The 72,089-nt window shown below is 39.7% G+C and overlaps 1 long non-coding RNA gene across 1 annotated transcript; it reads left to right on the top strand.

The window, feature by feature from the left end:
- The first annotated feature begins 28,408 nt into the window (after nucleotides 1-28,408).
- On the top strand, nucleotides 28,409-59,023 carry LOC114113893 (uncharacterized). The gene is made up of 3 exons (XR_003588637.3): nucleotides 28,409-28,593; nucleotides 51,674-51,792; nucleotides 58,881-59,023. It is a non-coding gene; the product is annotated as an uncharacterized LOC114113893 (long non-coding RNA).
- The last annotated feature ends 13,066 nt before the right edge of the window (nucleotides 59,024-72,089 follow it).

Here is a 72,089-nt window from a genome sequence, read left to right as displayed (position 1 = left end):
TGTTGAGACAACTCAGCCCTGAACCTCAACTTGAAAATGTTAGTGTCATGGGGAGAGAGCACTTAATCAGATGACTTGTGATTATTCAACAAAGAGATTTTCTCTGATTAAGACTGCCACCCTTTCTAAGGCACTTGGTCTTCTCTCTTAAAATCTTTTCTTGAGTAGGCTCTGCTGTGGTGAGTTAGCAGCTAGTACAGATGGTTTCCTGAAGGGAACAGAGAGACTTGGCCATATGATGAAGAGAACTTTCATTGTCCTTTCATTAAAAAGGGTATTTTTAAGCAGTTCCCTACTGGCTATTAAAAGTCATTCTCTTGCATGGATGGACCCAGTGGCTGTCGTATAGAGTGAGTTGAGTTCAGTTCAGTTCAGTCACTCAGTTGTGTCCGATTCTTTGCAACCCCATGAACCGCAGCATGCCAGGCCTGCGAAGTAAGTCCCCCAAAGAAAAGCAAATATTCTATATTAATGCATATATGTAGAATCTAGAAAAATAGTATCAGTTCAGTCAGTTCAGTTCAGTCGCTAAGTCATGTCCGACTCTTTGCGACCCCATGAATCACAGCACGCCAGGCCTCCCTGTCCATCACCAACTCCCAGAGTTCCCTCAAACTCATGTCCATTGAGTCGGTGATGCCATCCAGCCATCTCATACTCTGCCATCTCCTTCTCCTCCTGCCTCCAATCTCTCCCAGCATCAGAGTCCTTTCCAATGAGTCAACTCTTCACATGAGGTGGCCAAAATACTGGAGTTTCAGCTTTAGCATCATTCCTTCCAAAGAAATCCCAGGGCTGATCTCCTTTAGAATGGACCAGTTGGATCTCCTTGCAGTTCAAGGGACTCTCAAGAGTCTTCTCCAACACCACAGTTCAAAAGCATCAATTCTTCAGCACTCAGCTTTCTTCACAGTCCAACTCTCACATCCATACACAACCGCTGGAAAAACCATAGCATTGACTAGATGGACCTTTGTCGGCAAAGTAATGTCTCTGCTTTTGAATATGCTATCTAGATTGCTCATAACTTTCCTTCCAAGGAGTAAGCGTCTTTTAATTTCATGGCTGCAAGCACCATCTGCAGTGATTTTGGAGCCCCCCAGAATAAAGTCTGACACTGTTGCCACTGTTTCTCCATCTATTTCCCATGAAGTGATGGGACCGGATGCCATGATCTTTGTTTTCTGAATGTTGAGCTTTAAGCCAACTTTTTCACTCTCCACTTTCACTTTCATCAAGAGGCTTTTAGTTCCTCTTCACTTTCTACCATAAGGGTGGTGTCATCTGCATATCTGAGGTGATTGATATTTCTCCTGGCAATCTTGATTCCAGCTTGTGCTTCTTCCAGCCCAGCTTTTCTCATGATGTACTCTGTATATAAGTTAAATAAGCAGGGTGACAATATACAGCCTTGATATACTCCTTTCTCCATTTGGAACAAGTTTGTTGTTTCATATCCAGTTGTAACTGTTGCTTCTTGACCTCCATACATATGCTCAAGAGGCAGGACAGGTGGTCTGGTATTCCCATCTCTTTAAGAATTTTCTACACTTTGTGGTGATCCACACAGTCAAAGACTTTGGCATGGTCTACGAAGCAGAAATAGATGTTTTCCTGGAACTCTTTTGCTTTTTCAGTGATCCAACAGATGTTGGTAGTTTGATCTCTGGTTCCTTTGCCTTTTCTAAAACCAGCTTGAACATCTGGAAGTTCACGGTTCAAGTATTGCTGAAGCCTGGCTTGGAGAATGTTGAGCATTGCTTTACTAACATGTGAGATGAGTGCAATTGTGCAGTAGTTTTAGCATTGTTTGGCATGGTCTTTCTTTGGGATTGGAATGAAAATTGACCTTTTCCAGTCCTGTGGCCACTGCTGAGTTTTCCAAATTTGCTGGCATATTGAGTGCAGCACTTTCACAGCATCATCTTTTAAGATTTGAAGTAACTCAACTGGAATTCTATCACCTCCTCTAGCTTTGTTTGTAGTGATGCTTCCTAAGGCCCACTTGACTTCACATTCCAGAATGTCTGGCTCCAGGTGAGTGATCACACCATTGTGATTATCTGGGTCATGAAGATCTTTTTTATACAGTTCTTCTGTGTATTCTTGCCACCTCTGTTTAATATTTTCTGTTTCTGTTAGGTTCATACCATTTCTATCCTTTATTGTGCCCATTTTGCATGAAATGTTCCTTTGTATCTCTAACTTTCTTGAAGAGATCCCTAATCTTTCTAATTTTATTATTTTCCTCCATTTCTTTGCACTGATCACTGAGGAAGGCTTTCTTATCTCTCCTTGCTATTCTTTGGAACTCTGCCTTCAAATGAATGTATCTTTCCTTTACTCCTTTGCTTTTACTTCCTTTCTTTTCACAGCTATTTGCAAGGCCTCCTCAGACAGCCATTTTGCTTTTTTCCATTTATTTTTATTGGGGATGGTCTTGATCCCTGTTTACTTTATAATGTCACGAACCTCCGTCCATAGTGCATCAGGCATTCTGTCTATCATATCTAGTCCTTTAAATCTATTTCTCACCTCCACTGTATAATCATAAAGGATTTGACATAGGTCTAGTGGTTTTCCCTACTTTCTTCCATTTAAGTCTGAATTTGGCAATGAGGAGTCTATGATCTGAGCCATAGTCAGCTCCTGATCTTGTTTTTGCTGACTGTGTAGAGCTTCTCCGTCTTTGGCTTGGAATATAATCTTGACAAAGAATATAATCAATTTGATTTTTGTATTGATCATGTGGTGATGTCCATGTGTAGAATCTTCTCTTGTGTTGTTGGAAGAGGGTGTTTGCTGTGACCAGTGTGTTCTCTTGGCAAAACTCTATCAGCTTTTGCCCTGATTCATTCTGTACTCCAAGGCCAAATTTGCCTGTTTCTTTGACTTCTTTTAAAATAAAATATATTTTTCATGTAGTGACTGTTCCTTACCACATTGCTCTGGGAGGTTTTCAATACCCTCAAAGTGGTAACTTGACTCACAGTTCAGATGGTGCTTTTTTCCTTCTCCCCAGGGACTCTTCAGGGACCTCATGCAGGGAATGGAGTGTTGTCCAGCTCTCCAATGCTGATGGGTACCTGTTGAAACAGATTATCTTTATCTATCAGGCATTTCCAGCCCTGTAGCTTATTAATATTTCCATTCCTGTGTGTTATTTCTAGATAATGAAACCTAAAATTGACTACTCTAAAGCAAGTTCATGCACATTACTTGCATTTGGTAAAATATTGATTATCTCTTCTCCCATATGGCTGCAATCCCAGTCCATCAGAATGGAATGGAGGTAATAGAGAAGGATTGTATCTTTCACTATATACTCATATGCTGAGGGCACTGAAATTAAAGGGCTATTTTTAAGTCATCTAAGATTATCATGGACATATTGAGAAATAAAAGTAATGAGATACAATGATAAGATTGGGATTTCTGGAGCCAGGAAGATGCAATTTGCATTCCAGTTCTGATCCTTACTAGCTCAGTGACCTTAGACCATAAACTGACTCACAGTTTAAGTTTTATCATAAGCAAAATAGGGACAATAGCTGTGATCTGTAAAATTGATTGGTGGAAAAGAGATAATATGCAAAGTGGGCAGCAACTCACTGTGGGTTAACCCGTTGTGGGTAAACCCATTGTGGGTGTGTTAAAATGAATGCTCTTATCTCTATATGTCACTGATTGAATAAGCAAGTGAACGGCTCGGTCACCCTAGACATCATGCCCACTCTTCCAGCACATTCTCAATGCACCATCTGGACTTTAACAAAATCCCCTGGAGATTCATATGCACATTGAAATTTGAGATGTGCTGATGATGCCTACATGATGGGGTCATTGTGAGGATAAAATTAAGCAATACAAGTAAAGCAGTTGGAATCTGAAATAAATACTAAGTGATGAGTAAATATTAGCTATTATTTGCTTTCTTTTACATCAAGATATGTCTAAAATGACAACTTTCTTTTCAAGCTTTCTGTAATCTTTCCATTATCATCTTCTTATTCAATTGTTCCATTTGCTTGTGCGCCACAAAAATCTTCATAACTACTTTTGATAATTTTTTTTACTCTTCTCTGGCAGGCTCTTTAAGGACAGAAGAGTGTCTTTTATCTCCCTATTCTCTGGGCCAGGACAGTACAAGAATAGACCTTCAATAAATGTGAGCTGGATAAATGATATGAAAATGCATACACCCAACAACAACATATTGTGACAGTTCCAAGTGGATGATATGAAGAATATCTACCAGAAAGACTCATGGAATGCTAACATGCTTTAGGAAAAGTCCTTAGTAAGGTGAGATTTAGGCTCTTGAACAGCATAGATGTTTGAACAAACATAGACGTTCAAGAGTTTAAGAGGAAGAAATGATGCAAATTCTACGTGCAGGTAGTAATGTGAGTGAAACTTAAAAATGGATTGCAAGCAACAGGTTCACAGGAGCAAGAATCATTATGTATTTCTGGAACAGAAAGTTCTTTGTGAGTTGTGAATTCACATACAGAAGAACCTTAGCTAAAAAAATTTGAAAATAGAGAACTTCAGAAAGCTGTTGAGTTGGAAAGTAATGTGCCTAGCACATCTTTTTAGAAAGAGATTAAATAAAAAGCGTGTAAACTGCATCAGCTTTTTAAGTATCTCTCAGGAGTAGAACTAATGGCCCCCCAGCCTCACATGAACATTCTGTGAGAGGACGCATATGGTGGGGGGATAGGACAGCAATGACAGGGCCATGTATACTGGCAAAATAGAGAGTCACCTCACTGCTGACATGCTGCCATTTGGGTTTTTGCCAAATTTTCAAGAGAAACAAACAGCTATCAAATCCTGTGCTCACTCATGAACTGTTTCAAAGTTTTTAAGTTTTAAAGTGTTTACTTGTCGCAGGTGGTATTATTTTCTGATTTGCAAATGCCCTGAAAGGAAATAATAATTTCCTGTACAAAGCTACAGCGAAGTATGTCCGAGCAATTCAAGGACCATCTTTGGCTGATGTAAATGGTGTGTGGTCAGCTGGTCTTAAGTGGCTTGTCTGGTGCGTCTCTTCCAGATTTATTTCAGTTTGGTACTTTGGTAAATTTTCTAGCTTTTCCAGGCCATTGGTCAGTAGAGCATGCCAAAGAGTTTGTAAATATGCTAAGGGTATTTTTTTCTGGAATTTTCAGGGCAAAGTGAGGGCTTTACAATTTTTTTTCCGTTGGAGCTAACTTTGCTAAGAAAGAAATTCTAAGAACAACTGATTTGTCCTTAATATCCTGTGTTTCCTTTGTGCTATAGATGAAACTGGAAGAGTCAAAAGGATCAGAACTAAATCAAATCTCTTCTGAGTTATTCACCTAAACTGCTTATGTCTTTATCCTGTTGACTGACTGATTCTTTTCTGGGTTATATTCCTGGCATTCATATGTATGCCCTCCCCGCTTGCCCCTGCCCCTTATTGTCCAAAAGATGTGCAGACTAGAGCTGAATATACACAAGGAGTTCAATAATAACTTACTAAATAGTTGATGTTCAAAAATGTTAGTAAGCATCCATTTTCTGGGGGTACTGATAGTGCTCCTGGTTTTTATGAAAATGAAGCAACCGAGTAGCCTGTATTCCATCTTGGACTTTGAGTCCTTGAGGCTATAAATTTCCCTCCCAGATGCTCAATTTTACCTATGGAGAGACAGTCTACAATTACAAGTTTCTTGGGAGTGACTGAACCACAGTGATGTGTCGAGGAGCCATGCTAGAGAGGTGGTGAGGGACTTTCGGGTAAAGAATAATAACACACATTATTTTTTTATCCAGGATGCAATTGAATATATTAAAATTAAGAGCTATCTCTATTGTGTGCACATTGCACCCCAGCCATTGTGTGGAAGTTCACTGGCATTTTCTCATTTATTATTGACAAAAATTTGGTAAGTAGGTATTAATGTCCTTCTCAATTTAATGTAGAAAAACCCTGAAGTCAGAGGTTATGCAATTCACTTGGATTCAAAGAGCTTAATAAAAATGAATTCTTATTTTAATTTGGATGATTTCTAGTGAATTTTCACAGGCATTCCCATGTACTTCTTAGACCTCTTTTTTCCTAATGAGTGACTTCTAGGATGCTTCCACATATAGCATTTTATAATTAATGAAACATTTGCCCATAGGCTTTTCTGCATATTGATTTTTGAGAATGATAGTTCATTTGATAAGTCAAAACTGAACTGCAAATTTCAAGCTGCTTTATCTACTATAGTTAAAGGCCAAAGATATAAGCCTTTGTCAGAGACATATCATATATGTGCCTAACTTTTTGATATATATATAATTCCAGGGAGAAGAGCTAATGGAGAAAAGAAGTAGGGATTTGTGTCAGTAGGGAGAAGTGGTGTTTTAAAACCAGGAAGCAAATTCATTTTATTGCCCTATCCTTTCAATCCATTCCCATGGATAGTCTATATAGAGGGTAAGAATGTGGTGAGGAGGGAGACTTTGGCATATACTGTGAACTAGGTGACTGAGAAGAGAAACTATGGAAGAGATTGTCAGAAATTTCTGGATTTATCTGCTTTTTACAATCTTAAGAGCTTCAGATAAACCATTTAAATTTCCTGCAATGTATGTTTTGTCCTAGCAAATATGCCTTAAAACCATGAGTTATGACTGGCCTTGGTTTAAAAGGAATATTATAATCACCCCTCAAGTTGAAGTAGAGAGGCAATGCATGATCTCATGGTGCTGTTTTTCAGTTGATCTTTATTGAGTTCCCACAGGATACATGGATTTTTAATCTATAATTTATGTAGGTGGAACAGTGTCAATTTATTAAGTTCATTTACAAAGCAAATGATAGCAGCATCCGTATGTTTCAAGCGAAGCACTTAATGTCAGTGTAGATTGGCTAGATGCCACCAAAATAGAATAGGAAACAGAGAATAGAAAATTTTTCCTTCTTCTGAAAAAGTTTAATATCAGAATAATCTAGCTTGTTTTTCTAAGCATGGCAGATCAAAAAGACTAGAGAATCTGTTAGAAGCAGATGTGCTTAGAAATAATGATAGATGAAGACTTGTTTCCTTGAGCGAAGCAAAATGCTGAACAAAGCAATGCATTCAAAACTCATATAGGAAAATAACCTACAAAACCCATATTTGAAAATAATACGATGAAAGATGTACAGGCCCTCTATACCATTGTTATTCAAAGTATGGTTCATGGAGCAGAGCCAGTTCATTATTTCCTCTTTTACTCCTTAGCAATGGATTCAATTTGTTTAAAAGTATGTAAACCAGTTTGTTTATTGTTGAACGTAATTCATAAGTCACATCTGGTGCAAACTATGACCTAGTCATGAATAGTAGTTATGCATATTTTAACCTGAAATCATTACAAAACAAAACTGGTTCTGCATCACAGACACAAAACCTGCAGAACTTTACTGAATAAATTAAGAAAACATAAATAAGATCAGGGATAAATTATGCTCATGGATTGAAAGATTCAGTATTTTGATGATATTAATTTCTTTTAGATTAGTATATAAAATTAAATTTCAAGTGGAAAAAATCTTAGCAGATTTTGTGTGTATGTGGAAGTGGGGAGGGAAAGAAAATGACAAACTGAATCTTAATTTACATGGGCTAAAAATAATGAATGCAATAAAAAGAAAAAGAAAACTGGAAGATAAAAACTACCAGTTATCAGTATCTAGTATAAAATATAACAATTAATATAGTATGATACTTAGACCAAAAAAAAAGAGACAATCTAATAATGGGACAGAATAAATACTCCAGAAACAGATTCCATACACACTGTGGTACAGTGGGAAAAGAGTAATCTTTTCAATAAATGGCGCTAAATCAATTGCTTTCAAAGGAAAAAATTAAATTACCTTCACCCTTACTTCAAACCACACAAAAAATTAGTCCTAGATCTATAATAAATGTAAAAATAGATTTATAATAAATGTAAAAGTTACAACAGATGAAAACATAGGTGAACATCTTTATAAACTTGAGGTGAACAAATATTTCTTAAACAGAACTCATAAAGTATTAATCACAAAAGAAAAACTTAAAGTTATCTATATTAAAATTGATGTAGACAGTTTTAGTTCTTCAAAACACACCATTAAAAGAGTGTAAAAGCAACTTATTCTGAATAGGATAAAACCCTTACAGGACATATGTTTAACAAATAATTCATCTCCAGGATACATTTTTTGAAGTCCTAGATATCAATAAGAAAGTGACTGACAATCTAATTGAAAATGTACAGACGATTAAAATGAATTTTCTGTAAACAATGATACCTAAACAGCCAATAAACTAATGAAAAAGTTCTTAACTTCATTAGTCAAAATGAAAATGCAAACTAAAGGTGTAAAAAGCCAAGTGTTGGCAAACACTTGGGTAACCTGGAACTTACATGTAATTAATTGCCAGTGAGAGGATGATGCTAGCAAAACTGTTTGGCTGCATTTGTATAGCTAATCATATGCATAACCTGCGAACAAGGAAATTATTTGTTTCCACAAATTAGGCAATCGTAATCTAGGCTATTCAAAGCCCAAAGAGTGGTTACTTTCAGTTCAGTTCAGTTCAGTCACTCAGTCGTGTCCAACTCTTTGCGACCCCAAGGACTGCAGCACGCCAGGCCTCTCTGTCCATCACCAACTCCTGGCATTTACTCAAAACTCATGTCCATTTAGTCAGTGATGCCGTCCAAGCATCTCATCCTCTGTCGTCACCTTCTCCTCCTGCCTTCAATCTTTCCCAGCATCAGGGTCTTTTCAAATGAATCAGCTCTTTGCATCAGGTGGCCAAAGTGGTTACTTCGGGGAGAAATGACATAAAAGGAGTACCAGGGAAACTTTTTAAAATTTTTATCTTTTATATTTTGCAAAATTTTTGGTTACAATGGGTCTTTGCTTCTAGCTGCAATGAGTGGAGGCTACTCTCTAGTTGTGATGCATGTGCTTCTCATTTTGGTGGTTTCTCATGTTGCACAACACGGACTCTGGGGCACTCAGGCTCAGTGGTTGCAGTGTGGAGACTCAGTATTTGTGACACATGGGCTTAGTTGCCCCTCAGCATGTGGAATCTTTCCAGACCAAGGATTTGAATCTGTGCCCCCTGCATTGTGTCCCCATGCAGGCTGAGTGCCAACTGCTAGACCACTAGGGAAGTCCCCAGGGAAACTTTTAAGTGTTGGTAACTATCTCGGGGCTTCCCTGGTAGCTCTGCTGGCAAAGAACCTGCCTGCAATGCAGGATTCTAGGTTTGATTCCTAGGCTGGGAAGATCTCTTGGAGGAGGGATAGGCTGCCCATTCCAGTATTCTTGTGCTTCCCTGGTAACTCAGATGGTAAAGAATCGGCCTGCAATGCAGGAGACCTGGCTTCAATCCCCGGGTTGGGAAGATCCTCTGGAGGAGGGCATGGCAACCCACTCCAGTATTCTTGTCTGGGGAATCCCCATGGCCAGAGGAGCCTGGTGGGCTGCAGTCCACAGGGCTGCAAAGAGTCAGACACGACTGAGCAACTAAGCACAGCACAACTATGTCTCTCGATCTGGTTATACAAGTTTATTTTGAGAACATTCACCCATCTGTGCTGTCTTATCTTTGTATGTTTTAGAAGTCAATCTATTGATCAAACTCTGTATAAACATACATACAAGCAGAGAGAGAGAGACTGAATTTTCAAATGAACGAATAGTTGCATCTTGGAGGAAAAAGTTGAGAAGGTAATAAGTTAGATTTCCAGTTCTGAGGTTTCCTTGAAGTTGTACTAACTCTCTGAGTTCACTGAATGTGTCATAAGGGTCATGCTCATTTTAAAAAGAGAGGTTTGAGCTGATAGATTCTCCAATGTGCCAACTGCATTTTCAAATATAAATTTGGTTCATGTACCTAGCAATACAGAAGAAAAAGCAGCAGGGACTTACTGTCAAATATATGAAACATAAAATGGTTCAGCAATTCTAGAATTCCCAGCTTGAATCTTTTCCATCCAAGAAAGTACACTGTGTTTCAAGCCAAGGAAGCACTCCAGTTACCATTGTTGCTGGTTTATTACAAGCTGGGGGCAATAGACTCTAACAGGATCATTGAAAGCCTAAATTGAGGCTCCACTTGTGAAGCAAAATGCTCTAAAGCATGAGTTATTTTTGGTCTTGGTTTAAAATGAATATAATGCTTAGCTTTCCAGCTGCAATAAATGGAAGGTGCAGAATAATGCTGTTACCTTAAAGTAATAAGCATGTCAATTTAGTTTAGAATAGGTACTGGGATTATACTTCATCATGTCTAAAAATAAAAACCTTTAGAACCCTGTATAGAAAAATCCATGCATGGGCCATGCTGATGGACACAGTCCTATGGCTTCATAAATTGCAGAAGATGAAAGGGTGCCTTGCTCAGCGTTAGGAGCTGGGTAGGAGTAGTCTGCTGGAAGGTTTCTGCTTCTACTTCATACCTTCTGGAGTACTTCTCTTGATTAATCAAATTTAAGATGCTCTATTTAGATATCAGCTTTCCCTGGGATGATGCTGTATATAATCTATGCGTGCATGCGTGTTCAATCATTTCAGTCGTGTCCGATTCTCTGCGACCCCATGGACCATGGCCAGGCAGATTCCTCTGTCCACGTGTTTCTCCAGGCAAGAATACTGGAGTGAGTTGCCATTTCCTTCTCCAGTGATAAATTATGAAGTGAAGTGAGTGAAGTCTCTCAGTCATGTCCGACTCTTTGCAACCCCGTGGACTGTAGCCTACCAGGATCCTCCATCCATGGGATTTTCCAGGCAAGAGTACTGGAGTGGGTTGCCATTTCCTTCTCTAACTATAAGCTATTCACTAATTTATTTTTGGTGGATATGCATATCACCTTTTACAGGAATTTTACAATCATTAATTCAGTTATTTGTTTATTATTTTGATAATTTATTAATCAGTGACTGATGTTTGCTAATTGCAATGTATTAGGGGCTATGGAGATCCACAGATGTCTACAAAATAGCCTTTGCCTTCAAGGAGAATGAATACTAATAAAATTTTCATAAATATAAAAAAGCAATAGAATGCAGTAAGAAGAATTAAGACTGGTAAAGGAGACAGGAAAAGACCCTAATGTTGGCAAAAATTGAGGGCAGAAGGAGAAGGGAGGGTACAGAGGATGAGATGGTTGGATGGCATCACCAAATCAAAAGATAGGAGTTTGGGCAAACCCTGGGAGACAGTGAAGTACAGAGAAGTTTGGCATGCAATAGCTCATGGGGTTGCAAAAAGATGGACATGACTTAGTGACTGAATAACAACAAAAGGAGACAAAAGCTTCCTTTCAGAGAAATTAAGCAAGGATTTGCAGAAGTCTATTGCAGAAGTTGACTTGCCTGGTGGCTCAGATGGTAAGACGTCTGCCTACAATGCAGGAGACCTGGGTTCAATCCCTAGGTCAGGAAGATCTCCTGGAGAAGGAAATGGCAACCCACTCCAGTATTCTTGCCTGGAAAATCCCATGGATGGAGGAGCCTGGTAAGCTACAGTCCATGGGGTTGCAAAGAATCAGACACAACTAAGCGACTTCACTTTCACTTTGCAGAAGTTATGGGTAATGGCCACAAAAAGGAACAAGTTTTGGAGAAGCTAGTTGAAAAGAAGTAAGTCCTAATCAGAGGGAAAAAGAGAAAGAGAAAAGAAAAGTAGAAGATGAAAAGAATTCACCAGAAAATATATTGTTACATAGTTGGTGAAAAATGTAACCTATATGTTCAGCATGGATTTTTTAAAATAGAGGAAACAGGATAAGTACTAACTTCCTGTATATGTACCATGATACTTCTTCCCTTTCAAAGATGGAATTTATGAATCTACACCAGAGTAATAGGAGAATTACATGTCTCTAGGGACACAAGAGTTGTGGGTTCAATCCCTGGGTCATGAAGACCCCATGGAAGAGGAAATGGTAACCCACTCCAGTATTCTTGCCTGGAGAATCCCATGGACAGAGGAGCCTGGTGGGCTACATACAGTCCATGGGGTTGCAAAGAGTTGCACATGACTGAGTGACTGAGCACCAAAAATACAATGAAATATTACTAGATACAGAATTGTATACGGGAAGTTAGTGGATTAATCTATTTATTCAGAGACATTAGGCTGAGATAATAACTCTGCAGTTACGTATGGCAAAAGGCAGGAAGTTATTTTAAGGACTGAAGAGAGAGGGAGGCTGGTGGGAACATTTGTAACTAGTCTCTTTCTCACCGAAGTCCAAAGTCTTTAGGCTCCCCAGTCCTGCAGTCTCAACTGTCAGCTTCTGTAACAAATCTATACATTCCACTATCACCTTCTCCTTTGTTTCCAATTCATAACTCCCTTTATCACAGCCTGAATTCTAGGCAACCTGGAGAATTGTTGCTCCCAATATATACCCACACTTGCCAATTTCCATATATTTTCTCATCCTGTTTCCTACTCCTGCTTCTAATTAGTTGTTAAAGCTTGAGCAAATCTCACTCTTTAATAAAAATTACTTTTAATTCAGTATCTAGTGCCTGCCTACTCACAAGTCACTATGGCAGCTGCTGATACAAGAATGCCCGCCCTCCAGGAGAAATGGTAGAATTAATATGCACGCGCTTGAATTGTTGAAATGGCACTCTCTCATTTCTGCCTTCCACCTTCTCACTAGTCAGGCCAGAGCTTGCCTCTCAGTGTCCTGATATTGTCTCATCCCCAGCCTCATTTTCAGATGACATTCTGGCTGCAGAGCCTGCCCAGTTGGAGACATCATCCTCAGACAGGTGAAATGTCAGGCTGACACCATTATAGACAGGAAAGTTCGCAGTTGCTTCTGTATGTTTTGCTGCCCTGGGAAATTGAATTCATTATCAAAAATAATTTGGTTTCTCTCAAAATACCCTACATCACCATCTTATTTGAGGACTCAGGGTTTCCTGAACACATAGCATGGTGATTCAGAAAGTTCCTTCCTGCCTGCCTTCCTGCCCACTGACTGTTCATTCTTCCTTTTCCTTCTACACACTGTGTTGTTCAGATATTTGGAAATGACGATAACATGATGATTCTAAGCAGCACAATTTAAAATGTACCCAGCTCCAGCGAGAGTCATCTTTGATTAGCAAGATTATATAGTTCACAGATACTCAATGTCACCTATGAGGGACACTCAGTTGTGACTCGTTTTTAAAAAAAGTGTCTAAATGTGTCTCTCTATGCTTTAATATCTTGGGGAAAAATGAAAGCGTTAGTTGCTCAGTCATGTCCGACTCCTTTTGACCCCATGGACGATAGCCTGCCAGGCTTCTCTGTCCATGAGATTCTCCAGGCAAGAATACCAGAGTGGGTTGCCATGTCATCCTCCAGAGGATCTTCCCAACCCAGGGAATGAGTCTAGATGTTTAAGTGATTCTGTCAGTGAACTGAGTAGAGCTACATGGAAGGTAGGAGTACAATCATGAATAGATCTTTCACACTTGGCTGTACCCAGCATATAGAGTTTGACAAAATAAGGTGAAAGCAGAGGAAGAAAAAAATCCAGGATATAAATCCTTAATTAACTTCCTCTGCCTTCCTTTCTTCCCTCCTGTCTCTTCCCCAACGTCTGCTCTCAGATTTGTCTCCAGTATTGGCCCCATCCTCACTCATTATTTTCCTTTTCACGGTTTTTCGTGCTTATCATGAAAGAAGCTTGAAAAATGCCTTTTGTTACTGCCAGCGCTTAGCAGAGTCCCGCTGAGCAAGCCAGCTCCCAAGGGCCTGTCAACACTTTCTGTCAGCAGCCAGCTTCCTTGCACACTGGCAGTCAGACACATCCTCATGAAATGCAACTCTTCCCTGGCTGAATCAGGACATAGAAATGAGGGAGCTGGACAGTGGGACAGGATCCCTTGTAGGATTCTTAGTTAATAATGTGGGCCTCTACAATTCGGATGGCGTTATATCAGAGTGGAGTCTGTGAACAAGTGGTGGATGAAGTACTGATTAACTCCTTTGGACTGGTTGGTTAATTGGCAAAAAACCCAAGACTGGGGAAAAAAAAGTAAGAAATATGGTTTAAAGATATATTTGAAAAACTAAACTATTCTCAATTTCGGAAAATACAGCTATAATTATGGTGCAATAGAATGGGAAACGATTTCAGAAATTAGCTTTTCCAGCTATTTTACAGATGGATATACTGAGGAATGCTGGAGGAGGGCATGGTAACCCACTCCAATATTCTTGCATGGAGAAGCCCCGGGACAGAGGAACCTGGCATGCTAGAATGGTCCATAGAGTCACAAAGAGTCAGACATGACTGAAGCGATTTAAAATGTACAAATACTGAAGAAGAAAAAGAAGAAGGGGCTTTTCCAACACTATGCATTTTGTGGCTGAGATCCTTTTAACCTGAAATGGTATAACACAGAAGTTTCAGCCTCAGCACTTGATAATCCTTTGTTTTGGAAGGCTGTCCTGTGTACAGTAGGATATCCAGCAGAATTCATGTCTTCTACCCTCCGAATGCCCAGAGTAATGCCCTCCAGAATCATGTTAACCAAAAATGTCTCTGTGCTACTGTGTGCTTAGTCCCTCAGTTGAGTTTCACTCTTTGTGACACTATGGACTATAGCCTGCCAGGCTCCTCTTTCCATGGGATTCTCCAGGCAAGAATACAGGAGTGGATTGCCATGCCCTATTCCAGCAGAACTTCCAGACCCATAGATTGAACCTGTGTCTCCTGGGTCTCCTGCATTGCAAGTGGATTCTTAACCAGCTAAGTCAGCCGGGAAGCCCCCAAAATGTCTCTGGGTATTGCAAAAGGTTTTGGAAGAGAATAATCACCCCCACTTGAGAACCACTGGTCTATAATAGGCTGATGCTGAACCTGTGCTTCAGTAAAGAGTTGATGCAGGGCTTCTGTACTTGGTACTGGTCAGGATGTGTCTAAACTTCTCAAAGTCTTTCAACCAGGAGGACTCCAAAGACAGATTATGATGGTGATTGAGAAGAATGTCTGTCAAGTCACATCTGTTCATTTCACTTCTCTCTAAGGGCCAGGCTCTTCCCCCAAGACAAAGCATGAGCGTGATGCCCATGTAGAATCTGTCCTATCTCTGCCAGTAACTCATGGACAGGCTGACCTCAGAAGTATTATGGGATCAGGTTCCAGACTCTCTCAATAAAGTGAATATCACAATAAAGTGAAGTAAACAGATTTTTTTATTTCTTAGTGCACATAAAAGCTATTCTTACATTATATTGTAGTATATTAAGTATGAAACAGCATACTGTCTAAAAAAGAATGTACATAGACCTTAATTTTAAAAACTTTATTACTAATAAATACTAACCATCATCTGAATCTTAAGCAAATCAAAATCTTTTTGCAATGGTAACATCAAAGATTAGTGATTATAGATTACCATAAGAGAAGGATCATGAGACTTCCCTGGTGGCTCAGACGGTAAAGCGTCTGCCCACAATTTGAGAGACCTGGGTTCGATCCTTGTGTTTGGAAGATCCTCTGGGGGAGGAAATGGCAACCCACTCCAGTACTCTTGCCTGGAAAATCCCATGGACAGAGGAGCGTGGTAGGCTACAGTCCACAGGATCACGAAGAGTCGGACATGACTGAGCGACTTCACTTTCACTTTTAAGGATCATGAAACAGTTTGAAATATTGTATTACCAAAATGTGAAACAGAGACACAAAGTGAACAGATGCTATTAGAAACACAGCATTGATAGACTTGCCCAATGCTGGGTTGCCACAGATCTGTAATCTATAAAAAATGAAATGTCTCTGAAGCACAATAAAGCAAAGCACAATAATATGAGGCATGCCTGTAATTGCCGAAAGCCAGTCCTCACTACTCTGGGTCCCAGCTTTCCTCTTGCTAAGTGAGAGTAACTGGGGAAGCTTCCCACAACTCATCTAGCTTTGATTATGTCATGCATTCATCTTCTGAAAGTGAGAAGTCCGCAGTGGCTTCCAAATCAAGACCTGTTCTCCATGCCCTTCTACATGTCAAGTCCTGAGGACTTTCCATCTCTGAATTGAGCATACTTTACTAAGCCAGTTTTAGATTTGGTTTCTGTCTAGGGGTCAGCTGAGCTGGAAAGAGAGCTGAGAGCTATTGGGTGTCCAAATAGTTAATAAAAGCAATAAGCCAAAAATAAAAGTACAAATCAAGTCTTTAACTTATGGTTTTCACTTTATTTTATACTGATTATCTAGTTTAATTGTCCTCACAGGCTCTATTAGCTAGAAATATCAAAGCTGTGGACTCTAAGTGGTAATATAGGAGATCCCTGTCTTATTTCTGCTTTTAATGAAAGTAGCTTATTGCACTATTTATGCCAATATTCATTGCTAATGCTTGCAAATTGTCAGCCTGTGAGCTAACTTACTTAACATTTTTATTAGAAAAGGTTGCTGGCTTATTTCAAGTAACTTTTCAGTATCTATTGATATAATTTTATGGTTGTTCAATTTTATGCAAGGCATTATGTTTATAGCTTTTTCTGATGGTAAACCATGATTGCATTCTGGAAATAAACCCTCTTAGTTTGATATGCTATGCTTTAATATGCTGTTGGATTTCATTTGAAAATATTTTGTTTAGAATTGTTGCCCCTATACTAGTAAGTTAAACTGAACTGTAGTTTTTCTTCTTTGCACTATCTCTACTATGTTTTCATTATAAAGTTATACTATCATCACAAAACGAATTTGGGAGTTCATCAGTTTTTCTGTGGTCTGGAATAGGATAATACTGAAGTTATTTATTCTTTATGATTTAAAAAGAGGTTAATATACAGTTTTATGTAATCTCTGTGTTTACTATCCAAAGATATACCATGGAGTTTTTATAAAGGTGTTATTGATTGTAAGAAGCCCCATTATTTCATATACTACTAAGAAAAGAAAAAAAAATCCCATTATGTTAAGCTTTATTATCATATATGGTTTTCATTTTACAATTATTGAAATTTTTTAGCAATACAGGAAAAAATTTTATCATATATGCATTGTATGCATAAGTGATAAGAAATTGAATATAAATAATTTGCTATAATTTATCCTAATCACCCTTCACATTCAGAGCTGACTGTTCTGAATCTTTATTTTTTATCTTGTATCATTAATCTCTGTGTTGACTTATTAGCAGAGTTTCTTATATCCTTTCTCATTTCATTTTTATTTGTTTATTTTTCCATTTTTAATTTGTTGTTCTGTGTAATACTTGGGGCTTTCCAGGTGGCTCAGTAGTAAAGAATCTGCCTGACAATGTAGGAGACCCAAGAGATGAAGGTTTGATCCCTGGGTCAGGAAGATCCCCTGGAATAGGGAACAACAACCAACTCCGGTATTCTTGCCTGGGAAATCCCATGGACAGAGGAGCCTAGTGGGCCACAGTCCATGAGGTTGCAAAGAATCAGACACAACTGAGCACACACACACACACACACACACACACGTGCATATAACAGAATGCTTAGTGAAAGGGCAACTATGCTTGCTTCTTCTAAACTACAAATTTCATCACCATTCGTATTTCCTATTATACCAAAATTAAAAGACGCTTACTCCTTGGAAGGAAAGTTACGACCAACCTAGAGAGCATATCAAAAAGCAGACACATTACTTTGCCCACAAAGGCCCTTCTAGTCAAGGCTATGGTTTTTCCAGTGGTCATGTATGGATGTGAGAGTTGGACTATGAAGAAAGCTGAGCACCAAAGAATTAATGCTTTTGAAGTGTTGTGCTGGAGAAGATTCTTGCAAGTCCCTGGACTGCAAGGAGAGCCAACCAGTCCATCCTAAAGGAGACCAGTCCTGGGTGTTCATTGGAAGGACTGATGCTGAAGCTGAAACTCCAATACTTTGGCCACCTCATGTGAAGTGTTGACTCACTGGAAAAGACCCTGATGCTGGGAGGGATTGGGGGCAGGAGGAGAAGGGGACGACAGAGGATGAGATGGTTGGATGGCATCACCGACTGGATGCACATGAGTTTGGGTGACCTCTAGGAGCTGGTGATGGACAGTGAGGCCTGGCATGCTGCAATTCATGGGGTAGCAAAGAGTCGGACATGACTGAGTGACTGAACTGAACTGAACCTGCACTCAGAAAATAATCTCTGATTAGTCATTTTTATTTCTCTATGATATTTGCATAATAGTCTCTTCCTTGGAATTTGCCTTCAAGCTTAGATTCTCATGAAGACTTTATCCCTTAATGAGAGGATTTCTGGCTTTAGTCAAGAAGACTTTATTTGAGTGTTATCATCCAAAATCAAATAAATGGAACCCATTATACTTCTCCTTTTTACCCATGATGATAGCCAGCATATCCTGGCTTTTTGGTCTTTCTTAGATTCAGGTTCTCACCAAGTAAAAATGAGCTGTCATATTGTCTGAAAAAGAAATCAAGGTTTCCATGAGTGAGGAGTGAATGAAGGCAGAATATTCCATCTCTGGGCTTGGTGGATTCTGAGATGCATGATGGATTTTTCCAATCCAGGCTAAATCTTCTGTCTTCATGAAAGGAGAAGCTGGGGACACTGTTTTCTGGAATCCATTTTCCTTCCTACCATCATAATTTGCTGTCTTTTGCCAGCTATCCAGTGTGGAGATCCTGCCAATATCATCATGCCATAAAATAGAGTTCCTTTTCTATTTGCCATCCTCCTTAAATTGTGCTGATATCTGAAGATTATAAATTCAACAGTGGCAAGAAATAAATGGGCTTACCTGGTGGCTCAGCGGTAAAGAACCCACCATCAGTGCAGGAGTTGCAGGAGATGTGAGTTCGATCACTGGGTTGGGAAGATCCCCTGGAGAAGGACATGGCAACCCACTCCAGTTTGCTTGCCTGGAGAATCCCACGGACAGAGGAGCTTGGTGGTCTACTGTCCATAAGGTCACAAAATGTTGGACATGACTGAAATGAATCAGCACACATGCACTCATAAGAAATAAATATGTCTAAGGTGACTATCATCAGAGCTTCATCTACTCAGAAAAGAAATCTTCGGAGCCATCGCTATTTTGGGGAAATGCAACATGTAGGGTGTGAGGATATTCAGAGACTGCCCCACCCTACTCTCGGGATCGGGATCAGTTTCCTATTTCCAGCAACCCCAAACTGGAGTGACCATGTTCACATACCCCGGAGGGAAAATGGCAGGAGCACTGCTTAACTTTCCTCACACTTAACTTCCTGAGAAAAGGAGGAAGGAAGAGTAATGGCCTGGGGAGGTCAGCAGAGGATGGTATTGGCTTATTCCTCAGGAATGTTTTCATGCTCAGAGGTGAGGGACTCATCTTTAAGCATCCAAACACGTCTAAAGTACATTTACCTCTCAGGACATACGGTGTCTTCTTGGCAAGTGACTGAGAGTCCTCTTTCCTCTTCTTATCCTCAAGTGCTTTACGTTTTCATGCCTCAGCTTCCTCCTGCAAACCAGGTCCAAGTCTATCAAATGAAACAACAGAGAGCTCTTAAGAAAACAGACCTCACAGAGAAAGGAGTGAAGAAATGCACCAAAGAACAAGAAAGTCTGACCTCATGTGAACTGTGAGTACAAACCCAACACTGTGAGCTTACTTCTAACTTTCACCCTTTCCATCCATCTGTCGCTGAAAGTGAAAGTCATTCAGTCATGTCCAACTCTTTGTGACCCCATGGACTATGCAGTCCATGGAATTCCCCAGGCCAGAATACTGCAGTGGGTAGCCTTCCCTTTCTCCAGGGAATTTTCCCAACCCAGGGATTGAATCGGGGTCTCCTACTTTGCAGGCGGATTCTTCACCAACTGAGCTATCAGGGAAGCTCCATCTGTCATTATTCTCAACCTATTCACTTACTTTCTTTTTCTCTCTAAATGTCTCTCTAAATTTCTCTCTAAATCAGTCTTCTGAGTCCACTGGTTTCTGCCTCAATGGTTCCCTCCATACTTGGTCCAAGCTCCACCTCCCCACTGTCTTGCCTGGTTAATTTCCCTGAGGCCCTACCTTTCTTCTACTTGAGTGTCTGCTGGATGGGTCCTGGCCTCTGCTGGGACAAAGCATTGCTTCTTGCTCAGCCTAAGAGAACTTTTATCACCCCAAAGTCTATGACACCAGAGAGCCAAGAAAGGGACCAGCTTCTCTAAATGTTGGTTTGAGGTTAAATAATATGATTTTTTAAAATACTTATTCTTTAGATTTTATCTGTTGCTTCAGAGATATGAAGTTGTGATTTACTCTCCAATTTAATCCATATTCTATTTTATTACTACCATTTCTATAATGTGGTTTTATATATACAAATATACATGTATATTTAAGACTTTAGCTAAAATTTATTTGGTTGTGCCAAGCTGGGAATTCGAATTTTTTCTCAATTTGTTCTATAAATATCACTTAGTAGATCACCTTTCCTATCTTGTTTCAGTAAGATATTTAGCTTTTAGAAAGTTATTCTATTGGATAGATTCTATTTATGGATTTTCTCTTCTGTTGCACCTGTCTATATTTCTATTTTTATGCCCTTACCACATCTTGATTTATGGTCTTTATCATACCTTTTAGCTCTTTGACATTTCTTTTTCTAAATGTACTTTTATAATTATTTGTTAAGTATAAAAATTCCTACTCTGATATTAATATAAAACTGGTATACTACTAAAAAATATGCAGTGAGATAAATACTATAGTAATCGTTTTCCTTATTCAGCAACATGATTATCTCTCCTTTTGTTCAGATGGTCTTATGAATGGTATAACTCAAGACTATAGTTTTCCTTCTAAAGTTTACAGGTCTCTCTTTGAGTTTATTCCTAAGTATTTTATATTTTATTTCTTTGTTATTTTTTAATTGAAAATGGAATCTCTTTTCCATTATTGACAAGGAGTTAATTTCCTAAAGAAAGAGCAGCTTCTGGGCAAAAGCCCCAAATTGTGCCTGTCACATAAATAGCAAGGGTAAGGAGAAAACCCAGAGAGCCCACTGCAGCTCTGAACTGAATCTTTGCAGCTTAGTATCAGAATTTTAAAGTCCGTCAAAGCAATGGTTTTTCCACTAGTCATGTGTGGATGTGAGAGTTGGACCATAAGGAAGACTGAGCACCAAAGAATTGATGCTTTCAAATTGTGGTTTTGGAGAAGACTCTAGAGAGTCTCTTGGACAGCAAGGAGATCAAACCAGCCTATCCTGAAGAAAATCAACCCTGAATATTCATTAGAAGGACTGATGGTGGAGTTGAAGAATCAATGCTTTGGGCACCTGATGCAAAGAACCAACTCATTGAAAAAGACTCTGATGCTGGGAAAAATTGAAAGAAGGAGGAGAAGGGAGAAACAGAGAATGAGATGGTTGGATGGCATCACTGGCTCAACTGACATGAGTTTGAGCAAACTCCAGGAAATAGTGAAGGACAGGGAAGCCTGGTGTGCTGCAGTCCATAAGGTCACAAAAACTCACATAGGACTGAGCAACTGAACAGCAACAATCAGAATTCTAACCTCCAAGTTCAGGTTTTACTTTTTATTATTTGTAAGTGGTTTGCTGCTAACATGCAGCAACTTCTCTCATTAACAATGCCAAGGACTGGGCACTGCCCAGTCCTCTCAGCATGCTCATAGCTGGGTGGCACCGGTGACTCTTGAAGGTCCCACTCTCATGACCTTATTTAATCTTATTTACCTTACAAAGGTCCCATCTCCAAACACCCTCACAGTTGAGGAGAAGGCTTTGGAGAAGGTCCCCCTTTGGGGGACAGAAACATTCAGTTAGAAACACCAGGCATACAGGCTAGCAACAACCTCTCTCCACCATCCTCTGATTTTTTTTTTTTTTTATGTTCATGACTTTCCCAAGTCAGTCCATCACCCTGAGAGCACAACAATTCACTCTGCACAGTGATGACAAGTCCACGAAATAGTTAAAATTGGAAAGACAGTGAAGCCATCAAGTAAGGGCTTTGCAGGACTTGCAAGCAGAGACCAGTTTGAGCCTGTAAGGTAGTCTTTTCACTTCCCTCATGCTGCTTAGGACACAGTCTCAGATGCAGAAAAAGAGCTTGTTCTTCCCTCGAGCTGTGATAATTAATGTCCTGTGTGCTAATTACAGAATGAGGGCTTGGCTGGCCTCCTGCTCAGGAAAATTACCTGGCCACCTTCCAAGACCCTTTTAGCATTGCCAAACTGAGGTGCACATGGTCCTGTAACTGAGGGCAAACCATGCAAAGCATGTTTGTACCTGATGGCTATTTTCAGGATGCCCACACTTGGATTACTAACTCCTTCACTGAAAGGGCCGTGTCTTTCTCTTTAATATGAAGTTACAGTGAAACAAGCCCAGACTTTGATCTTAAACAGTTTAAACCCCCAAGTCCAGCAATCAAAAGCTGTGCAATACTAGTCAATTTATTTCTCTACATCCCTGTACTATATTCTGTAAAGTAGGAAAATTATATCTAGCAAATGAAATGAAATGATTTATTTTAAGCTTTTGGTACACAGCAGCAAAACCACAGCATGGAAAAATGGTTGGAAGCTTCTTAATCCCTTTCTTTTCATCATTCGCATGCTATCTTGTAGAAAATGCATGTGCATGCTCAGTTGTGTCCAACTCTGCGACCCCATGGACTGTAGCCTGCTAGGCTACTCTGCTCGTGAAATTTTCTAGACAAAAACACAGAATGGGTTGTCATTTCCTACTCCAGGAGATCTTCCCCATCCAGGGATTGAACCCAGATTGTCTGAGTTTCCTGCATTGGCAGGTGATTTCTTTCCTGGGAAGAAAAAAGGTATATAGCAAATATTTGTTACTGTATTTATATAGTAGGAACCATCACTGTGAACAAAGCTGGTAGAGGTGATGAAATTCCAGCTGAGCTGTTTCACATCCTAAAAGATGATGCTGTTGAAGTACTCTACTCAATATGCCCGCAAATTTGGAAAACTCAGCAGTGGCCACAGGAGTGGAAAAGGTCAGTTTTCATTCCAGTCCTCAAGAAAGGCAAGCAATACCAAAGAATGTTCAAACTACTGCACAATTGCTCTCATTTCACATGCTAGCAAAGTAATGCCAAAATTCTCCAAGCTAGGCTTCAACAGTATGTGAACTGAGAACTTACAGATGTGTACAGCTGGGTTTAGAAAAGTCAGAGGAACCAGAGATCATATTGCCAACATCCGTTGGATCACAGAAAAAGATAATTTCAGAAAAACAACTACTTCTGCTTCACTGACTGCGCTAAAGCCTTTGACAGTGTGGATCACAACAAACTGTGGAAAATTCTTAAAGAGATGGGAATACCTGCCTCCTGAGAAACCTGTATGAAGGTCAAGAAGAAGCAGTTAGAACTGGACATGGAACAGAGTCAGATACAACTGAGCGACTCAACAACAAAATATTTATTGAATGATGAGAAAAGAATTGGGACAGAAGGTAGGAATATAACAAAAACTAAATAGAAACTCCAAAATCTCAGTTGTTAAAAACCGTCTTTACTTTTTTCTTATCCACATACTTCAGATACAAGTTAGTTCCCTTTTGGCTAGAAAGCAACATCTAAGAGGCTGTGCACCCCTTCTCTTCATTTTAAAAGAAGAGATCTTTGGAAAGGATTTGAGATAATTCTATTCCCTCTCTCACCTTCACAGTTTCAAAGACACCAAAGGAACTTGTCAGAGAGACCTCATAACAGTACTGGACATGTTTCATGTTTCAGAGATGAAGGGATGCTGAAAGAAATGCAAACTATATTTGTGGAGGACATATTATCATGTTGTTCTCTCTGTTATAGGTATGGGGAATAAAAGATAAATAAGGCTTGGCTCCTGCTCTGTAGAATCTCACAGTTTGCAGGGAGACAGTTAAAAATATAAAATAAATGCAAAATAAAATGTGCAATGTGCTGTGACAGAGATACATATAAAGTTCAGGGGCAGCAGGATCCATAACAGCGTGGGGCTAGGAGGATCCATAGAGGATGACGAACAGAAGAGACAGCTTTTGCGATAAGCCTGGCAGGATGAGGAACTTATTAGATAGAGGCAAGTGTATACTTGGGCAAGGGTTCCTTTCATTTAAAAGGGTTTAGGGAATGAGGAAAGCTAGGAGGAGGGAGTTTTGTTGTTTTTTTTTTTTTTCTTTGAGTAATGTTAACCCGACCAACTGTTATTGACCAAACAAAGTTCTATAGTCATCACAAAGGTGCTACTTAGAGTAGCTTTCAGACACTAGGCATGTCTTTAGTTTTCTCAATCTTCATGTAGCTCTTTGGCTTCAGAAGCTCTTTGGAACAAGTGGAGATGATTTCATCTCATGAGCTCTTTAAAATGGACCTTTCTAAAAGTGATTATATGAAAATCAAATCCATGACAAATATCAGTGATTCTACCAAGAAACAAACTGTGAGAGCTTGAACTAGCTTCTCTGTTCTTCCAGACAACAGGAGAAACTTAGTAAGACTTGCTAAGTCCTTTCCAAATCTAAGATTCCATATGAATACATTTAGGATGTGTGTAAGCATGAGGGAGCTTCAGGAATTTGGACTCCTTGAAGACAGAACATTTTTGAATTAGTGAAAGCAGCAGGGAAAACTCTTTTAATAAAGTTTTATTGCTTTCAAGTACTCCAAGGAATTTCAAGAAGGCTAACAGTGTAAGCAAGTGCTTTCATCCGGAGAATAAGCCTGATTTTGAAGCTCAGTTATTTATATTAATATGCTGAAAAATTGTCTGAATCTGCTTGGGATGTGCCAGATCCCTCAAGTAAATTAAATCTCTAACAACAACAACAACAACAACAACAACAAATTCATCAACTGAGCTAAGTCTATTTTTATAAAAGATCCAAAGATTTTTTTTCCCTAAATATTATGAATTTTAAATTAACAGGCTAGTTTTGGGTAGTTGTAGACAATTTTAGAAATTCTCACCCAAGATGTACAGAACAACTGGTAGACTTAGTATCTTGTGAAGAAGGTATTCTTGAAAACTCATGCCCCATCCTAAAGCAGAGTTAGGATTCTGGCTACTCTAAACACCCTGAATTAGCGGTGCAAGTGATGATCATGCCTCAGGATCCATTGGTGAGTCCTGTTGATTAAAAAGAATGGAGCAGTAGTTGCATGCTGAATAGCGTACCAGAAAGGAACAAGAGACTATTTGAGAGAAACACAAAAGGATGGGCATCAAATTACAACCACCAGTTGTGGGTTCTGGTCCTGATTCTACCACACGTTCACTGCAAGCCCTTGACAATTGTTCTCCTTCATTGCGTCTTAGTCATCTCAGATACAGGATGAAAGAAGTGGACTCCCACCTCTGCATTGATTCTCAAAGCTTGTGGTGGGGAGACTCAAGCAAAATTGCACTGGATTCATTCTTGCCATTAAGTTCCCAGAGGTAAAACTATTTGGCTTGTCCATGAGGAAATAATATAGAATAATTCATCCATATCTCTAAAGTCAATATTTCTGATAATAGAGATTTTATTATCATGATCTGTCCAATGTCACACAACAGGCTGTGGCCAGAGCAGAAATCCTGCTTCATTGCTCATTCACCTACCAGGTGGCCTGCTGAGGGATGTCAAGGTGATTGATTGGATCCCACAGAAACCACAGAAGATGAGGCAAAGCTTGCACAGAGTAGAGAGATGAGCAAATGATTTGGTTCTGTTTCCTCAACTCTTAACTTTTTTTTTCTTTTAGTTTGTTCTGTACTTTTGATCTCTCTTGTCTCAACAAACCTAGCTGCAATGTAGACTCAGTTATAGAAGTTTTCCAGAAATAACAATGGTGGCTTCTTGATGTGACTGTCCACAGCTCCAGTGACCAAATATCTGCTTCCTTAGTCTTATCCAGGAAGCTGTTGGTGGAAATATATACTATCCCTGATGGGTAAAGAACAGAGAGAGCTCTCATCTCATGAATTTGTGGGAGTTGTGAGCTTTTGGGGGCCGTATGTTTTTCATATTGTCGATTTGATTTCTCCCTCAAAAATGGAACATCAGCAGGAATAAGGGAAAAACAGGCTATATACTGCTATCAACAAAGAACACAGAGAAAACACAAAAACTCTAGTTTAAAAAATACAGCACTATAGAACTAAGTCAGCTTCAAAGTTCTGGAGGTGCATTTATGTTGGATAAAAATAATACAATAACCACACCTGCCCCAACTCAAACAGCAAGTCAAAAATATAGAACAGGAATTGGCTATAACAGTGAAAAGAGAGACATGTATAGGGAGAGACAGACATGAAAGAATTGATGGAACTTGGAACTAAATGAGGATGGCAAGTGTGGGTATCTATGAAGATAATAATCAACTCCTTCACAATTCATAAAGCAAACTTATCCATTTAGTCATTCTTTAGCTATGCATTTACTATATGCCCACTGTGAGTCGAGTGCTCTTTTTTCCTAGCTCTGTGTACAAATGTATCAGTCCACAAGATAGACAAAATCTGTACTTTTGACCTAATGGTGGGTTGAAGACAGCTGTTAAGACGGCTATCAAATCCATAAACAAAGAGATCAACAAGGTAATTTCTCTTAGTGAAAAATGCAATGACACAGCTAAACTCAGAACAGTGACAACACCAAATGCTGGTACAGATATGGAGCATCAGAAATTCTCACTCATTGCTGATGGAAATGTTCAAAATGGTTCAGCCGATGTGGAAGACAGTTCGACAGTTTCTTAGAAAGCTAAACATAGTCTTACCATATGACCCAGCAGTCACACTGCTCAGTGTTACTCAAATGAGTTGAAAACATATGTCCACATAAAAACCTGAACACAAGTGTTTGTAGTAGTTTTATTCATATCTGCTAAAAACTGGAAGCAACAAAGTGCCCTTCAATAGGTTAATGGATAAACAAACTGTTGCATTTGTGTAATGGGATATTATTCAGAAATTTAAGGTAATAAACTACCAAGCTATGAAAAGACATCGAGTAGCCTAAATGCATATTACAAAGAAAAAAAAAGCCAATCTGCAAAGGCTGCATATCATATGACTTCAACTATATGATTTCTGAGAAGGTGAAACTATAGAAATAATAAAAAGATCAGGGGTTACCAGGGGCTCCAGTGGATGGAGAGGTGAACAGGTGGGACACAAAGAATTTTAAGGGCAGTGAAACCATTCTACATGATATTGTAATGAAGGATATACGGCATTATACATTGGTCAACATGTACCAAACCAACATTATTTCATCAGTTGTCACAATGTTTGGACTCATTTAGCAATGCTTATTAGTGAATAATATGTGGTGTAAATATTGATAATGATGACTCTTTAATTAATAAAATTAATTAAATGACTCTTTAATAATGACTCTTTAATAAAAATTTTTGAAAGCACCCTAGAGTTTTGCTACTACCTGTGATTTTTATAGGGAAAGCAAGCCAGTGTGCATTAGAGGAGGAAATATTTAGCTAGGAATCAGGAGACAAAAATTGTTGTCCTGATTCTGACCCTGATTTGATAATTTTGAATAAGTCATTTTCCCATCCTCAATCCCAGTTCCTGAATCAATAAAACAATGGATTGGATCAGGTCATTTCAATGGTATTTTGCAGCTTTATCGCTGAATATAAATCATCTATTTCACCACTGCTGAATGAAAATGAAGCGGTGATCAATAGACTCATGAATTTATTACACAGTGGAAATCAGCACACCCAAATGTGCTGCATGACCTGTTCAAGGTTATGCAGTGACTTAGTGGCTGAATAGAGACAAGGGCCGAGGTTTTCTCAGTCCTAGAGTTGTGTCACTCTCCATGTCACACTCTTGGAATATAGTCATTTAATATTCATCTAAGTAACAAATGGTGGCAGTTTAGCCGTTAAGTGGTATCCAACTCTGACCCATTGGACTGTAGCCCACCAGGCTCCTTTGTCCTCTGTCCATGGAATTTCCCAGGCAAGAATACTGGAATAGATGGTCATTTCCTTCTCCAGGGGAACCTTCCCAACCCAGGGGTTGAACCTAGATTTCCTGCATTGCAGGCAGATTCTTTTCTGGCTGAGCCACCGGGAAAGCCCAAGTAAGAAATGAAATTATCAAAATGCACTAGCCTGTGATGGATAATCTTCAGATTGGGGCATTTTGTAACTGCAGAAACACTTGGATTTCCACAAAAGAATAATTCATAGAAATTTCTAGCAAAGAGTAAAATTTAAATGAGCAACATGTATTTGATTCTCTCAGCCAGGCATGATAGGAAATAAGGGGACAGAATGGATGAGCACTGACTCTGGTGACAGCGTCACTTTCCCCCTCTGGGCTTCAGGTTTTCCACCTGACTAATGGAAAGAATGATACTGTGTTTGGTGTCAGGTTATGGGAAGTAAGGACTAGTGGAAGGCACTTAGCACATCAGCCTGGCGAGATCATGCTTAGTATTAGTTATTACTAACCCAAGTTTACACATGAGAAAACAGCCTCGCAGTGGGGCTATGAGTACAGGAACTCTGAGCGAAGTAAATAGGAATTCTTTCTCTCCAGAACCTTCTACCCAGTCACAGAAAAACTAGGATACATGAGGAAAGCATGCAGTTTGGATCCAGAAGACCCAGGTATGAATCCCTTTTCTGCTCTGTCCTCAACTTGTAACACTGAACACATTACTTCAGTGCTCTGATCCTTGTTTGATTCATCTATAAAAAGAGTTGATGGTGATATCTGTGCTACAAGTTGCCTATGAGGATCAAACTGTAAGTTTTCTATTACAGTGTCAGTTATTGTTGTCATTGCTTTTAACAGTCTAACTGGCTTATGGAGTCAGACTTGGTGAAGTGAGGGTGTGCCCTGACCTGGTGGCCATGGAGATGACTCGGTAGAATAGCCATGCCAGTGCCGCTGGGTACAGAGGGTCCGCAGTCACCCAGTACAGTCCCTAGTGTGAGCGAGCTCTTCAAAGCACAGGGGAAGGACAGCTCTGTTAGGCAGGGAGAGGGACTCACACAGACAGATAAGTTACAAGAGATCTTTCAGTGGCTTTAAAGTAGCTCAAAGCACCCAGCCTTGATGAAAGACATCTGAGGCTTGTGTGATCGGGCTGCTGCATTCCTGGGGTAGGTCCTTAAAGATTTATAAACAGTAGCAGGGTCTCCAGTTAGTTCTTTAAGATATAGAATGATTTTTATGTAAATTTGCCCAAACACCCCTTCAAAGAACTCTTAAATGGCATATAGGGGCTCAAGGGATAAAGAAAGACAAAGCTCTTTCACAAGGAATAGACAACTGACTTTTTCAGCATGTTCGAAGCCCTTTCTACCTCTCCCCTTGATCTGGCATCTTCCTTCCCTTACACTCTCCAGTCTGTCTTAGCGCTTCCTCCATCACAGCCCCTTTCATGTTCTGCTTTCTCTGAAATGCAACTCTCCTCTCCTGCCCTCTTGCTGGTTCGCTCCTGCAAAACCCTGACAACTCAGGTGGATCATTACTTTGTCACTAAATGTTCATTTTTTTCTGAGTTATAGAATTATGGATGATTTGTGGCTTTCTTATTTTTACATTAATGTATTTATTTTTAAAAATAAATGATACAGTCAGTTATTTATTCAATTTTATACAGTAAATATTCATTGTACACCTTCTATGGGATAGCATTATTCTAAAGAGTATCAGTTCAGTTCAGTTGCTCAGTCGTGTCCGACTCTTTGTGACTCCAAGAATCGCAACACGCTAGGCCTCCCTATCCATCACCAACTCCCCGAGTTCACTCAGACTCACGTCCATTGAGTCAGTGATGCCATGCAGCCATCTCATCCTCGGTCATCCCCTTTTCCTTCTGCCCTCAATCCCTCCCAGCATCAGAGTCTTTTCCAATGAGTCAACTCTTCGCATGAGGTGGCCAAAGTAGTGGCGTTTCAGCCTTAGCATCAGTCCTTCCAAAGAAATCCCAGAGCTGATCTCGCTCAGAATGGACTGGTTGGATCTCCTTGCATATAGAAAGGGACAAAACAAATATTTGCTTTTATGACACTTATATCCTAGTGGAAGAAACAGACAGCAAACAGTTAAAGGAACTAAAATATCAGGCAGTGGGAATCAGGAATTTAAATACTAATTTATTACTGAAACCAGAAGAGAAAGGCCACTGAACAACTAACACATTTCGGCTTCCCTAATAGCTCAGCTGGTAAAGAATCCACCTGCAACCCAGGAGATCCCAGCTCAATTCTTGAGTTGGGAAGATCCCCTGGAGAAGGCATAGGGTACACTCCAGTATTCTTGGGCTTCCCTGGTGCCTCAGATAATAAAGAATCTGCCTGCAGTGGAGGAGACCCAGATTTGATCCCTGGTTTGGGAAGATCCCCTGGAAATGGAAAGGCTACCCAGTCCAGTATTTTTGCCTGGAGAATTCCATGGACAGAGGAGACTGATGGGCTACAGTCCATGGGGTTGCAAAGAGTTAGACATAACTGAAAGACTTTCACTTTCAGAACACATTTAAAAGATAGTCGTACAAGACAGTTTCCTTGAATTAAGAGTTTTTATGAAGCAGTTCAAAGATCTGAGAATGTTTATCTTGCCAAAGAAGAAATATGTTGTTTAGTTGCTCAGTCACGTTCAGCTCTCTGCAGTCTCATGAACTGTAGCCTGCCAGGTTCCTCTGTCCATAGAATTCACCAGGCAATACAGGAGTGGGTTGCTATTTCCTTCTGCAGGGGATCTTCCTGACCCAATACTAACTGAAGAGTCATCATTGGAAGAAGTAGAAGCTGATCTTTGCAAATCCAAAGAGCAGATTTCAAACCATGGGTTCCAAGTTGCAGGGAGACAATATTTGATTCACAATTTAGAACAGCACAGTGATTACGGCTGTTGGAATATATAACATCCTGCCTTAGTAATGGGGGAACTTAGTCATAAATGGAATCAACACTGGGGGCAAAGTGGTACAGGAACTCACATGTCTTTTGGACACTCACCTGGATAATACACCACATTTATTTTCATAAGAATCTACCCTTCCATTAAGTAAATCCACATCCTGTCACATAAGAATTCATGAACATGATGAGAAGAGAAAGATATTGATTAGATATCCATAATGTTGTATCTATGGAAGTATTATTCTACAAGTGTTGCACATGTACCTAGGATTTATGTGTATTTCTTTTAGAATTAACAGCAACAAATATGTTTTTCTGTTTAAAATTGAATTAGAGTAAAAATCCAGCCCACAGCTGAATTGCTTCTTGTTTTCCTATTAACTAAGGGGGCGTAAGGAAGGAGGCAGAAAGTGAAAACGAACTAAAAAGCCTCTTGATGAAAGTGAAAGAGGAGAGTGAAAAAGTTGGCTTAAAGCTCAACATTCAGAGAATGAAGATCATGGCATCTGGTCCCATCACTTCATGGCAGACAGATGGGGAAACAGTGGAAAAAGTGTCAGACTTTATTTTCTCAGGCTCCAAAATCACTGCAGATGGTGATTGCAGCCATGAAATTAAAAGACGCTTACTCCTTGGAAGGAACGTTATGACATACCTAGATAGCATATTGAAAAGCAGAGATATTACTTTGCCAACAAAGGTCCATCTAGTCAAGGCTATGGTTTTTCCAGTGGTCATGTATGGATGTGAGAGTTGGACTGTGAAGAAAGCTGAGCGATGAAGAATTGATGCTTTTGAATTGTGGTGTTGGAGAAGACTCTTGAGAGTCCCTTGGACTGCAAGGAGATCCAACCAGTCCATCCTAAAAGAGATCAGTCCTGGGTGTTCATTGGAGGGACTGATGCTGAAGCTGAAACTCCAATATTTTGGCCACCTCATGCGAAGAGTTGACTCATTGGAAAAGACTCTAATGTTGGGAGGGATTGAGGGCAGGAGGAGAAGGGGACAAACAAGGATGAGATGGCTGGATGGCATCACTGACTCGATGGGCATGAGTCTGAGTGAACTCCGGGAGTTGGTGATGGACAGGGAGGCCTGGCGTGCTGCAATTCATGGGGTTGCAAAGAGTCGGACATGACTGAGTGACTTCACTTTCACTTTTCACTTTCATGCATTGGAGAAGGAAATGGCAATCCACTTCAGTATTCTTGCCCAGAGAATCCCAGGGACTGGGGAGCCTGGTGGGCCGTCTATGGAGTCGCACGGAGTCGGACATGACTGAAATGACTTAGCAGCAGCAGCAATAGGTATCAGAAACTATCTATATTGATGGTTGGTAATACAAGATAGCCCATAAATGTTTGGCTCTCTGGCAAAAGCTGAAGTGGAAAATAGGAGTTTTCCTGGGATTGATGTGGATTCCCCTTTTGTACATTGGAACATGCAGTCCTTCATACAAGGGTAATGAGAGGTCCATCTGGGTCCAGAGCCCAAATGCAGTTCCCATATTGCTGCATGGACTAAGACAGAAGTCGGCTTCACACCAGTCATTGTCAGGGCAGAGGCAGGAGGAATGGTAGCCTCATTCCAAAAAGAGCCACTGCCTGAGCTGTGGGCAAATGTGGTCAATGTCAGTGACCCTCCCCACCTTGAAAGGAGACTGTGAAAGGGAGGAAAACTTGAGTGTGGTATGTGAAGTGAAATATTGTCTGCTCTACACTCTACTCGTAAACAAGTCTATTCCACACGCAAATTTCTGAGCCCAGGTGAAAGAAAGCCAGCTATCTGGAAGCCATCAGCTACTTAAGTGCCAAAGAGCTGGGGGGATATGAGAAGCTGCCATTCACCACATCTGTCATCTCTTATGGTGAATGAGAAACTAGTATGTAAACAATAAAGAAAGCAGGATTGGCCCCAGATAGCTAGATGGGTATGAAAGAAAAAATTTCAGCAAGCCTAAAGGCTTGCATCTTCCCCATACATAGAATATCATTAAGTCTCTTCATGTGAGAGATTTAGTTTTCTCTTAATTAGCAGTAATCTTTTCATATTCAGCTTACCTGCCCCTTGCTGCAAATTTTTATATAGCCTGGCTCCTTCCCTGCTTCCTAGGAGTTTTCTTGGGGTCACTTGAGATACTGTCCTGACCTCTAGTCCTAACATTCCCACTGAATAAAAGCTAACCCTCAACTTTTAGGCTGCGCGTATTTTTCAGTGGTCAGTTAAGAGCAAACCTAGAGAGGGAAGGACTGACCCTTTCCTTACATCGCTGTTCTATCACTGAACGGATTATTGGTCTGAGAAATTATCTTTTGGGGGGAAAGAAAAAAGAAACGCTAACTTTTCAGTAACAGACTTTTGAATCCCACCAACGTGAAAAATTTCCATCTGAATAGATGCATTAAAAAAAATCTTTTGTTCTGGCTGGAAAGAAAAGCTTATACATCGCAAAAAGGTACACAATGAAGATTTAAAGGAAAGGAGCTTTAAAAATATTTATTTGAATTTGCCTTCTTTGTCCCCCTGGCATTTTAAAAATGAGGAAACTTGTCTAGAAGGAAAGCAACCTGCCCAATGTAACCAGTCAGTTAACATCAGAGCTGGATTTAGACCTGGGTTCTTTCTAGACAAAATACGTAAGCTCTGGATGAAAACTTTTCATTAGAGGATACCTAAATCCACATTGATCCTGATGATACTGACCTCCACTTGTCATTTTAAACCATGCTTTTCTTATTCCACTGCAAAATTTCTCATTTCCATAATAAATAATTTATTAACTAAGCAGAGCCAAAACAAAATCCTCCCTGATTTAAATGCTGGCATGACAGTGACCAGCAGATAGACTGGGTTTCCATTGAAGGATTGGGTTTCCTTTTCCAACTATAAATTCCCTTTTTTCCCAAGACTATTTCATTGCTCAGTCCAGAAGTTTAGATGACAGAGTTTATAAGAAATATGGCTCTGGGGTGTAATCTAGTGAAGCTTTTTTTCTCAAGGAGAACTGAAACCTGTTATTAAGCTGTGAGAAGACTTATGTTGAAAGGATTTACTTTTTCCCCTAATGAGATCAGGAGCTTCTGTTAGGGGCCCGAGTTTCCCCTAACATAAAACTTCAAAGGAATCAATTACTGATACTCAGAGCTTCTATCTCTTTTTCGTAGTTTAAGACTGAGTATTTTTAGCTTTGGGATGCCCTTTTTTCTTTTCTTTTCCCTCTTCAAGCTATCCGAGAGTAGGGAATGGGAAACCCCACAGTAACCACTGTAGACACATCAATCAAGAGAGGGCTGCATGGACTCTTTCCTATCATCAAACCATTTTTTCTCCCAGGTTACTTATGCCTCAGTTGTCAATCTTTACATTATGCAATGAAATTCAGCATTGTATGTTGAAAGTAAAAGAGATTGTCTGCATTTTCCCACTTATTTTTGAATCCCAAGCATCTTTACTACATTTATAATAATGAGAATGTTCAAGATTACAAAGAAAATGGCAACACAACTAACATTTCCATAATTTTTATGTGTTTGGGGACCAGGAAAAGGCTTTTATTCATTCATTTCATAGATGTGTGGTGAGGACTGGATGGGTGCCAGGCAGGGTCTAGAACTGAAAGTAAAGCAGCAAATAAAATGAAAAAGGTTCTTCCTTTTTTGTGGCACTTACATTCCAGTGAAACCTGTTACATGTATGACCTTGTTTATTTGAATGAATATACTCATTTAGGAAAAGAATCTTCCTCCAATGCGGGAGACCCAGGTGCCACCCCTGGGTCAGGAAGACGCCCTGGAGAAGAGGATGGCTACCCACTCCAGTATTCTTGCCTGGAGAATTCCATGGACAGAGGAGCCTGGTGGGCTTCAGGCTATGGGGTCACATAGAGTTGGACACGACTGAACAACTAACTTTTTCACTTTTTTTTCATTCATCTAGTCCCTACTAGAAAGTTCAGGTGCAGGTATGGCTATTTCTTCAGTTTTATAGAAGAGGCAACTTAGACTCAAAGAAGTTAAATACTGTGTCCAAGATTCCAAAGTTAAAATGAGATCAAGCTGAGATTTGAACCCAGAAATAGAATTTTACAGCCTGTGCTCTGAACCACATTATCTCCTTGAATCCTCAGTATCATCTTCCCTGTGATTGCCTAATCACTACATTTTACATATGACAAAATGAGAGGTTACTATCACAAAATGCCACATCTGGGATTTGACTACTATAGATTTGTAGTACAGTCTAAAGTCAGGAAGTGTGATACTTCTAACATTGTTCTTTTTTTCTCAAGATTGCTTTGGCTATTCGGGGCCTTTTATGTTTCCATGTAAACTGCCATTCCGTGAAAAATGTCATGAGTATTTTGATAAGGATTGCGTTAATTCTGTCTGTAGATTGCTTTGTGTAGTATGGATATTTTAGCAATATTAATTCTCCCAATCAAGACTAGAGATCTCTTCAAGAAAATTAGAGATATCAAGGGAATATTTCATGCAAAGATGGGCTTGATAAAGGACAGAAATTGTATGGACTTAACAGAAGCAGAAGATATTAAGAAGGGATGGCAAGAATACACAGAAGAACTGTACAAAAAGGATCTTCACGATCTAGATAATCACGATGGTGTGATCACTCATCTACAACCAGACATCTTGGAATGTGAAGTCAAGTGGGCCTTAGAAAGCATTACTATGAACAAAGCTAGTGGAGGTGATGGAATTCCAGTAGAGCTATTCCAAATCCTGAAAGATGATGCTGTGAAAGTGCTGCACTCAATATGCCAGCAAATTTGGAAAACTCAGCAGTGGCCACAGGACTGGAAAAGGTCAGTGTTCATTCCAATCCCAAAGAAAGGCAATGCCAAAGAATGCTCAAACTACTGCACAATTGCACTCATCTCACACGCTAATAAAGTAATGCTCAAATTTCTCCAAGCTAGGCTTCAGTAATACATGAACTGTGAATTTCCAGATGTTCAAGCTGGTTTTAGAAAAGGCAGAGGAACCAGAGATCAAATTGCCAACATCTGCTGGATCATGGAAAAAGCAAGAGAGTTCCAGAAAAAACATCTATTTCTGCTTTATTGACTATGCCAAAGCCTTTGACTGTGTGGATCACAATAAACTGTGGAAAATTCTGAAGGAGATGGGAATACCAGACCACCTAACCTGCCTCTTGAGAAATCTGTAGGCAGGCCAGAAAGCAACAGTTAGAACTGGACATGGAACAACAGATTGGTTCCAAATAAGAAAAGGAGTATGTCAAGGCTGTATATTGTCACCCTGCTTATTTAACTTATATGCAGAGTACATCATGAGAAACGCTGGACTGGAGGAAACACAAGCTGGAATCAAGATTTCTGGGAGAAATATCAATAACCTCAGATATGCAGATGACACCACCCTTATGGCAGAAAGTGAAGAGGAACTAAAAAGCCTCTTGATGAAAGTAAAAGAGGAGAGTGAAAAAGTTGGCTTAAAGCTCAACATTCAGAAAACGAAGATCATGGCATCCGGTCCCATCACTCCATGGGAAATAGATGGAGAAACAGTGGAAACAGTGTCAGAATTTATCTTGGGGGGCTCCAAAATCACTGCAGATAGTGATTGCAGCCATGAAATTAAAAGACGCTTACTCCTTGGAAGGAATGTTATGACCAACCTAATTAGCATATTGAAAAGCAGAGATATTACTTTGCCGACTAAGGTCCGTCTAGTCAAGGCTATGGTTTTTCCAGTAGTCATGTACGGATGTGAGAGTTGGACTGTGAAGAAGGCTGAGCACCGAAGAATTGATGCTTTTGAACTGTGGTGTTAGAGAAGACTCTTGAGAGTCCCTTGGACTGCAAGGAGATCCAACCAGTACATTCTGAAGGAGATCAGCCCTGGGATTTCTTTGGAAGGACTGATGCTAAAGCTGAAACTCCAGTACTTTGGCCACCTCATGTGAAGACTTGACTTATTGGAAAAGACTTTGATGCAGGGAGGGATTGGGGGCAGGAGAAGAAGGGGACGACAGAGGATGAAATGGCTGGATGGCATCACTGACTCGATGGATGTGAGTCTGGGTGAACTCCGGGAATTGGTGATGGTCAGGGAGGCCTGGCGTGCTGCGATTCATGGGGTCGCAAAGAGTCGGGCACAACTGAGCGACTGAACTGAACTGAACTGATGAACACAAGGTATGTTTCTATTTCTTCATATGATCTTCAATTTCTTTTTATCAATATTTTATAGTTTTCAAAGCATAGATCTTTAATCTCCTTAGTTAAGTTTATTCTTAGGTATTTATTCTTTTTGATATGATTTTGAAGGGGATTTGTTTTTTTTGTTTTCTCTTTCCAGTAGTTCATCATTAGTGGGGATTTGAATTTAGGACTTCCGTGGTTTAACCCACTCATTATTCCATCAGATATGTAGGGGCACACATACACATGGGCACACACACACACAAACAGCTTCTACCTCTAGTATGCTTTTAACATATGAATGGTAGGGGTCAGGAGGGACACAAATTCTTTGTGAAAACGGTTGGGGCTATCATTTATAAATGAGGAAAACAATCTCCTTCTCCCATTTTTTATATCAGAGATGTCATTTCTGTGTATTATATTATTTATTTGAAATACAGCAGGATTCATTTGCTTATGTTCACATTTTTAGATTTTTTTCTTTCATTCCAACTGTGTTGATTTCACTGTATATATGTTTTAATCTATAGAGCATTAACATGTTCTAAAAGTCAAAACTATGCAAAAAATGTATTCAGATAAACTCTTCTGCTTAGTTTTTCTTTCATCTCCTGCAGATAACCAATTTTCTCTTTGGGTTTTTGTTTATTTGTTTGTTTATTCTTCCTATATTTCATCTTGCAGCAGTAAGCAGATATGTGATCTTATTTTATTTTACCGTCTTTTTATCCCAAAGTTATCACATTATACATATGCTGTGCTTTTTCACTTAAGAATATATCCCAGAAGTCACTCCATATCAGTTCATAGATTCCTTCCTTACTCATCTTTACAGCTGTGTAGCCCTCCATCCTGTAAATGAAGCAGTGTATTTAATCAGTATCCTATACATGAGCATTTAGGTTAATTCTAACATCTTGCAATTACCAATGATATTGCCAATAATAGCCGTGTGTGTATGCTCAGTCCCTCAGTTATGTCTGACTCCTTGCAACCCCATGGACTGTAGCCCACCAGTTTCTCTGTCCATAGGATTTTCCAAGTAACAATACTGGAATGGGTTGCCATTTCCTCTCCAGGAGATCTTCCTGACCCAGAGATCAAATCTGTGACTCCTACTTGGCAGATGGATTCTTTTCCCCTGAGCCACCAGGGAAGTCAAAATAATAGCCACATGCAAATTTATTTTCATAATGTTGGACATTTATCATCATTTAAATCCTTAGAAGATTTTTAGGTTAAGACGAAAATTCTTAGTGGATCTTGTGATAAAGAAGTAAATGAATATGTAGTTGTGTTAGATATTGCTAAATTTCTTTCCACTGTTACATCAATTTTTATTTTCATCAACATTGTATTGTCAACTCTTTTTCTACAGTTTCTGAGAGTGGATTTTTATCAAGCTTTTGAATGTCTTGCCAATCTAATTGGTCGGAAATGATATTTTCATGTAGATTTTAATTTGCACTCCTTATACTATGAAAGATATTAAATACTTTTTCATATGTTTCAGTTCAGGTCAGTTGCTCAGTCGTGTTTGACTCTTTGCAACCCCATGTATTGCAGTACACCAAGCTTCCTTGTTCATCACCACTCCCGGAGCTTGCTCAAACTCATGTCCATTGAGTCAGTGATGCCATCCAACCATCTCATCCTCTGTTGTCCCTTTCTCCTCCTGTCTTCACTCTTTCCCAGCATCAGGCTCTTTTCTAATGAATCAGTTCTTCACATCAGGTGGCAAAGTATTGGAGCTTCAGCTTCAGCATAGTCCTTCCGATGAATATTCAGGGTTGATTTCCTTTAGGATTGACTGATTTGATCTTCTTGCAGCCCAAGGGACTCTCAAGAGTCTTCTCCAGCATCACAGTTCAAAAGAATCAATTCGGTGGTGCTCAACCTTCTTTATGGTCCAACTCTTACATCCATACACGACTACTGGAAAAACCATAGTCTTGACTATACGGACCTTTGTTGGCAAAGTAACATTTCTGCTTTTTAATATGCTGTCTATGTTTCTCACAGTTTTTATTCCAAGGAGCAAGCATCTTTTAAAAGCCATGTAATATATTTTGGGGCTTTTTTAATGTATCTTGCAATTTTTGAATTTTTGCCTCACAATTAAAAATAAAGTCTTTATATGTAATGATTACATTAAAAAGAAACAAAGTCTTTATGTTTCAGTGTTACTAGTCATCTAGAATATACACTACAATTTTTTTCTCCCAATAAGTTCATTTTCTTGTGACTTTATTTTATTTACCATGATTTTTCACATTAAAAAAACTTTAAGGGCAAATTTATCTTTAAAAAAAGTAGTGATGGATTTAGTGTCATGGACAGCCTTTCCTTTTACTCGGGTTATTAAAGAATTTTCTTCTGATACTTGGATAGTTGTATATTTGGTACATTTGTTTGTTCTAATAGGAATTTACTCTTACATATGATGTGAGAAAATGATATAATTTATACTTTTCAAAAGGATATTCAGTTATTTTAAAACAATCTATTAAAAACTTCTTTCCCCATTAATATGAGATACTACCTTTTTATATACTAAGTTTTCATATATAATTCAATGTGTTTCTAGACTTGTTTCATTCCATTGGTATTCTGTCTATTCATACATTAGTATGTGTTAGTAGGCATGGCTGTATGTTTAACTTGTCCCACAAGTTCTTTATCCATTCATCTGTCAATGGACGTCGAAGTTGCTTCCGTGTCCTAGCTATTGTAAATAGTGCTGCTATGAACATTGTGAGTACATACGTCTTTTCCAGTTATGGTTTTCTCAGCGTATTGCCCAGTAGTGGGGTCATATGGTAGTTTTATTCCTAGTTCTTTAAGGAGTCTCCATACTTTGCTCCATAGAGGCTGTATCAATTTACAGTACATGTGAATGATGGAATATTACTCAGATGCAAAAAGGAACACATTTCAGTCTGTTCTAGTGAGGTGGATGAACCTACAGCCAGTTATACAGAGTGAAGAAAGTCAGAAAAATAAAAACAAATATCATATATTAACACACATATATGATGTTCAAGCTGGTTTTAGAAAAGGCAGAGGAACCAGAGATCAAATTGCCAACATCTGCTGGATCATGGAAAAAGCAAGGAGTTCCAGAAAAACATCTATTTCTGCTTTATTGACTATGCCAAAGCCTTTGACTGTGTGGATCACAATAAACTGTGGAAAATTCTGAAAGAGATGGGAATACCAGACCGCCTGACCTGCCTCTTGAGAAATCTGTATGCAGGTCAGGAAGCAACAGCTAGAACTATGGAACAACAGACTGGTTCCCAATAGTAAAAGGAGTACGTCAAGGCTGTATATTGTCACCCTGCTTATTTAACTTCTATGCAGAAGACATCATGAGAAACACTGGGCTGGAAGAAACACAAGCTGGAATCAAGATTTCTGGGAGAAATATCAATAACCTCAGATATGCAGATGACCCCACCCTTATGGTAGAAAGTGAAGAGGAACTAAAAAGCCTCTTGATGAAAGTAAAAGAGGAGGGTGAAAAAGTTGGCTTAAAGCTCAACATTCAGAAAATGAAGATCATGGCATCTGGTCTCATCACTTCATGGGAAATAGATGGGGAAACAGTGGAAACAGTGTCAGAATTTATTTTTGTGGGCTCCAAAATCACTGCAGATGGTGACTGCAGCCATGAAATTAAAAGATATTTACTCCTTGGAAGAAAAGTTATGACCAACCTAGATAGCATATTCAAAAGCAGAGACATTACTTTGCTGACTAAAGTCCATCTAGTCAAGGCTATGGTTTTCCAGTAGTCATGTATGGATGTGAGAGTTGGACTGTGAAGAAGGCTGAGCACCGAAGAATTGATGCTTTTGAACTGTGGTGTTGGAGAAGACTCTTGAGAGTCCCTTGGACTGCAAGGAAATCCAACCAGTCCATTCTGAAGGAGATCAGCCCTGGGATTTCTTTGGAAGGACTGATGCTAAAGCTGAAACTCCAGTACTTTGGCCACCTCATGCGAAGAGTTGACTCATTGGAAAGGGATTGGGGGCAGGAGGAGAAGGGGACGACAGAGGATGAGATGGCTGGATGGCATCATGGACTCAATGGACGTGAGTCTGAGTGAACTCTGGGAGTTGGTGATGGACAGGGAGGCCTGGCGTGCTGCGATTCATGGGGTCGCAAAGAGTCGGACATAACTGAGCTACTGAACTGAACTGAACTGAACTGAGTGTGTATGTATGTATATGGAATCTAGAAAAAAATGGTGCTAATGAACCTATTTACAAGACAGAAATAGAGAGGCAGATATAGAGAGCAAATTTTCAACACAGTAGGGGAAGGAGAGGGTGGAATAAATTTAGAGAGTAGCATTGACACATATACATTATCATACAGACAATATATAGCTAATGGGAATTGCTATCTATAATGGGAATTATAGGAAGTTGTCCTATAATATAGGGAGCTCAAGCTAGTGTTCTGTTACAATCTAGAGGGGTAAGATTGGGTGGGTAGTGGGGGAGAGGTTCAGGAAGGAGTAGATGTATGTATACTTATGGCTGATCCATATTGTTGTATGGCAGAAGCCAACACAATATTGTAAGGCAATTATCCTCCAATTAAAAATAAAGTTTAAAAAGAAACTAAAAAAAAAAAAAAAAAAGCTTAGGAAGAAAACTAGTTCTCCCTCCGTAAGGTCTCTCTTTTACAATATTGTTATAACTATTACTATATGTTTACTTTCTCCATATGGATTTTAGTATCAACTTGTCCAATTATAGTAAAAGAAAAGAAAAAATAAAAAAAATGCATCAGTTCAGTTCAGTCGCTCAGTTGTGTCCGACTCTTCACGACCCCATGAATCGCAGCATGCCAGGCCTCCCTGTTCATCACCATCTCCCGGAGTTCACCCAGACTCACGTCCATCGAGTCCGTGATGCCATCCAACCATCTCATCCTCTGTCATCCCCTTCTCCCCCTGCCCCCAATCCCTCCCAGCATCAGAGTCTTTTCCAATGAGTCAACTCTTCGCATGAGGTGGCCAAAGTACTGGAGTTTCAGCTTTAGCATCAGTCCTTCCAAAGAAATCCCAGGGTTGATTTCCTTCAGAATGGACTGGTTGGATCTCCTTGCAGTCCAAGGGACTCTCAAAAGTCTTCTCCAACACCACAGTTCAAAAGAATCAATTCTTCAGCACTCAGCCTTCTTCACAGTCCAACTCTCACATCCGTACATGACTACTGGAAAAGCCATAGCCTTGACTAGACAGACCTTAGTCGGCAAAGTAATATCTCTGCTTTTGAATATGCTATCTAGGTTGCTCAAAACTTTTCTCCAAGGAGTAAATATCTTTTAATTTCATGGCTGCAGTCACCATCTGCAGTGATTTTGGAGTCCAAAAAAATAAATTCTGACACTGTTTCCACTGTTTCCCCATCTATTTCCCATGAAGTGATGAGACCAGATGCCATGATCTTCATTTTCTGAATGTTGAGCTTTAGGCCAACTTTTTCACCCTCCTCTTTTATTTTGATCAAGAGGCTTTTTAGCTCCTCTTCATTTTCTGCCATAAGGGTGGTGTCATAGTTGCTAGTTATATCTGACTCTTTGCAATTACATGGACTGTAGCCCACCAGGCTCCTCTGGGTTTCCATTCCCTTCTCCAGGGAGTCTTCCCAACCCAGGGATCAAACCCATGTCTTCTGCATTGCAGGTGGATTCTTTACCATCTGAGCTACCAGGAAAACCCATAGTAAAAGAGTTTATGTCTTTATCGGAATAAATTAAAATTTCTGCCAGGCAATCTTTAGTTTCTTAGAGCCCATCCTTTAATATATTCTTCAGAAAGAGCTCAAGAATATGATATTCCTTGAGTTCTTATTAATACACGTTCAAAACCAGCCTTGTTACTTGAATAATGGCTTGTCCTATGTCCTTGAGTTACTTATAAAATTCCCACTGAAGCATTGCTTTATATTTGTTCTTGAGAAGTCTGAGGAATAGATATCGTAGATTTGTCCAAACCCACAGAATGTACAAACCCGGAGTGAACTAGAATATAAAGTGTGGGCTTTGGGTGATTATTTGTGTCAAAACAGTTTCATTAATTGTAATAAATATACCACTCTGGTGAAAATGTTAGTGTTAGTCGCTCAATTGTGTCTGACTCTTTGTGACCCTGTGAACTGTAGCCCGCCAGTCCTCTGTCCATGGAATTCTCCAGGCAAGAATACTGGAGTGGGTAGCCATTCCCTTCTCCAGTGGGTCTTCCCGACCCAGGGATCGAACCCAGATCTCCCACATTGCAGGCAGATTCTTTACCGTCTGAGCCACAGGTGGGGAATGTTAATTATGGGAAAGGCTAGGCATGCATGATGGAGAAGGCAATGGCACCCCACTCCAATACTCTTGCCTGGAAAATCCCATGGATGGAGGAGCCTGGTAGGCTGCAGTCCATGGGGTCGCTAAGAGTTGGACACGACTGAGCGACTTCACTTTCACTTTTTACTTTCAGGCACTGGAGAAGGCAATGGCAGCCCACTCCAGTGTTCTTGCCTGGAGAATCCCAGGGACGGGGGAGCCTGGTGGGCTACCATCTCTGTGGTTGCACAGAGTCGGACACAACTGAAACAGCTTAGCAGTAGCAGCAGGCATACATGGAGGTGGTGGTATATGGGAAATCTGTATAACCTCTTTTAAATGTTGCTGTGAACCTAAAACTGCCCTAAACAAACAAACTGTTAATCTAAAAAATCACTCTGGTTACTAGAATTAGGGTGGAGGCAGATATTCCAGCGAGGATGCTGTTACTGTAGTAACCCAAGAGATGATGGAGGTTTAGACAAGTATGTAGTTAAGAATACAGTGAGGGGAATATTTTCAGATGCTTGATTTAGAAATCTGGCACATTCTATGCCTCAAGCTTTTGAAACAACCATAAAATAAGTTAGCGTTAGTCATCTGTCTCAGGGGAGTACCTGTACTTTCATCTTATATTTAATTTTCAAGTAATATTTTTGTATGAATTACATATCAGAGCTGGAGAGACTCTTAGTGGTTCAGACTTTATAACTGAAATCAGTCATCTTTAGTAGAACTTGGAGAGGAGAGGGACCTGGTAAAACTCATCATGAATCTGAACAGTTCAGTCATAAGCTAATTATCAGGCTACACAGAGCTTCTCGAAGAAGCAGCCTGACAGTTTCAGAACAAATTGTGCCTGACTTGAAATTCTAATAGCGCTCCTGCTTCCTCCAATTCTGCCTCCTTCGTTCTAGATAAATGCCGGAACTCGAACTATGCGATATAGAATAATGCTCCATAAAATTTTGTCAAATCCCTACTTGGAACTAGAGAGCTGGAATAACTAAGTTTGAAACTGTGCACAGTCTGTTCAGGCTTGTCTTGGTGGAAAGAATTGAAAAATAAGAGGTACTTTATGAGATTTTTTTCTCTTCCTTATTTTTAACTGGAGACTCAAATCATTCTCTAGAGTAATCACTTGCAGTTTAGTGTCCACCAGCAACTTTCGATTCTGCCCTGTTATTTGTAGGCATGTTTGATAAACAGACACAGTAAAGTGTTTTAATACTTAGAGATGCATGATGATGAGTAAGGGAGATGAAAAGAAACTAGAAATGGAATGTACAATATAAGCAAAGATATCATAAAACTGGAATATTCACGTATGTCCTGCCCATGGTGTTGGACATTGACAATTCATTCTAAAAGTCATGAAAATTGATCCATATCCAGATTTACCCAGTAAATTTGTTTCTGGGACTTTATCCTAAGGAAATAACTTGAAGCTAGAAAATAGAGGGAAAATAGTACTGTAAGCCTGGGCGTATTTAATTATAAGCTTTTATGAAGGAAGCAGCCCAAACTCCATATTGTCCCAGTCAGACATGGATGTGTAGGGTATGTTGAAGGAAGGAAGCCATTCCTAGTACTTCATTTTTGTCTAATCATCGGGGGCTCCTACTTAGTGTTTTTTTTTTTTTTTTTTGGTTTGATTTTTCTTGGTTTGTCCAACTATGTAAATTTCATGTGTGCCATATTATGTTTAGAATTCTGTAGGGCTACAATCCACAGGGTCGCAAAGAGTCGAACATGGCAAAAATGAATTGCTTAGCAAGCACACACAATACTCTATAGTATACTCACCTTCAATAGTTCAGTTTCCACCTGTCACCATATTGTCCACCTCTTTTCCCTATTGACTCCACTCCCCTTCCCTTCTGGTCACCACTACTTTCTTCTCTTCTTCTGTGCATTTCTTTTTATTTGGTTTGGTTTGTTAATATATGATGTTTCTTTTATTCTCCATATTCCACATATGAGTGAAATCATATGGCATTTGTCTCTCTCCATCTGACTCATTTCACTTAGCATAGTACCCTCAAAGTCCATCTACGTTGTAACAAGTGGCAAGCTTTCATCTTTTATTATGGCTGAGCACCCTACTCCAGCACTCTTGCCTGGAAAATCCCATGGATGGAGGAGCCTGGTAGGCTGCGGTCCATGGGGTCGCTAAGAGTCGGATACGACTGAACGACTTCACTTTCACTTTTCACTTTCATGCATTGTAGAAGGAAATGGCAACCCAGTCCAGTGTTCTTGCCTGGAGAATCCCAGGGACAGGGGAGCCTGGTGGGCTGCTGTCTATGGGGTCTCACAGACTCGGACACGACTAAAGTGACTTAGCAGTAGCAGAGAAGGAAATGACAACCCACTCCAGTGTTCTTGTTTGGAGAATCCTAGGGACAGCGGAGCCTGATGGGCTGCTGTCTATGGGGTCACACAGAGTTGGACACGACTGAAGCGACTTAGCAGCAGCAGTATTCAGATATATATACATACACACATATTTTTATCCATTCATACATTGAGGGGCACTTAAGTTGTTTCCACATCTTGGCTAATGTAAACAATGTTGTAGTAAACATAGGGGTGCACGTATATGTATATATATATATTTTATTTTAAACTTTTTATTTTATATTGGAGTATAGTTGATTAACAACGTTCTGATGGTTTCGGGTGAACAGCAAAGGGACTCACCCATACATATACATGTATCTGCGTGCGTGTGTGCTCAGTCGTGTCTGACTTTTTGCAACCCTATGGACTGTAGCCCACCAGGCTCTTCTGTCCATGGGGATTCTCCAGGCAAGAATACTGGAATGAGTTCTCATGACATCCTCCAGGGGATCTTCCCAACCCAGGGATCTTCCTGACCCAGGGATCTTCCTGACCCAGGGATCTTCCTGACCCAGGGATTGAACCTGCGTCTCCTATGTCACCTGCATTGGCAGGTGGGTTCTCTACCACTAGCTCCACTTGGGAAACCCTTACATATATTGATTCTCCCCCAAACCCTACTCCCATTCAGTCTGCCATGCTACACTGAGCAGACTTTCATGTGCTATACAGTAGGTGTTTGTTGGTTATCCATTTTAAATACAGCAGTGTGTAATTTGATCCCATACTTCCCACCTAACCCTTTGCATCATCTTTCCACCCCAGTAACCATAAGTTCATTCTCTAAGTCTGTGAGTCTGTTTTGGTTTTATAAATAAGTTCAGCTGTATCACTTCATTTTAGATTCCATATATAAGCATGTCATGCTATTTCTCCTTCTCTGTTTGATGTCACTCTAGGCCCATCCTTGGATGACAATCTCTAGGCCCATCCATGTTGCTGCAAATGGCATTATTTTATTCTTTTTAATTGCTGAGTAATATTCCATTTTATATATGTGCTACATCTTCTTTACCCATTCCTCTGTTGATGGACATTTAGGCTGCTTCCATATCTTGGCTATTGTGAACAGTGCTACCATGAACAATGGGGTGCATGTGTCCTTTGGACCATGTTTTGTTCTTGATATATGCTCAGGAGTGGTAATGCAGGCTCATATGGTAGCTTTATTTTTAATTTTTTAAGGAACCTCCATACTGTTCTCCATAGTGCCTGTACCAATTTACATTCCCACCAACAATGTAGGAGGGTTCCCTTCTCTCTACATCCTCTCCAGCATTTTATATTTTTGAATTAGTGTTTTCATATTCTTTGGATAAATACCCAGAAATGGAATAGCTTGGATCGTATAGTAGTTCTATTCTTGATTTTTTGAAAAATCTCCATACTGTTTTCCATATGATACAGTGGCTTTCTGTATGTGAAGTAGCTGCACAAATTTACATTCCCACCAACAGTGTATGAGAGTTCCCTTTACTCCAGATACTCTCTGCTATTTGTTATTTCTTGCCTTCTTGATAACATTCTAACAGGTGTGAGGTAATATTCCATTGTAGTTTGACTTGCATTTCCCTAATTATTAGTTATATTGGATATCCTTTCATATGTCTTTGGCCATCTGTACATCATCTTTGGAAAAATAAATGTCTAACAGATCCTCTTTCCATTTTTTAATCAGGGTGTTTGTATGTTTGATGCTGATTTGCATGAGTTCTTTATACATTCTGGATACGAATCCCTTATTAGATATGTGATTTGTAGATATCTTCTCCCATTTAGTAGGTTGCCTTTTCATTTTGTTGATGGTTTTCTTTGCTGTGCAGAAGCTTTTTAATTTGACGTAGTCTCATTTGATTATTTTTTACTTTTGTTTCCCTTGCCTGAGGAGATGCATCCAGAAAGATATTGGTAAGATTCATGTCAAAGAGCACATACCTAAGTTTTCTTCTAGGGGTCTTCCGGTTTTAGATCTTACTTTCAAGTCTTCAATCAATTTTGAGTTGATTTTTGTGCATGGTGTGAGATAGTGGTCTAGTTTTATTCTCTTATATGTGGCTGTCCGGTTTTCCCAACACCATTTATTGACAAGACTATCCTCTCTCCATGGTATGTTCTTTGCTCCTTTGTTGTAAATTAATTGTCTACATTTGCGTGGGTTTGTTTCTGAGCTCTCAATTGTGTTTTGTAGATCTATGTTTTTCTGCCAATATTATGCTGTTTCGATTATCGTAGTTTTGTATGATAATTAGAAATCATTGAATGTCATATCTCCTGCTTTGTTCTTTTCCCCTCAGAATTGCTTTGGCTATTTGGGGGGTTTTCAGCTCCACGTAAATTTTAAGATTTTTCTAGTGTGAGTATTTGTGCACAGAGTCGGATATGACTTAGTAACTGAACAACAGCATCAACAACATTTGCTCGAGGGTGGGTATTTGACCAAAGACCAGTGAGTTCATGGTTGAAGGTCAGTCTTTATGCAATGGCCTCATTCACATACATGAGCTAGATAAATTTCATGTTTCATGAAACTGAACCTAGAACTTTAAGAGAATTAGGCAGCTGATCCAGGAGGAAGTGAGGCCAGAGACACCATGATGGGTGCAGCAAAACAAGGACTCTGTGAGCCAAAACCATAAGGACCCCTGGGAGCTTGTGTTTTCCTTTTTCTTTTATATGTTTAGATATAGGAATGGAAAGGAATTATCTCACTCATTGTGCCTTCATGTAATCTTCGACTCTGGGAAGCAGACTGGAAGAACGTAATGAGCGAACTGAAGTTCAGAGGTTTTAATTTCTTCAAAGCTATACAAGCAGAGTGGAAACTTGACCCGAGCTTGTTTGGTTGAAGCAGCTTGGTTCCAGCAGTGCCCATACACTGTCAGGTGAAATAACAGAATTACAAGAAAATGAGAGTGAAATGATATCGAGAGAGTTAACAGAGAGTTCAAGCTAACAGAAAAGCTATTTTACTCCTTTGAAAAAACCTTAGGTTTCAGTAAGTTATTATTCTTTATTAATTCGCACTAATTGGAGGAAAAGCTGATTATAATTCATGGAAACAGAAGTTTGTCTCATTTTTATAGAAGTGAGATTTTGTTAAATGTAGCACTTGAGGTAGCCGCAAATAGTGTGTGTGTCCTTGGGCAGCGTCTTTAGTGATTCAGTAGGAATAGTATGTGAGTGCATTTAAACATGATCTAAGATGCCTAGAACATGTGTTTGATGAGCTTAAAAATTATAAATGATTTACATATTAAAGCCATCTTGGTGTTGTTTTGATTTCAGAGTGTACATGTAATGGCAGTTTCCTGGCTTAAATTAAAAAACCTAATATTTTTTGGGATTTACTATATGCCAGAAACTGTGCCAAGAATTTTATACATTTTTATGTTGCCCCTCATTTAATACTTACAACAACTTCATGTGAAAACTGTTACTGTCTTCCCCCTTCTTACACTTAAGGAAATTTAGCGTCAGAGAAATTAAGCAACATTTTCTTAATCACAGAGTTCCTAGAGCTTGGATTTAAACACAAGTTTTCCTGACTCCAGAAGCTTTATTTGCTTTGATTAATCACTGGTTGATATCTTGGAGTAGTAAGATTTTTTTTCCCCCCCCTAATTTTACTGTTATCAGAGATAGCAACATTTTCTCACAAGTCACTGGCACTGTTTGCCCAAGAGAGTGCATTTGCTGAGTCTAGGATGCTGAGTCATTGTGTCTTTTTTCCCTAGCCCAACTGTCAGTGTTCTAGTTCATTCCTTTCTCTGAGAAAAGCAGCAGCCTCTTAACTGGTCTCTTTGTCCTCCGTATCAAACTCTGCAATCCATTCTCCTTATACTATCCAGAATTATCTTCAACTACCCCAGCCTCTCTCTCTCTCTCTCTCTCTTTTTTCTTTTCAGGATAATTATCTAAGCATTCTTGTGTACAAGAGCCTTCATTCCCAGAACTTGCTGATTTAACTGAGAGCATGCAGCCCATCTCCTTTTTCTATACTTGACATTTTCACAAGGCAGAACTTATGTTTAGGAACATCTTTCCAATACTTTGGCCACCCAATGTGAAAAACTGATTCATTGGAAAAAACTCCGATACTGAGAAAGATTGAAGGCAGAAGGAGAAGGGGGTGGCAGAAGATGAGATGGTTAGAAAGCATCACTAATTCAATGGACATGAAGTTGAGCAAACTTCCAGCGATGGTGGAAGACAGAGAAGCCTGATGTGCTGCAGTCCATGGAGCTGCAAAGGGTCAGACATGACTTAGTGACTGAACAACAATAAACATCTTTCAGCACCCATTTTGCTCAATCTATTCCTTCTACCTAGAATTTCATCTCTCTATAGTCCCAAACTCTTGGGAATTCTAAAGACTTGGCTCGGGTGTCAACTTTCTCTAACCCAAAGGCTACCTTAAATACGACTATTTGCTCATTTATGAACCTGTGTTACACATTAAGTTAGTTGCCCTGTCATGTCTGACTCTTTGCAATCCCACGAAGTGTAGCCTGCCCCACTCCTCTGTCCATGGAATTCTCCAAGCAAGAGTCCTGGAGTGGGCTGCCATTTCCTTCTCTAGGGGATCTTCCCAACCCAGGGATCAAACCTGGGTCTTCTGCAATGTAGGCAGATTCTTTACCAACTGAGCCACTAGGGAAGGACTACACATTATCCAGGCCTTATTTCCAGCGGGATAATTTTGCCTGCTAATTTGTCTTCCATCTCTTTATCTACCATATTTAACTTAGTGCCTGACACAGAGTAAACTCTCAGTTAAGTTTTGCTTGACTAGGTCTGATATTAACCTAAGATCAAAGTCTTTAACCTGGCCCCAGTGATTCAGTTTTCAGTACACAGTTTGTTGAGAGGCGATTCCTCCTGGCATTTCTACACATCTGCTATCAGCTTTTGTTCTGGAAGGTTCTTTTAACAATGTCTGTGTAGCAAACAACTTTGAAAGAGAGTGGTAGTGTCTCCTTCTAAGATTAAAAAAAAAAAAAAAAGGCAGATTTATTTCCTGACCGAGTAGTATTTCTCCCTCTGGGGAAAATGTTGGGGAGACTTGCTAAATAGGCTTGTAAGCAGCCTCTTATAACACTAGGTGCTTCCTAAACTTGAGTTCTCAGCAGTGACCCAAACCCAGTCTGTGCAGCACACACTGGGGGTCCTCCATATCACCTTTGTAGGACTGGGGGAGCAAGAGGCACTGATACAACCATGAAACTCCTGAGCCTGTTGTGCTTTGAACAATAAACCCTTTGTCTCTGACCTAGGAATCACATGATTTCTGCCGAGAGGTATGGAACAGTGGCAGGCTCATTCGTTGGCTTTTGAGTGGGATGAAATTTCAGATGCTCCACAGTTCTGTACAGGGTTGGTCTCTAATGTGTCAAATTACCTCCCCTCCAGAGCCACAGACATCTTAGATATGCCAAGATATTATTCCAACTCCTTCAATTTTATGGAGATCCAAAGAGGTAAAATGATTTTTCCAAGGTTGCACAGCTTATTAACTGTTATGTGGAAGCTGAACAGTGTCTTGCAAAGAAGATGGACTCTGGGGTCATTTCAGATTTCAGTAATGTCACTTATTAGCTTCAGGTATTTATTTAACCTCTCTGAGCTGTGGCTTACTCATCTGTAAAATGGAGTTAATAGATCTCTGTCAGAGGGTTGTTGAGAGCAAAGAATCCAACGGTGATGAACTATGAAGCTGCCTAATGAGACAATCTAGGGTCTTAAGCCTTCTTTTCTTTCTTGGCAGGTGTAAAAATAAGACTCAGCTCTAATGAGGTCATCTGAAATTTCTAGGTCCTGCTTTTCCGTTGAAACTGAAACAAAGTCTTCATTCTCATTGATTCTACTTCTATTCTACAGGCTCCCAGTCATTCCTCAGAAGGAGCAGAAGGAATACTGACCAGAACCTCATAAATGAAGTTGTGTGAAATGGACTCGATGGGAGTAAGCCCTGTGTTTAATCCTGCAAAGAATCTCAGGTAAGGCTGACTTCTGGCCAAGTCTGTTTCTCTCAGATGCTATGATTCTGAGCTGTTTAATTCCTCTGTCTTCGGTATAAATGGGATTGAAAGGACTAATTTGCCTAATAAAAGTGTTAAATGCATTAATTAAGAGCTTTGATAATTCACAGGGTTTCACTAAAGTTGGTTAAAATTCCAGTACGAGTGGGCCCACACTGAGTTCCAGGTGTGCCTTTTTCCTACACTTTTCTTTTTTCCTGTTCTGAACGGTGAGGCAATTCTTGTCAGCTCTGAGGCATATCCTGCCATTTTCACCTACTGAGAAACTCAGTCTTGAAAAATTTTAAAAGCAGATTAATTCTCTCTCGTGGTGGATTTCATTGTCAGTTTTCAAGTTTGGAACAAGGTGGAACATAATCCACTGTTATTTTCTTACATTTCACAGCATTAAGAAAAGCCATGCCTCCCCCAAACCCCCAGACTTTCAAATCTATAACCATTTTCTGTAGAATTTACTCCCTAGAAGCTACAACTTGTTGGAGTTTCCCCTAAAATTCTGAACACAGCCAGCCAGACTAAAGAATAGATCTTTCCATGAAGGAGAATGAACTTTCTTCTTCCTACCTTAGGAGGAATAATGATCAAAGTATGAAGTTCATCCTGGAGAAGGAAATGGCAACCCACTCCAATATTCTTGCCTGGAGAATCCCATGGACAGAGGAGCCTGGTGGGCTACAGTCCACAAGGTCATAAAGAGTCAGACACAACTGAGTGACTAAAACAACAAATGAAGTTCGACCAATCATCCATTTGTGCCCCTTTCTGTGCAAACCCCAATGGCAAGTGTCCTTCACAAACCAAAGATTTAGGCTGGTCCTTGGACCAACATGAAGTAATTGAGAAAATCCCAAAGAGCCAACCCATCCTGGGTCCTTGAAGTGAAAAAAAGAAGCTTTAAACTTAGTTCTTCTCCTGCATAAGCTTGCAGTCAAGGTTGTAATATGAAATGGACGTAATACATTGCAATACTCTACTGCTGCTGCTGCTAAGCCGCTTCAGTCATGTCTGACTCTGTGTGACCCGATAGACAGCAGCCCACCAGGGTCCTCTGTCCATGAGATTCTCTAGGCAAGAATACTGGAGTGGGTTGCCAATTCCTTCTCCCACAATACTCTATGGAAGGCTACTAATTGCAAGTGATTCTCTAGGACCCTCCTCCATAGTGGCCCCAAAGATGAGGGAGTGATCCCAGGTGATATGGAAGAAAAGAGGAAGAAAATATATTCTTCTCATTATAGGCAAAACTTATGCATCATTTAATTCAAATGATTTTTATAGCAACAATCACCATGTACAGTCTTTAGAAAGGCAGCGGAGAATGTTTGCTTATTTAAATTGAATGGAACTGAACTGAGTAAAGTAATGATCAAAATTCTCCAAGCCAGGCTTCAGCAAAATGTGAACCGTCAATGTCCAGATGTTCAAGCTGGTTTTAGAAAAGGCAGAGGAACCAGAGATCAAATTGCCAACATCTGCTGGATCATGGAAAAAGCAAGAGAGTTCCAGAAAAACATCCATTTCTGCTTTATTGACCATGCCAAAGCCTTGACTGCGTGGATCACAATAAACTGTGGGAAATTCTGAAAGAGATTGGAATACCAGACCACCTGACCTGCCTCTTGAGAAACCTATATGCGGGTCAGGCAGCAACAGTTAGAACTGGACATGGAACAACAGACTGGTTCCCAATAGGAAAAGGAGTACATCAAGGCTGTATATTGTCACCCTGCTTATTTAACTTCTATGCAGAGTACATCATGAGAAATGCTGGACTGGAAGAAGCACAAGCTGGAATCAAGATTGCCAGGAGAAATATCAATAACCTCAGCTATGCAGATGGCACCACCCTTATGGCAGAAAGTGAAGAGGAACTTAAAAGCCTCTTGATAAATGAAAAAGTTGGCTTAAAGTTCAACATTCAGAAAACTAAGATCATGGCATCTGGTCCCATCATTTCTTGGGAAATAGATAGGAAAACAGTGTCAGACTTTATTTTGGGGGGCTCCAAAATCACTGCAGATAGTGATTGCAGCAATGAAATTAAAAAACACTCCTTGGAAGGAAAGTTATGACCAACCTAGATAGCATATTCAAGAGCAGAGGCATTACTTTGCCAACAAATGTCCATCTAGTCAAGGCTATGGCTTTTCTAGTGGTCATGTATGGATGTGAGAATTGGACTGTGAAGAAAACTGAGTGCCAAAGAATTGATGCTTTTGAACTGTGGTGTTGGAGAAGACTCTTGAGAGTCCCTTGGACTGCAAGGAGATCCAACCAGTCCATCCTAAAGGAAATCAGTCCTGGGTATTCATTGGAAGGACTGATGCTAAAGCTGAAACTCCAATACTTTGGCCACCTCATGTGAAGAGCTGACTCATTGGAAAAGACTCTGATTCTGGGAGGGATTAGGGGCAGGAGGAAAAGGGGACAACAGAGGAGAGATGGCTGAATAGCATTACCGACTGGATGGACATGAGTTTGAGTGAACGCCGGGAGTCGGTAATGAACAAGGAGGCCTGGCGTGCTGCGATTCATGGGGTCGCAAAGAGTCAGACACTACTGAGCGAGTGAACTGAACTAAACTGAACTGAAACAATGATGCTTTTGTAGGTTATCTAAATGGAAGTGGAGATGTATATTCCCTGCTTTACATAAATATAATTTTAAACATTTCTCAAGATAAATTCCTAGTGTATTTCTGGTCCCAGAATGAGGGAGCAGAAGGCAAGTGTGAGGTTGAATTATATGAGTTTTCAGGACTCCACAAACTCTAGGTGAGGAATTTGAATTTCTGTGCAGGTTGCCTCTATCTGTGAAAGTCTCTGGCTGTTTTTTGTTGTTGCTGTTGTTTAGTCGCTATGTCGTGTCCAACTCTTTTGCGACCCCACAGATGTAGCCCTCCAGGCTCCTCTGTCCATGGGATTTCCCAGGCAAGAATACTGATGTGGGTTGTCATTTCCATCTCCAGGGGATCTTCCTAGACCAGGGATTGAACCTGGGTCTTCTGCTTGGCAGGCAGATTCTTTATCATTGAACCACCTGAGAAGATCTTAGCTATTTTTTACCTTCCTTTTCTCTGTGATTTTTGCTTTCATGGACCACAGAAACCCGTATGCTTCAGGAAGACAAAATGTCTCTCTCCTTTTGAAAGTTTATGGCTTCAGACCATACACTGGGCCAGCTCCAAATGCACAGTCAAGCCATACTTATGGGTAAAACTTTAAAACTGGTCAAGTTTCTTTGAGTTGCCTAAGGATTTCACTGCCCTCTTCATCATCAGCCATGATACTCAATTAAGTTCCTTTAGACTTTTTTTTTCTTGATCATGAAATCATCCTATAGTAAAAGTTGCAAAATGATAACCCACAAAGTAAAACTACTCTGTAAATGTGTTGTGTTTGGTCTTCATACATGTTTTTTAATGGATTAATTTAATATTATCTATAAATCTAGAGATAATTAGATATTAGCTATTTAGGTATTTAGAAGGAGAAGAAAGTATCAGAGGATAAGATGGCTGGATGGCATCATTGAGGCAATGGACATAAATCTGGGCAAATTTGGGGAGATAGTGAGGGACAGGAAGGCCTACAGTGCTGCAGTCCATGGGGTCACAAAGAGTCTGACACAACTGGGCAACTGAACAACAACAACATACATATAGAGATGTCACTTAAGAATGTGAGCCTGGGACTTCTTAGAATATTAAAATATGACATCACACTAGACTTATCTTTCTTCAGGTAACTGTTGGCTGGTGCTAAATAGAGGCATCTCCTTTGCATGAGATCTTTGCTGTTCTAATCTCCAGAAATCCTTCCAATTCTTAATGGCCCCATAGCAGGGTTGGATGTTGATTTTAATTTGTTGTAATGATGGGTTGTTTTCTTCAGGTAGTAGAGTTCAGTGGAAAGCAAAATAACTCTTTTATCTGTATTTCTACCACAAGTGAGAAAAGAGAAGATAGGCCATAAACATATTTAACTAGTACTTCCAAATGGCTCAGACGGTAAAGCGTCTGCCTACAATGCGAGAGACCCAGGTTCGATTCCTGGGTTGGGAAGATCCCCTGGAGAAGGAAATGGCAATCCACTCCAGCACTCTTGCCTGGAAAATCCATGGACAGAGGAGCCTGATAGGCTACAGTCCATGGGGTCGCAAAGAGTCAGACATGACTGAGCGACTTCACTTTCCAAAGTATTAACGATTAATCCAAGTACGTGGTGGCTAGCAGGGAACGAAAGAAAAATATGCTCGTGGAACTGACATTCAAGTGGGGATTTAGACAACAGACAAGTAAACTGGTAATTAAGATAATTTGAGGGAACAGAAGAGTGCTATAAGGAAAATAAAATAGAATAATGTAGAATGAAAAAAAAAATTGGAAAAGTAGAGGGGTTGATGCGAGAAAGGGAAGTGGAAGAAGACAGAAAGCTCAAGAAGCAACTTGCCAGGAAAGAGTTCAAATTATATTCAAAGTGTAGTGAGCAACTATTGTAAAATTTTAAAAAGCAGAAGCAACTGGACCTAATTTGTTCTTTGAAACATCACCGTGCTTGATATGATAAAAGGGACTCTCAAGAGGAAACAGAAGAGCTGATAGTCCAGAGACAAGGTAGGGTTTGTGCTAGTCTTGTAGATGGTGAGAAATGGTCAGATCAGAGGAATGTTCTGGAGATATTACCAATAAAGCTTACTGTTGGACTGACTCAGTGTATATAAGAAAGAGAAAGATTAAGTAATGATGCTTTGGGCTTGAGTACCTGGATAGGTGAGATGGGAAATGCTAAAATGGGAGTGGCAGACAGAAGGAGATTTGAGGAACAGTGGAAACACTGACACCCTTGCAGCCATATAGGCCAGAGGTGGTTATTACACATCAAAGTGTGGATGTTTGGTGCACAGTAGGGTATCAGAACGTGAAACTCAAGGAAGAGGTTTGGGCTGAAGGAATTTAGGGTTTGGGATTGAATGAGATTACTTAGGAAAGGGTGGAAAGGAAAAAGAAAAGAAATGTGGGTAGAGAAATATTCTTGGGTCCTCCCAATGTTTAAAGTGGAAGATGAGGCTCGGAAGATTTACTGGGAGAGGACAACCAGTTGAGGACAGCATTGAGGGGGAAGAGATTTTCTACCCTTCTAAGTTCTTCTGGCTGGTCTGAGCATTAGATGGCCGTGAGATAGTGAGAGAGAGTTACAGGAGAAAATCAAACAGAAGGATAATAACATGCATATTTGGGAGAAACTAGGAAAACTGAGTAACTTGCCAAAATGGCCTAAATCCTCACTTTAAATACCATCTTCAGCTAAAGACAGAAGAGGATATTGTGGGATGTCGGGACTTTAAAGGGAAGTAAGGCAATTCACACGGAGATGGCAAAGGTTTGGTAAACAAGCTTTTACTGGGCTGTTCAGAGACAATGGGACACAGATAACTCTGGAATAGCCATCATCCATCTGGAGAGGAAAGACAGAGACTTTCAGAAACATTCAGTTTTATTGTTGAGTCAACCAACGCCAAAATAGCTTACCTCCGTGTTTCATTATGTGAGATAATGTTCCTAGACTTTAAACAAACTGGGTTTTCGACATGTATGATTCCTAGCTGATATACTTTCCATGACCACTCTAGATACATTAGCCAAGTACCTGGCCCCACAACCCCAAGTTAATTTTTTCTTCTTTGCTTGTAATGATCTGATATTCCTAGAGAAGAGAATGGCTATACACTCTAGTATTCCTGCCTGGAAAATTGCATGGACAGAGGAGCCTGGCAGGCTCTAGTCCATGAGGTTACAAAAAGTCGGATATTTTCTGATACTACCGTGTTTGTTTAAGTGATTTTGGTCCTGCTTCCTCTTGTTGAAATTGAACTCCATGAAGTAGGTATCAGCCTGCTTTCTATATTCCTGAGACCTCTGGGTCTAGGATCCCACCTGCCAAGTGTATGGATGTGTGCAGAGGTAAAAAGGAACTGAGAATCAGAAGTTGAGACACATTCCCAGTCATGTCCATGCCGCCCAGTAGCAGCATGACACTGGGAAAGTCTCTGAACCTCTCAGAACTTAACTACCTCATCCACACAGAACTATAATGAGGGTCAGATGAAAGGTCTCAGGAGAGGGCTTTATAAATGGAACAGCAAAGTTCCCAAAAAATCCTTTATGACTAACACATGGTTTTCATCTCAAATAACTCAGTGCTATTATTGTTTAAGGTCATAAAAGAATGTCCCTTAAGAAAAATATTCAAATTGAACTTTCCAAATACATAATTGACATGAATTAGAAATGCCATACCATTCCAGTGCTGTAAAGTTTGCTTTTCTGGAGTATTAAATATAGCTTTTTTCACTTTTCTGGACACTATAATGAGCTTTTTCTCCTAAGATATTCTGTAAGAAGTTTTCAAATTCCTGACAAAATGGTCAGACTTGCCAAGGGCAGCAATAGATCTGAAGGGGGAAGGAAGGTTTTGTCATTTCTACTCTACTGGCAATAAAAATCTATTGTTTTTAAAAAAATCACATCTCGATGTCTTTCCTGTGATTTCTATTTTTAAAAATTCAAATCCAGTCCTCATTAGGGTCATGGGGCAGGGAGAAGAGAACATTTCTCTTAACATTTTCTTTTATTCACCAATTCACAGATCAGACTAACCCACACAAAGCCAAGTGGATATTTACTTTTACCAGTGGCCCAGAGGGTGATAGTATTCCTGATCTAATAATTGCCATGTAATCCCTCAACAAGGCAGATTAAAGAGGGAGAAAATATTATCTTATGTATAGCTAATATAGGAATCAACTAAACCTACTTAGGAACAAGCCCTATTGTAGTTTGGGGTTCTAGGTGTATTCATTGGTGTGATCTCCCAGGTAGGCAACCCTTTATAAGGCTATCATTTGTATTAGACTATTGCAAATGACATGCTTATGAAGAAATTATTTTTATTTTTAATGCTAATATGCTTGTTAAAATTTAGCTAAATATTTCTCAGATACCAGATGGCAAGTTTGAAATATAACAATATATTTTTTTTATCCAGGTGTTTAATCTGGAACATAGCTGTGATCTGTGAAGTCTACACAGAAGCACAGGCACTTCGTTTATAGGAAAGATCATCAGAAACTTATTCTGAATTCATTCATTTGTACTCTAGAAGTAGCTATAAGAAGAAGAAGCTTTGTCCCTATGTGGAAAAATATCAGCAACTTCAAATCTCTCCATTTGACTCATTCCTTTGTGCTGAAGGAGAGTGAGGTAGATGTGTTCAAATGTATTTGTGACATTTGATGGAAATGAAACTAAAATTTAGGGCAAATACAGCCCTACAGCTCTTCTCTTGGGATTCCAGATGATCTCTGTGAAAACAGCAGAAAATAAAATGAAAAATATGATAATAATAATCCTGCCTCCTTATTAGCTGTGTCGGTACTCACATGGTCTGAGACAGGGCACTGGCTTCCACCTTCCACCAGGGCTTGAGTCCACATGTTACCATTCTCTTCCTTCTGGAGAAAGGAGGAAAATGGAGAGAGAAGGAGCTGATCATGCTGCAAGGGGGCCCTCAAGTCTGTATGTGCCACTATTCAATGCACATTGGCTGTCTCGACTAATAAAAGTGAAGTCACTTAGTCATGTATGACCCTTTGCGACCCTGTGAACTGTAGCCCTACCAGACTCCTCTGTCCATGGGATTCTCTAGGCAAGAATACTGGAATGGGTTGCCATTTCCTTCTCCAGGGGATCTTCCTGACTCAGGGATCGAACCCAGGTCTCCCACATTGCAGGCAGACCCTTTTCCCTCTGAGCCACCAGGGAAGCCCTCTCGACTAATAATTAGGGCAGAATTAATACTCCAGCCTTTTTGCCACTTGATGGGAAGCTCTCCTCTCATGATAGGTGGAGGAACCCGGGGTTGTGTGGGCAGACAGGAGGATAAAGGAAGTATGCTCTTTCCCTTCTACGGATGCCCCTGCTTTCATTGTGAAGATGCAAAAACAACCTCAGAGGGAGCACAGATTTTTTTCTCTAAGATTCACAGCAGGTAAGAGTTTGAAGTCAGGTCTGCATGATTCTAATTGATTCCAAATGGTCCACTTGTCTTCCTCCCCTGCCCTGTGCTGTTTCCCCATATTACCCTTTATTTGGCTTCCTAATGTGCAGTGACTGAGGAACAAAAAGTGACAGGTGGTGAAGGAATTGCTGCAGGCATGCACAGACAACTGCCCAGAGGGTCAGAAATGTCACACCAGATCCCCGTGAATGACTCACAGCTACCCATGGGATTTTATTTTTATAAATATACAAAAGAACTACCCCCACCCCCACCCCCAGATGTCACTACTTGGCATTTGCTGTAGGAAGAAATGATTCCATATTCTTCCACAACATCTAAGTTCATCCATCATGTTACAACTCAAAATAATATTGATAACCAAAAATATATTGGCTACCAAGAGAAATATTCAGCAGAGTTTATTTTGAAAGGCCAGAAAGGTTATAACAAAGAGATTCTATAAGCATATTTCATGACATACAAGTAATTCAAAATTGAATTTCTGAACAGAAGAGGGTTTACTGGCCAGATAAGGTTTTGAGCTACTGCATTTTATGTAACCTTTTAGGTGATTCATGCTGCATATTAGCATATGAAATCATAAATATGATAATAAATAAGCTTTTTTATTTTTGCATTGCCCAAATTTGTTTGACCTTAAAAAACCTTTCATCACCCTCATAATACAAGTCACAGAACTAGATTTCAAGAGAATACACTATGGAAAATGAAGCATAATAAATTATAGAAATATTTAACTCAGAATATGTAAATCTAAATTTTCTCCTTTAAAATCTTTTTAGAAAGGAAAGTTCTGGTACTTAATAGGGTAAACTCCAGGAGCATTCCCTAGATGGCATGTTTGTTTCACCTCAAGGACCTTTCTCATTCTTTTCCAGATAAGATAGTTACAGAGACTTAACATATTTACTCTAGAGGCTATTCCTCTCATTTTTAAAATACATATGTTTAGCCTCAGTGCTCAGACCTGTCCCTCAGTCCATAAAAGGACTGACTGGTCTGACATGGTAATTATTGTACCAGAAAGAAGAGAAAGAAAGAACATTACATTTAAACTGTAGTGAACATCAAGAAGAAAATAAATAAACACTATTTCCTGCATTTTAAGCAAATGCCACATCAAGGAATCTCATAGACCATCACAAACCCAGTAATCAAAGGCCAGGCACTCTCCTTGGCTGTATTTGGTGCTTTCTGTTGTGAATAAATGCAATGAAGCATTTGAAGCTGCCAAGTGAACAACCCAGAAAATACATGAAATCTTTTTTTATCTCTCTCTACAGCAAATCAGTGACTCTGTGTTCCTCTCCTACACTTTGTCTGACAAGCAGCATTTTTTGTATAAAAGACAGACAAACGAGTTAATGAATGTTGTACAGATACAGTGTTGATAGTTACCTGCCAGCTGTGCGAAACTGGGGAGAAGATGAAAGCTTAGCATCTGAGTAACCCTTATCACTCAAACCAGAGGGTTTCAAAATATAGTGATTTTTCATGTGTGATGGCAGAAGGTCCCAGAGATTCTTTATTGTTACCAGGGAGCAATAACCCCTTGAATCCACCAGTGAAACAACTTCCAAGCTCCTTGTCCCTGGAATATTATATCTACAGGCACTCCAGCTTGCTAAGAAGTCCTGTTTATGTCAGGGAAGTAGATGTCATTGTGGAGAGACCAGAATTAATGCCCATCAGAAACTTGCCAGGATGTTTGATGCTACCATGAATGATCCCAGAACTGAATTCTCTTGTTTTTCAATGCCCTATTTTAGACAAAATTTCTAGGACATCCTGGCTCGCTCTCTCTCTCTCAACACCCCCACCATCCTGAACTTCTAAAATTGTCACTGATCTGTTACCTGGGAAGCCTTTGATTCTCCATACCTGGTCCAAGGCTGAAAAGGATCTGACATATTAGATGGTTAGATTTGCTCTCTGTCCCTGGGGACTGCAGTTCTGTGCCTTTAGGAAGTGTCACTAACTTCCTGTTGAACTCCTCCTCCTCCCAGCATGCCGCTGAACTGGTGCTGCACTTCCTGTGCGAAGCTAGCTCACAGAGCAGGGGAGGGCTGCAGAGGGAGCAGGGCTGGGCACAGATCATGGTATGGCACAAAGACACTTCAGATACCATGCTCACAAGGAGACATCAGAGGTTGTAAAATCCTGGGATCTGGAACTGAGATAAGGCCCAAACCAACTGATGTAGGTAGGCTGTGAATAGACTAATGGCATTTTGGTGACTGTATAGAACAGCCCCATAGTGCCTTTTACTAGGCAGTTAAGGTCACACTTGGGTGATACACTAGCTTAAAGACACAATGCGCAGAATAAACATACAAAATAAATTCCTAAAAGAGGGGATAGAAGTCTGTGAATCTCTTTCTGTTTTGTAAGTTGATTTGTATCATTTCTTAGAAAATGAAATTATGATTGTTGAGGGAAGGGATTAGGGATAGACATGTGCACACTGCTATATTTAAAATGGATAACCAATAGCACGTGTATAGCACGTGGAACTCTGCTCAATATTGTGTGGCAGCCTGGCTGGGAGGGGGCCTTGGCGGAGAATGGAAACATGTACATGATGGCTGAGTCCCTTCGCTGTTAAACTGAAACTATCACAACATTGTGAATTGGCTATACGACATAAAAAGGTCAAAACAACAACAACAAAAAAACCTATAAGAACAGAATTCTGGGAAAGCAGTCTTTGAGTGAAAGGATGATAGGGCAAAGAAAGTTAATACAGGCAGACCTCGTTTTGTTGAACTTCACTTTATTGCTCTTTGCAAATATTGTATTTTTCTTTTTTAAAAATTGATGATTTGTAGCAAAACTTCATTGAACAAATCTATTGGAATCATTTTTTTTTCCAACAGCATTTTCTGCTTTTGTGTCTCAGCATCACAGTAATTCTCAGAATATTTCAGATTTTTTAATGATCAGTTTATTTGTTTCAGTGATCAGTGATCTTTGATGCTATGTATAATTGTTTCGGGGCACCACAAATCTTGCCCATATGATAGTGAGACAAATGGGTGTGTGTTCTGACTGCTCCACCCACTAACCATTCCTTGTCTCTCCTTCTCTTCTAGGGCCTCCTTATCTCCTGAGACATAATTATATTGAAATTAGGCCAGCTAATAACAATGGTTTCTAAGTCTACAGTGAAAAGAAGAGTCATATGTCTTGATTTAAATCAAAAGCTGGAAATGATTAAGCTTAGTGAGGAAGACATGTCAGAAGGACAAAGCTGTTTAAGATGGTTGTAGCCACTTGGCTGTTTCAGAAGCTCTCTTATTCTCTTCATCTGGTTTATTCCTTTGGCAAATTGGAAATAATAACCCAAGGTAATCAAAAAAAATTTTAAAGTAGATCCCTTGGTTCCTTGTGCCCATGAATTAACTTTCCAGGTGTGCAAAATATATATTAAGAATGTGAGGGAAAGGAGAAACTCACCCTATGTGGAAGGCCTTCTTAATAACTTTGTCAAAAGGAGGTGTAGAAACCTTAATTCAGATGAAATTGCCAGGCAGAATGTGCAGAGCATACCTGAGTCTTAAGATTTCCATTTCCAGATTAGAAAACAATTCAAGTTAGCTGTTAGGTCTATCAATATAAAATAGATTTCAGAGACCTGATTTGATTTTTAAAATATCAGACTCCAGAAACCAATTTGTGCAGGGGAATTGGTGTGAATAACAAGCTCTAATCTTATAAGCTTGTGGATGAGGTATTCTTTCATCCGGTTCGTCTCAGTGTTTTATATTAAAGCCTGTTACAAAATACTTGCTATGTATTCATGGAGACAGATTTTACCTTGCTTTGGTAACAATTATTTTGTTATACAGATCTCTTCTTAATGAGAACTGCATCTTCTGGGGCACTAACATGATAGTCTGGGCCATCCTAATGTGGTGTGGAAAGGGGCAACGTATGAACAGAGCAATGTTAATGAGTCTCTAGCTTCCTCATGTAGAAACATTTGGCAAAACTGAGCCCACAGTTTTGCAGGCACTTTTAGGTATCATTGGTCTTAAAAAAACACAACTTTTATTGTTTTTGTGTTGGATTATAGCCAATTAGCAATGTGGTATTTTCAGGAAACTATCAAAACAGCAGAGGGATTCAGCCATACATATACACAGGGCAGTGAAGATGTATCAGGGCCCTGTGGCTTCAGAAAATACCCTGGATATTTTGTATATTGTATGCAAGTGTTGCAAATTCTCTACCCCTGCTGTTCCACAGCAACGGGACCACCTTTCAGTGTGTCAGCAGTGGTTGTGAAAACATCTCTCTTCCTGCAGCTCCAGCTTCTGACCTTCTTCCCAACCCTCTGCTCTCATCCTCCCCTATTTCCACAAAGATTGTCACCTGGTTCTCAAAGCAGCTGCAACATCTATGCCTCTCTGGGTTTTCCACAACTTTCCTGCCATCTCCATGATAGTCTCGAGTGTTTTCTTTCCAGGAATAGTATTTATAGTCTGTGTTTCAACACTGCTAATGCTTTCCCACTCCTAGAGCCTCTCTGTCTGTTTAGTGTGAATGAACTCTCTTTTTCACTTTATGGATATTTCCTTTGATTCTGAGTATGTGTTTGCAGTGCTAAAACCTCTCAATTCTAACATACTGGGCTAGGCCCCTGCTTTCTCTACCATTGTAGTTGTTCAGTTGCTAAGTCATGTCCGACTCTTTGCAACCCCATGGATTGCAGCACTCCAGGCTTCTCTTTTCAATATCACCCGGAGTTTGATCAGACTCATGTCCATGGAGTCAATGATGCCATCCAATCATCTCATCCTCTGTCACTCCCTTCTCCTTCTGCCCTCAATCTTCCCCAGCAACAGAGTCTTTTCCAATAAGTCAGCTTTTCACATCAGGTGGCCAAAGTATTAGAGCTTCAGCATCAGTCCTTCCAAGGAATATTCAGGATTGATTTCCTTTAGAATTGACTGGTTTGATCTCATTACTGTCCAAGGCACTCTTAAGTGTCTTCTCCAACACCACTGTTCAAAAGCATCAATTCTTTGGCCCTCAGCCTTCTTTATGGTCCAACTCTCACATTCATCTGTGACTAAAAACCACAGCTTTGACTAAATAGACCTTTGTTGGCAAAGTGATGTCTCTGCCTTTTGATACACTGTCTAGGTTTGTTATAGCTTTTGTTCCAAGGAGCAAGTGTCTTTTAATTTCATGGTTGCAGTTACCATCTGCAGTGATTTTGGAGCACTCCTAAAATAAAATCTGTCACTGTTTCCACTTTTTTCCCAGCTATTTGCAATGAAGTGATAGGACGGGATGCCAAGATCTTAGTTTTTCAAATGTTGAATTTTAAGCCAGGTTTTTCACTCTCCTCTTTCACTTTCATCAAGAGGATCTTTAGTTCCTCTTCACTTTCTGTCATTAAAATGGTGTCATCTGCATATCTGAGGTTGTGACAGATTGCCAGCATTCAATTTTCCTTCCATATAGGAGTTGTGGTGAAACTAATGGAGTTGACTAATGAAAAGGAATTGATGTGTTAATTTTCCATGCATCACTGGTGTATTTCTGAAGCAGTTCTGTCATCTGATTGTACCTTGCTTAGGCTAGCACTAAGCTTTATGTTACATAATTAGGAAAGGCATGGTTGCCAAGAAACTGGATAAGATATGAAGACAAACTTCCTCATGCTGAGGTTAGACTAGACAGGAGTGAAAATGATGGAGAAGAATCTTTACTTGTTCTGTTATAGTGATATTGAGATTAGGTTTTCATTTCACTGATTCGATGTTGGTTCCTGTGTGGCAGGGACACTGCGCTTTAGAGCCAAGACCAATCTCTACATCATGCATTCCTGTGAATCTCTGAATTAATTCGTGTTTTACTCAAGCGATAGTTATACAGCATGCAAGTGAAAAGCTTAGAAGAGATTTTGTGATACAGAGTTCTTAGCCCAATAGCAGCCTCTCTCTGTAAGAAGAAATGCATCTTAAGGATTGAACTCTCATCATGTAGCCTCCATATCTGTCAGGCATGGTGCTGAAGACATTCACACACATTTTATCATGGAAAACTCAAAAGTTCTTCAGAAGAGGTATTAGTGTTCCAGGTTTACAGAGAAGGAAACTGAAGATCAGAGAATAGTACTTATATGAATCACACTGCTAGTTGATAGGTAAAGTCAGGATCCAAATCCAGGACTTTCTGTCAAAGTCTGCATTCTTTTCTCTGCAAAAAGCTCCATGGAAATCTTGAGTATGTTAAGTCCTGCCTGACTTGTACAAGTGCTGTGTGAGTGCAAGGAAATAAAACACCACTGGAGGATTCATGCACAGGAGAGCATGATTGTGATAGCAATACGAAGGGAAAGAGAGGGAGGACACTTGAGGAAAAGGCACAAGCATCAAGAAAACCATTTGATGAGTGACTTTTCAATACAATGTGACCAAAGGAACTAGTCCTCTCTTCCCTCTTAGGACTCTTCTTGGAACTCAAGGCTAGTATGGTCTAGCAGCAGCTGTCTCAGTCCTTTGATGCACCTCACTGGTCAAGTTGAGTTTCTTCATATAATTTTCATTTGCTTCGTGGATAAATGGCATCTCATGACTGCTGGTCTGTTTCACTGTAGTATTTCTTTCTTCATCTCATCCAGCCTTGGACATCATCCAGGAACTTGTGGGCACTGAGTCTCTCAGCTCTGTGGATAGGCAGAGAAGAATGAGATATAGTCACATTCCCTCCTCTCTCAATCCTTACTTAAGCTACTGAAGCCCTTGTGTTTTCTTTAGCAGTTCAGGCCAATGAAGAAGCATCTGTTCTCTAGAGAAGTACTGACTACTAGAAATTTCTGTGAGGATAGAAATATCTTACATAGGTGTTGCCCAATTAGATAGCCACCAGCCACATGTGGTGACTGAGTACTTAAACTCTTATAGATAATTTTAATAATATTTCATTTTAATTAACCTGAGTTAAATTTAAATAGCTATATGTGGTTAGTGGCTGCCATATTTGTCAGTGCAGTTTAAGGGATCCTGATTATTGATATAGTCTCTCTTCTTCAGGTATCCGGAAAATGATATTTACCCCAACATTGTTGACCTTCCTTTTGTAAATAGTTCATTGTTTCCCTATGCCTGGAAAGGTCTGAAGACACATGCTAATTTCATTTCTACACTGTCACTAGTTTGCTGCTCCAAAGACAATGACCTTGACATTACCAAATTCTATGATCTCTACTTTACGCCTAACTTACTCAAACTCTCAGAAACATTCATGTCCAACTCTTTGTGACCCCATGGACTGGAGCCTGCCAAGTTCCTCTGTCCATGGGATTTCCCAGACAAGAATACTGCAGTGGATGCTATTCCCTTCTCCAGGGATCTTCTCTACTCAGAGTTTGAACTCGGGTCTCCAGTATTGGCAGGCGGGTTCTTTACCACTGAGCCATCAGGAAAGCCCATTACATTGACTATTCTCTCATATTGAAATCCATGATTCCCTCGACTTTGGGGACACTATACTCTTCTTATTCTCCCCCTAGTTCCCTGACTCTTCTTTCTTGGTCTTCTCTAATTTTTTTTCCTATTCTCAATTTTAACCCAACTGTAACAGCCAAATATTAATCTTTGTTAACACTCCAATTCACTTAGCATTTAATAATATCTATTTGTTGATGATCTAATACTTATTCCCAGCTCCAACCTCTTCCAGGAGGCAGGCTCAGACTAGTACATGAGAGGCCTCCTTGACATATCCATTTAAATGTCAAATATGCATCTAAAAATGAATATTTGAAACAGAACTCTTGGTTCTCCCCCAAATGCTACTTCTACCCATTTAGAACAGTACTTCCATCCATTCTGTTCTCTCCTATATCAGTTAATGGTTTCACCATCCTTCCAATTTCTTAAGTCAAAATTTTGGTGTTATCCTTGATTACTCATTTTACACACTTCTGCATGAGCAATGAAACATCAAGTCCTCTTGACTTTACATCCAAAACATTTTGCCAATAGAGCCTCTTCTCTTCATTTCTAATGCTATGACCCAAATTTAAGCCACCACCATTTCTCTTCTCACTTCACCATTTCTTACTTGGACTATTGAAATAATTTCCTGAGTGCTTAGCTGCTCCATGGCTTATATTTAAGTCTTTTTTTAAAAAAGAAAAATCCAATGTCTTTCTCTGGGGCAGGAAGTCCTTCACAATCCAGTTTCCAGTCTCCTCTCTCTAACCTCATCTCCTGCCAGTTCTCTACTCTCTCACACAACTCTAGTCACATTCATTTGCTTTCCATTCTTTGATCACATGAAATTCACACACACCATGAGCCTTAAACCTGGTGTTTCTCTGGCTGCAATGCTTTATACCCTCATCTCTGTGTGGATCATTCCATTTTATAATTAGGATCTTGGAAGAAAAACAAAGTCCTTGGCGTGAACACTGATGACCACAGAGTCTAGGGAGCACCTTGGTTTCTCTCAATCACCTCACCTCAACAGCACTGGTCACCTGAGCTGTTTTGATTGTGTTCATTCTATGCCTTCCTCCTCCCACCAGAACATAAGCTCAAGACAAGTAAGAATCATTTCTTGGTCACAAGCTGTATCCTCAAAGACTAAGATAGTGCCTAACACAGTGGAACTATGTATTAAATATTTATTGAATAAGTAAACTAATGAATCTTGAATAGAGAAATAATTTAATAAAATTTATAAAAATCCTCTGAACTCCAGCATCATTTAATCTGTAAAAACATCTTATAAGTCAGCAGACTTTTATGCACATGTTGAGCTCAGAGAAGCCTTGTGATGGTCTCAGATTAAAAAATCTTGATGTGTGAGGGACATGGTCATAGTTTTTCTCCATTTAATATTAATTTCAAGTAGTATTTAGCTTAAAAGACAACACATAGTATGCACCTAAAATATGTACCCTGAATGGAGTAATTATATCATCATGAAAAAACTGGGCCATGCCTTCTTATTTTAATTCACAGCACACTGTAATTAGTAGATAGTCATGTACATTTAATGTAAGATTGAATAAAAAAGTGAACTAATGAATATGTTACTTAGTTTTCTTCCATCTGTAATATTTTATCTTTCTACATCATGCTTTAAAATGGTTATTAGTTATAATTTTTTATCTAATTGAATTAGTACTGGTGACATTTTTAAACAGACTATCATGATATCTTTTGAGACATGTGAAGTATCAAGATTACAGATTTGGTATTCATTGATCCAGTATATGTAGAACTTCAGCAACAATGCCTGGATATGAATTAAAAGTTAGACTAATTGGAGAGAATTCTGGGAATGTGGCTATAGCAAAGACACATTTTTTTTTAAAATTTTAATCTGAGTACCCACATGATAACCAATAGAAATATTAGATAACAAAACCAAAGTGTGAAAGTCACTCAGTCATGTTGAGACTGCAGGTACTGTAGCCTGCCAGGCTCCTCTGTCCATGGATTTCTCCAGGCCAGAATACTAGAGGGGGTAGTCTTTCCCTTCTCCAGAGGATCTTCCAAACCCAGGGATCTAATCCCTGTCTCCCTTATTGCAGGCAGATTCTTTACCATCTGTGGTACCAGGGAAGTCCAAGAATACTACAGTGGGTAGCCTCTCTCTTCTCCAGTGGATCTTCCCAACCTAGGAATCAAACTGGGGTCTCCTGCATTGCAGGTGGATTCTTTACCAACTGAGCTACCAGGGAAGCCCCTATGGACAAATTTATAACCAAACTCAGTAACAGATATTCCCACAATTCCCAGAATCCAACCCTGCAAGGACAATTCATCAACAGCTATGGACCAGAGTAGCATCAACATCTGTGTTGACATCAATAGGCAGAGGCAAAGACAACAGCAGAGAGAAGCAGCAAGGCTTCTGAAGGACCTGAGACTAAAGTCTCAAACTAGCCAAAAGGTATTTGCTTTCAAATGCTGTGAACCAGTTTGAGAACAGCAGCTGAGGCTGACATAGTACCACCAGCAGAATCTGTAGTAATGCCTAAAGGAACTGTTCCATTTTGACTGCCATGAAAATTTAAAACCAAGCCACCACGGCATCCTTCCAGGATTAAGCACCATGCCACTGAGATGATTCAGAGTTGAGCAGGTTAGAAATAAGAGGGGAAGGTGTAAAAATTTTAAATAAAGTACTAGGGAAAAATACCAAGAGGTCTCAGAAAGAAGGTTGCTATATCTTTGAACACTCCATGAAAATATGAGAGGAGGGGGAGCTGTGAGTAATATTCTGAATGTCATCTATTTCTAATATTTGAAGGAAAAGATATTTATTCTAACTATATATGTATATATATGTATATATGAAGAATGAGGATCAAGTATATATTCTAAGTATATATGAACTATAACAAACACTAAGTTTACAGAAAGTTTGTGAGACATTTTCTCTTCATAAAAATATCCCAACTAATAAATGAAAAGAAAATGAAAGAAATAGAATATCAATCCTTAGCAATCCCCAGTGAATTGATGGATATAGGTGTTGGCCATTAACATTTGCTGATATCATAATGAGTGAAACCCAGGCATCATGTGCCTACTTATGGAAGAGTATCACACCACCTCTAGTCTTACCAAAGGTACTGAATATGAAACAAATCAAGCTTCTGAATGCAAATGCTAATTTGCAAAAAGCACAGAGGACAGAAGTTGTTGAACTGCACCATAAGTATACAATCAGCAAAATCTAGACTGTGGGAAACTGCAAGCGAAATGACTTGGTTTTTTCCACCAGATTTAAGGAAATGGAAAGGATACAGGGTGAAAACTATAGACGAAAATAGACTGAAGGATATCACGTAGTTTTAGACTAAAAGATTAAGCTATAGTTTATAAGGATTTGCAGGCTTCTCAGATGGCTCAGTGGTAAAGAATCTGCCTGCAGGAGACACAGGTTCTATCTCTGGTCAAGAAGATCCCCTGGAGTAAGAAATGACAACCCACCCCAGTATTCTTGCCTAGGAAATCCCATGGACAGAGGAGCCTAGTGGGCTACAGTCCATGGGATTGCAGAGAGTTGAACACGACTTAGTGATTGAGCATGCATGCATAAGGATGTGTACTTGCATAACAGCATTAAAGAAAGTGATTATGAAAATCAGATCGGGGAGAAGGTTTGGGTTATCTTTGGAATGAGGGGCAAAGTCTGGGTTATCTGGTAAAGTTTTCTTTCCTTTCATGACTTAGATTGTCGTTAGTGGATGTTTGTGTGTGTGTGTGTGTGCGCGTGCGTGTGTGCGCGTGTGTGCGTGCTCTCATGTGTTGCATTCATTGCAACTTCATGGACCGTAGCCTGCTAGGCTACCTTATACCAACTTTTTAAGTGATACATTTTATGATTTTTTTGTGTTAATATATTTTATGTTACCAAAAAAAAAAAGATTTTAAAAATGTATTAGTCAATGTTTTGGATTTCTGAGAAATGGTGAGGACTATAGAAAGATTTCCAGAGACAAGGTGCTGCTATTTGATTCTTGGATACTGTAAACATTAGGGAGAACCTTGGGGACCTGAGTGAATAAATGACCACCGGAAGAGGCCAAAGCACTGACGTGTCTTCATTCACTGTCTCCTCGGGGTCTTCAGGGCTGATACTGTGTGATAAACATTTTGAGAGGGGTGAGGAAAGCTCTGCCTAAAAAGGATACTGGGGGCTAATCACTATGCTTTTCCAAAGGAAAGTCAGCAGGTATTCAAAGGAGAAGCTTGAAGAGGCTGAAGGAGGTGCTGAGTCACTGAGAAATGCAGCTAATTAGTGTGCTAGGCTCTCCACCATGTCCCTTAGAAATGCAAAAACTCAGGGCTGCTGTAATTTGTCCGTAAGATTCCAATGGTCAGCTTCTCTTTTCCTGAAGCATAAACAAGTCACAGAGAAGACAATTCTCTCTGAGAGTATAATTACCTAATACTTCAGTGCTGGGGAGAAGAAAAGGTAGGACAATGAGTAAACCAAACTTCTCCAAAGAATCTATTCTTTAATTAGTCGACTAGGACGATCCTGAACGTACTCACTGGTCCAGACTCAGATGTAGCTTTGATCAATTCCATGAAGTGGTGCCATTATTTCTCAACTCACATCTCCGAAGTCACTTGCACTGAGGCAGATTCTTTACTGCTGAGCTGTTGGGGAAGCCTCCTTATAGCACCATCA

This window comes from Ovis aries, chromosome 3 (assembly GCF_016772045.2).
Source record: "Ovis aries strain OAR_USU_Benz2616 breed Rambouillet chromosome 3, ARS-UI_Ramb_v3.0, whole genome shotgun sequence".
In the NCBI taxonomy this organism is placed as follows: domain Eukaryota; kingdom Metazoa; phylum Chordata; class Mammalia; order Artiodactyla; family Bovidae; genus Ovis; species Ovis aries.
Note: the sequence above shows the minus strand (reverse complement) of the source record. Positions and strands in the feature narration are given on the sequence as shown.